Source organism: Carex rostrata, chromosome 2 (assembly GCF_964058835.1).
Source record: "Carex rostrata chromosome 2, lpCarRost1.2, whole genome shotgun sequence".
Lineage (NCBI taxonomy): Eukaryota > Viridiplantae > Streptophyta > Magnoliopsida > Poales > Cyperaceae > Carex > Carex rostrata.
In genome coordinates this window covers 16200776-16261723 of record NC_135919.1, presented here as the reverse complement: position 1 = coordinate 16261723, position 60948 = coordinate 16200776, and the positions used below count along the sequence as shown (strand labels likewise).

Sequence of the window (60948 nt, the reverse complement as noted above, 5' to 3'; positions counted from 1 at the left end):
CTTGAGCAACCTGATCTTGACTTCAATTCGCTTAGAACTATTGCTTACTCCAGCATGAGACTTCAACTCCTTTTTCAAGCTCAAAATCCTATTATCTATTGCTTTAATCTGCATGAATATGTTCAAACATTCAGACAATTTTTTTAAAATGTGCTGCTACAAGAGAAGTTTGGTTTTATTGAACTAGTCAAGTTGATAGTCTTTTGATCTTTTTCTAAAAGAAAATGAGGAAATAATAAAGAGAAAAAAACCTTTCTTTGAGGCCACCTAGCAATGCGGTACCTGCGACAGATAGCTTTGAGAGAGCTGGTACAAATTTGGAGTTCCTTAGCGGCTTCCGTCAGTGGAAGATGAAAGTATTTTGCTATCTCTTCCAACTGCATCTTTGCAGTTCTCTCCCTCTGATTTTCATTTGTTAAATCATTTAGGTTCCGTGCTCATTTAAAAAGGAGAATGAAAGGAAGTAAATTAAACTTAATAAGAACACACAATTGATTGGTCATACTGTTTAGATATTGAAACCATGGTCATTGGGAAGCGTATCCTCTGCGGAGCTGTGTGGAGCTTTTAATCTGGTCCGTTCGTTTTGAATCAAGCGGGCAAGGCAAATTTTGAGAATTTTTTCAATTCGGGCAAGGTCTGATCTGGTCTGCTCGATTCGAAACGAACGGACCAGATTAAAAGCTCAGCACAGCTCCGCAGAGGATACGATTCCTGGTCATTGAGCCTTTCAATTGGTCAATTTTAATGGATCTCAACCTCAATTAAAAAAAGAGAGCTGATATTGCTCAGTTCTGTCATAAACCAATGAGGAATTTTTTTCTACAAATTGAAAACCTGAGCTGAATCATACCTGTTTTGTGAGCTGTGTTTTGCACTGCTCTTCTTTTACTTCCCTTACAGGACATTCATAGTCAATACAATCTAACAAAAATGCCAAATCAACACAAAATATCAACTTTGGGGACACAAAATGAGGAAGGGTCCTCTATTGTGTCAGAAACCAAATTTCCTTTATATAAATACAAAATGACCTGAATTTGGTGTATTTGGACTGGTGCTTTCATATTTCACCTTGACATTGGAGGTTGATCCAGCAACCTCGCCAACCGGAAATAGAGAATTTTGACCTGGACTGTTGATCTCCTGGCAACCTAGAGGAATTTGCATGACTGTATGATAATTAAATATCTTGTCATCAAGAGATTGATATTGCACATTGCTCACTGGTATCATACTATATTCTCAGACTTTGATATAAAAATGTATAGAATTTTATTTGATGTGATCTATAACAAAATTTCTAGTTGTAAAACATCATATATGCCTCTGTATCAGGACGAAAAGTATGAAAAATGCAGACTTGGTACTGGGCCATTACAAGATGGCATATACAAGTAATACGTACAGGAGGGCATTAAATCAGTACAAAATTATATATTGGTCTAATATAGGTGTATAGTTGGTATTAACATAATAAACCTAAAATTGAAACCTGGAGTATATTTTGGCTCATCCTTTACATTCATGCTGGCAGAGACGACAACATAAAAGGGTGAAACCCAATCATTTATGATATTGAAATTCTCTCTTCTTCTGACAGCACCATATTCTAACAGGAACTGCTTTATCCAATCCAAATCCCTATTTTTGAGGCTAAAAATTGAACAAATACATGAATGAAATTATGAGGGAGCAGAATTGCAGTAATCTGTTTAAGAAAGTGAGGATTTTGTCTCTTCTACTGATGGATAAGGGAAGTACTTCTTTTCTACACACCTCTCTGTTTTTATTCCCATATTATATTTTGTCAAGTATTACGTGCTAGAGAGAGAAATTTTGGAGAAGGGTTGTTTTTGGGGCACATGTTTTAGAAAATGATTTATAATGTGCATATGAGATATTTTTCTTCTTCATAGTATATGAGATATCTTTATTAAAAAATATTATATGAGATATCTATTACTCTAACCAGAATACTGAAAATTGCAATTGTACTAAATAACCCTGATATTATCATAGAAAACGTTTTTTTCTTTTCTTTTTGATTAATAACATACTCAATATAGGATTTCTCAGCAGCATGTGGAAAGCCCTCCATATTATGATAAACATCCAATGTTGCATGATAGAAAGAACCAAGTTGCCCATGGATCGAAAATTCTGTGATAAATTTACCTAAATACAACAAAAATTATGTTCAGGCATTATAATCTTAATTATTTTGTGAACGAACTTTCAATATAAACAGTATACAATTTTAATAATCAGAACTTACTATTGATGTGCATGACCTCTCTCATAACATCACATCTTCCACAATCAAGGGGATTGGATGTATCTACAGCAGAAAGTTTCACATCTACCATTTATTTTTATTTTAGATAATAAGGGTAAGATTAAGAAGGTTATTTAGACTAGTCTACTTAAGAAGTCTTGAAGCTATTTAATTATGCATATCAATTATATATACGAGATGTATTCTATGGTTCAATTTTATTCTGCTAAGTTTTAGATGTTTGTTTCCTTAATAGAAATCGTAAATGAATAATAAAACTAGACATTACAATTAATTTTTGAAGGTAAAGAAGAAAGGAAAAGGTGATCAAGTAAAAGAATGCTTGAAAAGAATGGTAGAATTAATTGAGTTTCTAACGTACCATTGGTATGGAGAGTATTATTGCTGGTGTTGCATTGTTGCGGTTTGATCACCGGTTTGGCAACTTCATGGATGGAATTGGGAACTGGTGGAGGAGAGAGAGGTTGCAGTAAATCTGAGTCGGAATTGAAATTCTTCATCATATTTGAGTAGTCTTCATATGGAGAGGAAATGTCAAGTTCTTTTGATTCATCTTTTAATTGCTTATCTCTAATTCTCCCCGCCATCACAATTCTCAGAGTGGGTCTGTGTGCGTGTGCGTGTGCATGTGAGTGTGTGTGTGTGTGTGTGGGAGATAGAGAGATAGGGACGAGGAAAATTCTATGAAACGTGATATTGGTTATCATAACTGTCCGTTTTTGAATTTGAAGTTTGAAACAATTGCATCTTTTCTATTTTTCTTTTTTCTTTTTGTAATAATACCTAGTTTAAGTGTTCCGCTTTCATTTTAACGAAAGGACTGGCAAAACATATCCGAGGAACACCTCCAAACTTAATGGGATAATGTACTTCTAAATATAAATACACTGGATATTTTGTCGAATACACATAGAGTTATGTATGTGTGTTGTCTATAGAGAGAGAGAGTTGGACTACGGTGCTTCATGAAGTAAAGCGAGTGTTTTATTTTACACTCATATTTTGTACTTTTAAAGTTCAAAATATCGATCCGAATCGTTCAAGTTGATCTCCATATTAAATTGTACTTGGAGATCAAATTTTACATTTTTTTTTAAATTTATTACTATTTTCTTCAGACTTTTGAAAATTACTAATTTCTATGGTTCATTTTTTTTTTTGAAAAATAGTGATTTTTAGAAAAATCTAAAAAAATTGTAAAATTTGGTCTCCAGGCTTATTTTGTTGTTTTGTTAAGTCACCGTTGGATCAAAATTTTTCAAAGTTGCTTAATAAATAGTAAAAAAATTCAAAAAAAATGTAAAATTTGGTCTCCAAGCACATATTAATATGGAGAATAAGATGAACGGTTTGGATCGACATTTTGGATTTTGGAATTTCAAATTTGAACCGTATGCATATCGAACCATATGCATACGAATGCACATTAGTTATTCTCTCTCTCTCTCTCTCTCTATATATATAGAGAGAGAGATGAGCTATGGTGCATTGCAATGCATGGAGGGGTTTGTGCATTGGACCATAAATCTAAAATTCAAAATCCAAATGACCGATCCAAACCGTTCATCTTGTTCTCCATATTAATATGTGCTTGGAGACCAAATTTTACATTTTTCTGATTTTTTTACTATTTATTAAGTATTTTACAAAATTATTGATCCAACGGTGGCTTAACAAAACAGTAAAATCAGCAGCCACCATTGGATCAACAATTTTTTAAAATACTTAATAAATAGTAAAAAAATTCAGAAAAATGTAAAATTTGGTCTCCAAGCACATATTAATATGGAGAACAAGATGAATGGTTTGGATCGGTCATTTGGATTTTGAATTTTAGATTTATGGTCCAATGCACAAACCCCTCCATGCATTGCAATGCACAAACCCCTCCATGCATTGCAATGCACCATAGCCCATATATATATATATATATGAGAAGGGATCTACTTACAACATTTAAAATTTAAAATGTATTACAACAATTTGATTTTGCGATTTCAAAGTCTAAACAGTCAATCCAAACCATCCAACATGATATCTATAGTAAATGTGCTTGGAGATCAATTTTACATTTTTTTTGAATTTTTTTACGGTTGTTTTGAGACAATTTTGAGCCACTAAAAGATAGCAATTTTGTAAAATACTAAATAAATAGTAAAAAAATTCAAAAAAAAATTGAATTTGATCTTAAAACTCATTTTAATATAAAAATCATGTTTAACGGTTTGGATTGACTATTTGAACTTTGAAAATCACAAAACCAAATTTTATATATATATCGAGATTGGCTAATATACTAACATTGGTGCAAAGTAGTTCGTTATACCAAGTGGATTTTTGTGATTTCGAAGTTCAAATAATTGATTTGAAGTGCTAAATATATTCTACATATTAAAATGTGTTTGGAGATCAAATTTTATATTTTTATATATTTTTTTTGGTATGTACAAAATCACAATTTTTAAGAAGAAAAATATATTTGGTACATGAAAAATACACCTTATTTTCGTTTCTAAAGTCAATCACAGTTTTTCAGTTTATAAATAGTAACATTCTCCATTTGAGAAATCGTGAGTTTGAAATTCAAATGAGAAATCTATCATAGACATTTAATGAAAGTTGGAAAATTAAACTTCTATCTTCCTATCTTAAAAAAAAAAAATGAATTTGGAAGATGAAAATAGTTGTATGAGAAGTTCAAAAAAATGTATTTGACTTTGTTAAAATATGTTTTGATCCGATTAAAATCATGTGACGTTTTCATTAATTGTGTTTTAGTTAAAATAGACAAGTGCACATCAATATTTACTACACTAGATAGATATGTATAAGTATTAACACAATAATGGAGCAAAACTAGGGTGTGATGTGATCATCAAGAGGGGTTGGTAAGCACATATTCAAAAGATTATCGGATTGACTTTGAATTACATATCCAAACCGTTGAAATTCAAATACTTCGTGAGTGATGCATGTACATGCCAAGTTTTTAAAGTTTTAAATTTATTTAGCACATGATCAAGCAGTCACCAATCTCTCTTGATGAGTACATTACACTTTAGTTTTGCTTATAAATAAGTGTACATTTAAAAAATACGCAAAAATAAAATAAAATATAAAAAGTGTTCACAAGACGAGTTCAGGTGGATGGTCATCACGGTGGTAATTTGTGCGGCGATGGTTAAGAAAGGTCCATTAGCCAATTTGATTTTAGTGTTGAAATCGGCTGATGTCTGTGTTTTGTGAATGCGTAACCTGGTGAATTCGCATCTGCTGGGATATCTCAAACTTTGAAGTAATCTGTGGAGAATCCGGACCGTTTAAACCTTTTCTACAAGAATAATGGCCCATTAGATACCAAAAAAAAAAAAAGACCTGATTTTAAGTAAAAATTTAAATTTTGAGGTATCTCAGAGGATACGGACTCTAACCTGGTTGTATCAATGTATCTAATATTCTAATTGCATGTGGTTACCATATGCACTATGCGTCACATTTCACAGATCCACTTGGGGTCGGATACGGTTTTCGTAATTAGGACCGGTTCTTACAATTTGGGTCGAGGCCGCTTTTATTTTTAAAATATGGATTTTGTGTTTGTGCCGTTTTCTCACCAACCATGCAATATATTAAGAAAACATCTAATTGTCCACAGACTTTTTGTCCACAGTTTTAACTTACGCGAATATTGTAAAACTACTTCTACATGCTGTATAATAAATATAATATATCACATAAAAATATCAGTTAATCATAAAACATCCAGCAACTATTTGAAGTGATCTCATGATAGTTAAAAAAAGATTGCAACTTGCACAACAGGACAAAAAATTTGTACTTTCAAACTGTACTTTCGAAAATTATAGTTATAGGAAGATATTAGCAGTAACTGTTAGTTATTAGCAGTTATTTTGACAAAAAACGTGATAAAATGCAAAATTAAATTTTCCAATTAATTTTTTTCCTCGATTTAATGAACACACAAATAAATCATCAAATCAAAACATTGAATACTGTAAAATTATCCACTTGACCTATAAAAATAAATGTACAAACTATAAAATTACAGACATGCAAAATACACAGATGGAAACGATAAAATAAAATGTTAAAAAAATTAATTTTAAATACTGTAAAATTATCAAATTAAACTGTGAAATCAAAAGGTAAAAACAATAAAATTACCAAGTTGTAAAATTAACAGATTAAATAAAATTAAAAAAATGTCAATTTGCAATACTGTAAAATTGTAAACTTAAACTGTGAAAAAAAAAAGTAAAAACTATAAATTTAAAATAATGTAAAATTAGGACATGAAGACGATTAAAATATAAATTAAAAAATATAAATTGTCAATACTGTACAATTGTGAATTTAAACAGTGAAAATAAAGCGTAAAAACTATAAAATTTCAATAATATAAAATAAGCATATGAAAATGATCAAATAAAATGTAAAAAACACAAAAAATTTCAACTTAAACTACAAAAACAAAACATAAAACCTACAAACAATCAATACTGTAAAATTTCTGAATCTAAATTATAAATCCATTCCATGTATACTGTAAAATTTCTGAATCTAAACATACATACATCATCTGTTCAACAAAACAATAATATTCACTACACACAGCATTTGTTCAACACAAATCATAATATTCACCACAAAATAGCAAACCTAATTATATCATTCAACATCCAGAATATCATAAAAAAAAACTATGGAAAGATAAAACTTCTACATTAAAACCTCCTGTGATCATTGTTGGGATGAGTAAGAAGCCTCATCACAAGAACCAGACGTTCTTTTGAGATATCATCATGCATACAAATAAAATAAACAATGAAACAAATTGGATTTATTACAAATAAGAATTACAAAATAATCTTACAAGTTTTTTACCTGGGTGAAAATTATAGGACTGTTTGTGATTATATTGTACACATAACTCAAGAGGAAGATAGCATAGTCCTTCAAATTCTCTCCCTGTAAATCTGAAACTTAAAACACAATAAATCTGAGATAAACACACTGCAAACTTCAATACTATAAATTTAACAGATGAAACAGTAAAACTAACAGATGCGAACTATAAAAACATCAATACATCAACTATTCACAACTACATTGTTAAACATAAGTAACTATTCACAAGCATAAACTGTCACTATTGAAAACATCAATGTTCAACAGTAGCAAAAACAAACAATAACATTCTAAACACAAATTTATACATTCCACACAAGTATACTATTCAACATACAAAAACTTTTACTTTATAACCTTTTTTTTAGTATTATCTAGATTTAAGTCTCATCACTAGAACAATGCGTTATTTAGAAATATCATCATGCAAAAAAACAAAACAAATAAGGTTATAAATTGATATCAACAATTAGTAAAAACTTTAAGTCCTAATCCTGCAAATTATTGGCAAAATCCTAAAAACTAGTTGAATAATCATGTAAAAGGTTACATACATACTGTAAAATGTTGTATATATCATGTAAAATTGTGAACTATATCCTGTAAAATAGTCTATATAATATTAAACATGATTCATATATCCTGAAAAAATATTGTATAGATCATGTACATTTATTAGATAAATACTGAAAATTTAAATCAGTAAAACTGTTAAATAGATCCTGTAATATGAGGCAGTCTACGGTGAGTTGCGAAGTAAAACACGTTTCTACTTCACGCTGTATTTTTATTTTGAAAGTCCAAATTACCGATCCGAACCGTTAGATATTTAATCCATATTGAAATGTGCTTGGAGACCAAATTTTATATTTTTTGGAATTTTTTTGCTATTTATTAAGCATTTTTTAAAATTGCTGTTTTGCTGTGAACAGTAAAAACAGTAAAATTTTCTGGACTATCAGATCAGTGACTTTCAAAATTGCTTAATAAATAGTAAAAAAAAATCCAAAAAAATGTAAAATTTGGTCTCCAAGCATATTTCAATATGAAGAACAAGATGAACGGTTCGGATCGACGTTTTGAACTTTAAAATCGCAAAATATGAGCGTGAAGTAAAATAGTCGCTTTTACTTCGCAACTCACCGTAGCCTAGCTCCTGTAATATTACATATATGCTGTAAACATCAATAACCTGTAAAATATTGCATATCATGTAGGTACTGTAAAACTGTGAACTATATCCTATAAAACTGTAAACTATATACAGTAAAACTGTAAATATCAATAATAATAGATACCGTAAAATAGTACATATATCATGTAAAATTGTGAACTATATCATGTAAAATACTCTACATAACTTTTAAACCTGATTCATATATCATGTAAAATATTGTATATATCCTCTAAATCTATTAGATAAATATTGGAAATTTAAATCAGTAAAACTATTAGCTAGATCTTGTAAATATTGCATAAATATTGTAAAATATTGCATATATATCTTGTGAAACTGTTAAACATATCCAGTAAAAAAAAATACAATGCATATCTCATGTAAAATATATGATATATCTTGTAAAACTATGTAACGTATCCTAAAAAATATTATACATAAATTTAAAACCTAACTGACAAATCCTGTAAAATATTGTATAAGATCTATAAATCTATTACATGCATCAAGGAAATTTAAATCCGTAAATAACTCACTCAATTGAAATTTAAATCCAGACAAACCCGAAGGTTCAGATCCAGATCCAAACCCAAATTTTGGCTTACTTTAAGGGATCAGAATTCTGATTGAATAATGTCATTTGAATCGGGGGTGTTAGATCAGTGTGGTCAGATCCGTCTTAAGAATCGTGCAGATCAACTATCCACGACTGTTAATGCGGATTAGAGATGAGCGTCGGAACGAATTTGAACTGCCGATCAGACTGCCCATATTTTCACCCATGTATGGTTTGGTTTCTTCCTAACATTCGTCTCTCCAGTAGAACCTCCGAGAGAGAGATGAAGAAGAGAAAAAGAAGAGAACAATCATGATGTTTTGTGGCTCGTGGGGACTGGTATGACCTACCTTATTCTCATCTCAATTTATTTGCATCAAGGAAATTTAATATCTCATGTGAATCAAGTCATCTTTATCCCTATTCGTATGTATAGGTTGAAGTCAATCCTTGTCTGAAGCATCTGATCATCGTGGAGGAAAGGTTCAAACGAAATGATGAATTTTTGTTTGTTTTTGGATGAATGAATGAAATAAATCGTCAAATTGATTTGGAGAAGAACGAATTGAAGGAAAATTTTTGAAGAGAGAGAGATTCATTTTTTATCGGTAAAATTGATTTGGAGGAAAAACGGAGAAAAGAAAAATATTGGAAGAGATATGTCTTTTATGAGGGTGGAGACCGGAGTCCGTTAAAATAAGTTAAAAGGTACTGGATAAGACACTGTGGACAAATCGTGGACAAAAGTCAATGGATAAAAACGTTTTCTCTTTATATAAATTTATGCTAAATTCTAATTTGTATATATTTATTTCAGTTAGCGTAAAAAATAGTACTTTTGTGTATCTTTCAATTTTCAAATGAAATTCTTGATAACAATTATATTTGTTCCAGATTTTTTTTTTAAAGATACATAAGTATTAGCCATCCAAATATTCTACCGATGCATCCGCATATCAATTATGCGCTTATGCACTTACCAATTGCTTGCATATATTGCAAACTGCATTTTAAAGCATTTACTTAACATCAAACAAATAAAATCACAACTGACTTAAAAAAAACAAAAACTGAAACTTGAAGTTATCTCATTTGGAATGTTTGGTTAGATATAAATTGAACTAACAGTTGTTGTCACACTAAAATTTTATTTTATTTGCATAAATATAAATGCAATCAACCATATAAGCTGATCAACCAAATTAAAAACTAAACTTCAGTTCAATTAGTAAAAGAAAATTCAATTTATATTTTATAACTAATAATATCATGTAATAATTTGTGTTATACAATATTATAACATATTTATCAAAAACAATATTATAACATAAAGTAGTTCATTTTATTTAGTTCGTTTCATTTATTTAATTTTTAACAGTAATTGAAAATCCAACTACCATTAGTTTAAAATTGAAACTCGATCAAAACTATAAATAACTGAACTATTCTTCTCAACAGAGGTGGAGCCGTATGGATCAGGGATAAACAACCGTCTATTTCTGGATTTTGAAAATTACCTATAAATCTATATAAAATTAGGTCATTGTCTATCTCCATTTTTGTTCGTTGCCTACTCCTGCCGTGATTCTTTCTAGTTGTGGCTTAATTCGGTCTTTTTTGTGTTAATTTTGAATTTAACAAAAAAAAAAAGGTTTTGTTGATTTGCAAAGAAACAAGAAAAATAATTGAATATTTTTTTTCTAAATAGATTTGGTGTATTAGTTCATTAAGAAAAAAAAATAAAAATAATTATTAGTTCACAGAGATCCAGGAGCATCTAGAAATTATTTGAACCTTAACATTCAATCTAGACTGGATCACTGGAATAGAGATGTAAACGTTCGGATACAGATTAGATAGTGGTCAAATCGTATCCTTATCCGTTAAAATAATAACTGTTTATTAATAATTTAATTTTTACCTACTCTCAATAAAATTTTTGACTACGCCGTTGGTTTTTGAAAGAAATTATTTTAATTAAAACCAAATTAGCTGAATCATTTCAATCCTCCAAGCACAACTAGATAAACTCTGTTTCAGAACGGTTGTTTTGGAGATAACGGAAATCTCGAACAAATACGGGTACCGTCGTGCGTCGATCGGTTTCTTCAAAATTTTCTGAACAAGAATTTGACCAGTCGCTGGTTCGCAGTCATAGGGGTGCTCATTGGGTCCGGTTTATTCGGTTTTGAACCGAACCGAATTAGTTCGGTTCAAACAGTTCGGTTTGTTCGGTTTAATCGTTGTAATGCTAATTTGGTTCGGTTCGGTTTAATGGTTGCAATGCTAATTCGATTCGGTTCGGTTCTATTTTTAAAACCGAATTATAACTTTAGTTTGCCAAATTCGGTTGGATTTCAACCAAATCCAACCGAACCGATGAACACCCCTTAATCGCAGATAGCCAGATAGCGTGCCGTCGTGCTGATTCTCCGGTTTGGAACTTTGGATACTAGGAAAATTTGCTATTAATTGGATAGCTCATAGCTGGCATGTGGGGGTAAATAACTATTCAAAATGCTTTCCGACCCGCAGGTCAGACTGTCAGAGTCAGACAACAGAAATTTCTCTACCGAATCCGAATGAGAGGATCCGTTCTCACAGTGTCCGACTCCGATATCAATAATAAATGCCAAAGGAGTGTGAGAGGTACCAGGCTACCCAAATTACCTTCGGAGTTCGGAGGGAGGTGCTTTTGTTACCAGGTCCCCCATGAATTCCATATTTCAAATCTGGGCCCTCGTTGCTCTTTTCTTGGCTTTTGTTCTCGTCTTCTTAAACCTTGATTCAGTTTCCCTGTTTGGAAAATTAGCGGAGGAAGACTTGCCCAATTCTATTTACGAGATCAATGTCAAGGTAGATTCATCAAGCTGGAAGTTTCCAAATATTTCAATTTGTTTAAAGTTCATCTAACCCCACAAAAAGTTGCCATTTTTCTAATGTTGAGCTCCAAATTGAACTTATATGATGTCGTGGTCTGTGAAGGATATCAAGGGAAATGACGTGAGCCTGAGCGCTTATGAAGGAAAAGTTCTCCTAATTGTCAATGTTGCTTCGAAATGGTACATTCTCCTTATTTATTTGTTTTATTTTTGCTTGGCATTGATTTTTTAAAATAAAGGGGAACCAGATCTGTGTGGTACACTTTCTTACTTGCATATTGATATAGCATGTGATTGAGCCTGGAATGAAACTCAGGCCATACAAATGCATATTTATGTCATTAAAATACAGAGGGTCAATTTTGAAAACCACATCGTGTCCAGTGTACTGGCACTGTATTGGTACTGGACTGGAGAAATGGTATGGTACTGGTATTATTGAAATCATGGTTTTGGGGGAATGGAATTTACTGAAAATAGAAAATCTACAATGTAATTTCAACTTTTATTGAATTTGAATTAACATAAGTTCTTTCAGTCCTAGACTCCTAGTTTCTAGTAATAGCAAAATTTTATTGTATAATTCAAATAAAACGCTCGCTTTATTAATGCAGTGGATTGACTCACTCCAACTACAAGGAGATGAATGTTCTTTATGAAAAATACAGAGAAAAAGGTTTGAACTTGCTTTGATTGGGCTATTTTTGACAAAAACAGAAGTTTCTATTTTGCTGCTGACACATGAACATGCTAGCGGATGCAGGCTCGCAGTCATGCATCTAAACAAATAGACGTGACGTTGACACTTGTGCGGCGGGCGGGGCGGGGGGGGGGGGGGGGGTCGGGTTTTAATAATTTCATTCTGCTATTGTTTTAGTGTTTTTCCTTTAATTTTGCTTTAACAGTATCCTTTGTTTATGCCATCGTGAAGGATTTGAGATCCTTGCATTTCCTTGCAACCAATTTGCGGGTCAAGAGCCTGGGAGCAATGAGGAAATAAAAGAGACTGTCTGCTCAAGATTTAAAGCAGAGTTCCCCATTTTTGAAAAGGTAGATGAACTACCACCATTCAAGGAATAAGAAAAGTTCATATAAAATATTTTTCACAATTATGGTATACTAGGCCTAGAATATTTTCGGGCAGTTCTACTCATTTATCAAATGTTGAACATCATCCATATCTAACGTGAATGCAGTCAAAGCTGTTTATTTAGAAGTGTTATGTTTTTGCACCAGCTTGCACCTGTGTATTGTCAGAACAGTATGATTAACTGTTCCGACACTTTAATATTTTCTTAATGTCTTTTGACAGAACCAAGTTGTTTGCTTATTCATCGATCTGTCAAGTAAATTCACTCTAAGTATTAATTAGAAACAAGAAGAAGAACGATAAAAAAAGACGTATTGTACCAACACTAGGAGCCAAAGTCAGAGCAAGTTTTCTTAATATTATGATTAACAAAGTTCCTTTTTATGCTTTCTAATTTTGATCATTTCTCGATACACTGGTCTTTTTACTAGATTAATGTGAATGGAAAGAACACAACACCACTGTACAAGTACTTGAAATCACAAAAAGCTGGATTTCTGGGAAGTGGAATTAAATGGAATTTCACCAAATTTCTTGTGGGAAAAAATGGAGCTGTTGTAAGGAGATATTCACCTAACACGTTGCCTTCAAAAATCGAGGTAATAGTTATTATGAAGCATTGAAATTTTAGCTGGCATATAGCTGCCTCAGTTGTGGAATTGAGCCTGATCACTTAATTGTGCATTAAATAAATCCTAAATTTACTTCAATCCTGCCAAAGTCAAGCCATAATGATGCAATTTGGTTCACTTGACCTCATATTCAAAAAAGGAAGCAAAAAAAAAGTCAGCAAATGCAAAAAACAAATTAATTGAAAAAATAGTAGTTGAGTAGTACCATAACCATATTGGCTGGTACTGGTAGACACTAATTCATGGTCGTCGGGGCTTATCGAGATGGTAGTGAAATCCAGTCTACTATTTGTTTCGAGACTTTCAATATTGCTCTCATATTTTTTTTTGCCTTTCTGCTTACTCTCTCTTGGTATTTTGTTTTTAATTGCAGAGTGACATTCAGAAACAATTGAAGGCTTCATAGTAGATGATTGGTACTGAGCCTGGGTTTAGCAGTGTAAAAGCATATGTATCTATTTAACACCTATTCTTCTTTTGTTCTTGTTTATGCTCTTTGGCATCAAATATCAAATTCAATGATATTAATTTTGAATGAATAAAACTTAAATTTCTCGTGAAGCTGAACCTTTCCATTTTTTTTTCTTCACAAAACACGACTCTGGGGAATTTCAGATCTTCTAATACATACATTAATCAAGACGTCTCATATAGTACATAACAATCCATAAATCAAAGAACATTCATACAACTAAGTTTAGATGGTATCTGTCTCTCTCTTAGGAGATCTTTTCACATCTTCTGTCACAATTCCTGGATTGTACCTAGATACATATTTATTAGCCCAATAAGCATAGTTCAAAAACGAGAGCAATCCGATAACTGAAAGCAACCAATAGAACCTGTCAAGGTGGCTCCTATTCAAGTTCGCTCCATCTAACCAACCCTTTCCCTCTCCATTTCTTGTAACCTTATTCACCACATTAATGAGAAAGCTTGACAACCAAGCTGCCACACCAATTATGCAGAAGAAAATTGATGTGCCAATGGACTTCATCCCGGTTGATGCCTCACTATAGAAAAATTCTAACAATCCAACAAATGAGGTCACATCTATGATGCCTAGAAAAAAGAACTGTAACCCCAGCCAGAAGACAGACATAGGAATTCCTGTGCTTGAGTCGATTAAGCCATGTTCAATTGCAACTTTCTTTCTCTTTGTTTCTACCAGAGCTGCAACAGCTGTGGCAACAGCTGCAAAAAAAAACCCTATGCCGACTCGTTGCAAGTGAGTTATACCCCCTGGGTAGCCAGTTAATTTTCGTAAAAGTGGAACAATCACTCGGTCATAGATTACTAAAGTTACCATTTGAAATGTGATTGGTACGACAAAGAGGCTTGCAGGAGATATGTGGATTTTACCGAGCTGTGTGTTCATGGTGCCGCCCTGTTGAACTGTGAAGGTCATGAGTAGAGGAAAGGGCAAGTATCCTATTGTGGAGCTAATGAATAGTGGAAGCATACGAAGGATTATCTTGATTTCTTCTACTTGGGTCGTGCTGCAGAAGGACCAGCCTCCTTTGTCTCCATTATCTATTGTTGCCTTGTCCAGAAATCTACAAATCAAATAATTTACACATGGAAGTGAAATTGACGTGCCTGAATCTATAACAATTAATACATAAGGTAGGATTTTGTAAAAGAACTTTACTTGAATCCTGTGGTCCTGGCAAAGACTTCCATTCGCGGTGTATTTCTATTGGCAACTTCTTCTGATTCTTTGTAGTCTGTTAATGAAAGGTTTCTCTTTCTATATGCAGCTACAAACACCTATATATGATAGAAAGATTAGTGAAAGCCTATAAAGTAGATTCAACAAATGTAAGTTTATTTCTTAGGATAAGCAAGCCAGTACAACCAGACTATTATTATTAAATTAGACTATATGAATATACTAGTGTAGCAGAAAATTCCAGCAGCACACACCTGTAAAATTTGAGTAAGGGGACTTCCAGCTGGTATTTGGTTTCTGTAAAAGGGGAAACCGCAGGCTGTGACAATCAACCCAATGAAAACAAGGAGTGCGCAAAGTGCAAAACCTATGTCCCATCCCTTGTTATTCTCCACCCAGACCACGAAAATCAACCCCAAGAAGCCACCAATGGAGATCGCAAAAGTGAACCAATTGAAGAAGCTGATCTTTTGCCTTTGCTCGATTGTGTCATCATCGTCAAATTGGTCCCCTCCTAAGGAAGCAATGCAGGCACGCAAGCACCCTTCGCCAAAAGTGACTGTATAGAGGCCAATGTTTAGCAGTACAAAGTTGAAGCCGTGAACTTGGACACAGTTATTGTTTTCTTTGTTTATGTCGCATTGTGGCGGGTGTAGAGATCGGTAGTGGGCTTGGATGGCGAGGAGACCGTAGCCCTAGAGATTGAATTGTGAGAAAGTATGCTAATTATAGCAAAGGGGAATAACAAGGTGGTCTTGGTCAAAATTCACATGCTTGATATTCCTTTTTGTGTAATCAGGTATTCTTGTATTATAAAATATGATGCTTAGTCTCAAGGTATTGAATACTGCTATTATTGGTAGGACAAAGTAGGAATATGTTGAGGCCTTTAATTTAGACTTTTATCTGTAATAAAACAGCAATAGTAAAACTAAAAATATATACTCTCTTTTTTTTTTTTGAAGGAGAGAATTATTTATTATTTGCCAATAACAAAAATATAATGAGATAAAGCATGGGAATTAATTTTTTCTAAAGAGGGAGACCACAACTAGCCAACAGATACAAAAATCACTGTTATCATTACTATAAAGTATTCTACCTTCTTTCTTAAATCAAAATATAAGGAATAGAATCATTTATGTTGAACCGGGGACAGACACAGGGCAGTTAATTAATTACTTAGACAGATATCACTGATTAAGTGAACAAGAAAACAAACTGACAAGATTTGTGAGAAGCTCTAGTAATTATAGTCTGGACATGTAATTGTATGTTACGAACTCTTGAAACGGAGAGCAGGGGTTGAAAGCAGTATACTGGTTTAAGTTATTATATACCTAGATTTAGTACTAGGTTCAAGTACTACAATGATCTTGCTTTGTAGTTGGTCACAACTAACAGTGGTTAAAGCCTAATCAGTACTGTCTAAATAATATATTTAACATGAAGCACTGATAAATTAAGACTTGCCTTTGAAACCATTTGAGACTTTTCAGATGTGATATTACTTAATTTTGGAGCTAAAAAGGTGGTATAAATAATTATTGTTCAATATTCCTTGAGAATCTAAATTCTAAAGGTTTGTCGACTTTAATTTACGAATATTTAAGCTTCAAGTTATTACTGCTGAGTTCACAAGTTTGGTCTATCAATAATGCACCTGAGTTTGAAAATACAATAATTGCAGCTATAATAAATAGCCAACATGACCATGACATCTTAGCTACTTCGTTTAGTACCGCATAAATTAAATCTATGGTCTTAATCATCGAGAATACCAGCTGAGTTCACAAGTTTGGGCTACGGTGAGGTGAGTTGCGAAGTAAAACGTGTTTCTACTTCAAAATTGTATTTTTATTTTGAAAGTTCAAACGACTGATCTGAACCGTTAGATGTTTAATCCATATTGAAATGTGCTTGGAGACCAAATTTTATATTTTTTCGAATTTTTTTACTATTTATTAAGCATTTTTGAAAATTGCTGTTTTGCTGTAAACAGTAAAAAACAGTAAAATTTTGCTGGACCATCAGATCAGCGACTTTCAAAATTGCTTAATAAATAGTAAAAAAATTTCAAAAAATGTAAAATTTGGTCTCCAAGCACATTTCAATATGGAGAACAAGATGAATGGTTTGGATCGACGTTTTGAACTTAAAAATCACAAATATGAGCGTAAAGTAAAATAGTCGCTTTATTTCACAACTCATCGTAGCCCATCTCTCTCTCTCTATATATATAGGCTGTGGCTAATTTGCTGCCGGCAGCATTTCTGCCGGCAGTGCTGCCGCCCATTTTTCTTTTAATACTAATGTCATAAAAATCTCTCCTTAATGCTACCAATCTAGAAAATTCATATAATTCTCAAATCAACTTTTGCAATTTTTCTTCCCGAAAACCTTGGTCAGTGAGACAACATATATGTTTCCGTGTGCATGTTTCTAAACAACAACAACAACCAAATCTTTAGTTCCAAACAAATTGGGATCGGCTAGAAATAAAACCCATCCGGAGTCATATGTTTCCGTGTGCATGTTTCTCCAAACCAAAAAATTAATTGAATAAGCAAAGAACAAAGGAGAGAAGAAAGCGAGTAAATTAATTATACCAAGACCTCCAAGGGGCCAAATATGAGCATGGTATGGAAACGTTTGATATATGAGTCAGAGATGAAAGCCCCGACTAAAGAGAACATGCACATCGCACCGATAAAATTTGTGGCTGCGGTGGAAGAGCTAGCAACACCCATATGCATGGTTCCATGCAAATATGACACCAAATTCATCAAGTTTGCTATGTTCGCTGCATTCACCAGCACCACTAGCACTGCCAGAATTATTGAGAGAAAAGACAAGTCTGTTAAGTAAGCAATAATGGTCACGAGTTTAAATTTGCGATTCCGAGCTTAAGTTCACATTGACAAAATTAGAAAGTTTATGACTACAACAGAGAAAGAAAGAGCGACATAAAACCTGCCAATCAATAAAAACTAACCAGCTGAGCGCTCCTTTTCTGCCAATCAAGCAAATAGGAACTGATCTTTTGCTAGGATCGATATACTACATGTATGTGTATGTGTATGTGTATGTGCCTGCGCGTGCACACACACACACAGGTCTCACGCACATGTAAATGAGAGAGATAGATCGAGGTCCAGAATTGAGAGAGAGAAAAATCAATGTGTACCATGGAGAAAGAGTGCAGCTCTGACACCTCCATGCCATTTTGGGTTAACTGGCCTTCCTCTCCAGTCTACTAATCCTTGAACAGTCATTCTGCGACTTAATTAGTATGCTGGTAAGAAATCCTCAACTTTTCTCTGAAGAGTCTCCAATATTTCCTAGTATATGCAGTCATACATATCCGGAGTGTGATATATATAGTGATAGATTTATATATAGTTATCTACTATATAAATAAAGTATATACGTATACTAATACTAGCTCCGTAGAAAATGAGATGCCTAGCTAGCTACCTAAAGCCAACCAACGAGACAAATAGACAATCATTGCCATTCTCATTTTTATAGTGGTCGTTATTATATATAAAAAAAAAAAAAAACTACATTAATCAAATGCATATATGCATATGGTCTTTTTCTGTCATTATTCAAGCAATAGGTCCCTTTAAGAAGATATCTTCTGACATCAAGAGCGGTTGAACTTTGAAATTTGGGACGGACTTCCTATTTTAAAGGCACATAGTACACTATGTGCACCTCTGCAAGAAAACAACAACTGATTAAGATGAAATTTGTGACAGCTGCAACCAGGTAGAAATTAAGGTTTTAGTCTTATTTTGGTTAAACAAACATCACGGAAAAATATTTTTATCTCTGTCTCTGAACTATGATATATAGATCAGAAGATCACATGTAATATTAGGTCAAATTAATTTGTGGACGAAGTAATCTGGAACATTTAAATATATCGAGATTAGCTTACTGACAGCTATTGACCTCAAAACAGTACCATTAGGTCAAATTAACATATAAAAATCAACTATCATATTTGATTCTTCCTAACAAGCCGGGATAGCAGTTAACCAATTATCTTTAATATATCACAAGAGGACAAAGCACCTGTTCTGCCGGAAGCAATCAATTTTGTTGGCACATCACTATTCAATACTACTTCAGAGTTATGTCACACAATTTATAAAAGAACTTGATTTCCTGTAGCGCTCCAGGTGCAGTGAGTGTGCAGAAAAAGCTGAATCCTGGACCATGCCCTGTTTTGGAGAGGATGTCAATTCGTCAATGGCATTCTTTTACCTGTTTATCCGACTCGTATTATATCCGAAAATACGGATAAGGGTAAGATTTTTGTTTTCATTAGCTAATCGGGTACAATTATTGATTTTTTTTTTTTTCCGTTATACCTATTTTCGTATAAGATCATTTTTAAAAATAAAATTATCTCTATTCTATTATTAAGCACGTTGGATGTCCGATCCGCCAACGGCTACGATTGAGAGATGAAACTTCGGATTTGATCTCAGCTCTCCAATTACATATTTTGTCTTCTTTTGATTAAATGCATTTGTTTTATGTATAAAAATCTAAATTTAATTAAAAACATACCCACCACATATGCTGCCACACGATACGTTACAATTAAAATTGAATAAATTCTGAAATTTAGCGATATATTTATCCATTTCCTTATTTTTTTTTTGTTTCCATATTTCTCCTCTTCAATTGAGAGGACTCCACTTTCCATTTTTTTATTTATTGTTTCCTTCATTTTTTATACGGATCACAATGGAAATCATTTTTTTTATTTCCTTATTTCTCTTTCTTTGTTTCTATACATATTGGTGTGGACAATTTAGAATATATTTTCGATATAGAATATATCAATGTGTGTGTGCATGTGTGTTCTAAATTGAAAACAAAGAAGAATATAAATTGGAACATGTGTGTGAATATATATTTTTCTTATAATATGTGTGTGTGTGTGTGTGTGTATCATATACATACACATGATAACACTTTTTATTTATGTTTTTTGATATCATATTATATGTTGATATTGAATTGTTGTATGATATTTGATATTAGATTCGAATCGAGCTATTATTTGATATCATTGGTACTTAAAAATAAAAAATCATCACATCATCAAATTGTTATCAGAGATCACGATTAAAGTTAATTAAAAATACAGAATCATTTAAATTTTCTATTAACATGTGTTTTAATTTTTAGATAATTATTATTTTCATTGATATATTTGTTTTTTATAATATGTCCCCGTTGCAACGCACGGGTATGATACTAGTATATAGATATATATATTTGTATGAAGATGATACATGATATAATAAAGTTTTGTATTTTATTCAATTTTCATAGTATAAATTAGTTGTATTCATTATTTTATCATTTTTCTTATTTTGAAAAATATTTTATTGAAAGAACAAATTAAAATGTCAATGACACTTTTTTATCCGTTTATCCGACCCGTACCGTATTCAAAAAGACAGGTAAGGATAAAGATTTTTTTTTGTTATCATAGCGGGTACGGGTATAAAAATGTCTTCACCTGACCCGTATTGTACCCGTTGACACCCTTAATGTGAGGTTGAATTGTGTTATAATAAGAATTTGGTGTTCATTTGCTGTACTTAAAAAAAAAAAACAATCCTTAATGCTTAATCTACTATAGAAAGTCATTAATTGCCGAATAATATGAATTATTGAAATTGATATTTAGTTTGGAAGGGCCATAATTGAAATTGATAGTTAGAGAAACGAGATTTGTAGTGCCTAGGCAGGCTTACAAGTTGATTAGCATCTGGCCCATTTAAAAATCTTACAGCCTAATTCTCTCTGCTTGCATTTTAAATTTATGCCAAGAGCCGATTAAGCATTCAAGCTATCTGCAAAAAAAAAAAAAAAAAAAGAAGAAGTAATTTTGATAAAATTCTTTTTGGGGCTATTTGATTTTTCATTTATTCAGTACAATATATAGTTAGTCCATGGTTTCAGGAGCCCCCCACCATTAGCAGATCAACTGTATAAATCACAACCCTTTAGACCTCGATTGAAAACATCTCCTTCTCCTTTGGATTTTGGTTTTCTTATATATATATGAAACACGGTAAGTCATGGAAAATTATTATGCCTTATCCATTGATAATTACTGCATATTGCACTTATTTACTAATTATTAATATCTTTATCACACAACATCTTTGTAAATTCCACAAAATTTAAAAAATTAATGAAGCTAGTTAATAGATGATCGATCCAACCTTTTGTGTTGCCTTATTGGAGTTCAATACCATTAAGGCTTAAATGACAATAATAAGAAGGAATGTTATACTTATCCACAAGTTCAATCCTTAATTACTGTTCAATTATGGCAATTTTTGTTTTTCTCAAAAGTGTAAGAGTTCGTTATGCAATAATTAAATATGTATTATGCACTATTTAAGTGTGCATTTTAGTATTTTATAAAATGATATCTAAAATTAGCATAAACTTCAAAATAATAAGTACGCATCATGCAATAGCCAAGTACATATTTGGAGTATTAATTTGAATCATGAGTCTAGAATAGGAAGCGTCTAATTGTCCACAGCCTTTTGTCCACCATTTGTCCACAGCTTTGACTTGCGCGAATACTGTAAAATTACTTCTACATGCGGTATAATTATACAATATATCACATAAAATATATCAGTTAATCACAAAACATCCAGCAACTATTTTAAGTGGTCCCATGATAGTTAGAAAAAGATTGCAACTTGCACAACAGGACAAAATAAATGTACTTTCAAATTGTACTTTCGGAAATTGCATTTATAGGAAGTTATTGGCAGTTAGAGTTAGTTATTAGCGGTTATTGGCAGTTAGAGTTATTAGCGTCCGCACTGAGTTGAATCTTGTATACTGTAAATTTTTCAATTGAATCTTATATACTGTAAAATTGAATCTTATACATAGTAAAATTTACAATTGAATCTTGTATATTGTAAAATTGAATCTTGTATACTGTAAAATTGAATCTTGTATACAGTATAATTTTCAATTGAATCTTGTATACTGTAAAATATATATTGTAAAATTGAATCTTGTATACTGTAAAATTTTCAAATAATACTGTAAATTTTCAATTGAATCGTCTATATTGTAAAATTTTCACATAATATTGTAAATTTTCAATTGAATCTTGTATATTGTAAAATTTCTAAAACTAAACCATAAAATATTACCATCTATACTATAAGATAAAATGTAAAAAAATGCTACATTTCAGTTTAAACTACAACCTGCAAACAATCATGTATACTGTAAAATTGCAAAATATAAACCATAAAATAATACCATGTATACTATAAAATTGCTAAATCTATACATACATCCATCATCATACACAAAATCTGTTTACCACAAAACAACATATGTTACCACAAACAACATCTGTTCAACACAAGATAAAAATATTCACCGCAACATTCAGAATATCATAATAGCAACAAAAAAAACTATGGACAAATAACTTTTACATTAAAAACCTCCTGTGTTCATTATTCAGATTAATAAGAAGCCTCATCACAAGAACGACACATTCTTTTAAGATGCCATCTTGCATAATAATAAAATAAACAATGAAACAAATTCGATTTATAACAAATAAGAAATACAAAATAATCTTACAAGTTATTCACCTAACTGAAAAACATATGTAGTGTAATCATGCATACAAACCTGTATCATACAAAATAAAACACATTAAAGAGTACTCAAGTATTTCAACAGCAAAAATAAAAATATTAAATTAATAAAGAGATAATAAAATAAAAAAGCAAAAAAACAATACTTACAGACAAATAAGGATTAATGAAGAACCATTTATCCTTGACAGGCATCTCAAATTGCATGACACTCAGAACCATTTCAACCAACTACAAAACAAACGATCAAAAATATTTAAATCAAAATCAATGATGTATTTAGTAAAGTAAAATTACTTCATATATCCTGTAAAATTACTTATATATCCAGTAAAATTACTTGATACATCAAATTACTTCATGTATCCTGTAAGTAATTTTTGCTTACCTGAACTGTGTCACATCACATCGTTAGATCGACCATCGACCCTTGCCGTTAGCCTTTGCCTTTACCTGAAGTACCTTAACGACGAGAAGCACTGCCACGTGGCTACCGAGTTGGCTACTGATCATATAGAGCAGGACACGGCCGAGGGCCGATGCGGAGAGAGAAATGACGAAGCGAGGTGCAGAGAGAGAAACAGCAGAGCTCGTGTGTACGGCGGTCAGAGCGTGAGAGAGATGGAGGTGGCTATGATCTGGTCGCCTGGATCTCCTTTGCTATCTGCGATCTGGTCTCGATTTCAAAATGGAGAAAAGAAAGAGAGAAAAGAAATTTCTGTAGCGTAAGGAGAAAATAAATTTTTGTAGTGTAAGGAGAAAGGAGAAAAGAAAGAGAGAGAGGGAGAGAGGAGGAAACTATCGGTTTGATCGGAGTGTTACTGGAACGAGTTTGATCGGAGAGCGAAAAATAGAAGAAGAAGGCGGAAACTAATTTTGTCGAATTGAATAAGAGAAATGGATTTCCGTTAAAAACAGTTAGACATGAATGAATAAGGTTGTGGACAGATGGTGGACAAAACCCAGTGAACAGAAACCTTTTCTTATAATTGTTTTATATTAAAATAGGTATATTTGTTTATTGATAACATAGTGCGCATTACACAATATTCAAATATATATTAAGTAGAAGATGTAGAGTGTCACTAAATGACGATAGTAATTAAATACGTTAAAAAAAACAGAAAGAAAAAGGAAAGAACTCTGATCTGTGTAGATTGTAGAATATATCATGTCTTTGTTGCATAAATTATACTGGCATAATTGTACGGCTGCGGCCACTTTGTGCATAAAGGAGGCTTGCTTTTGTGTGCCTATCAATCGAGGCCTGAATCAGATTCATCAATATCATTCGCCTAATAATTTGGGCCAAGATTTCTTTATATACACCGATCCAATATATATATATATATATATATATATATATATATATATATATATAGAGTACGGCTAACGCGCTTCCTCTAGCATATGGGCCGAAATGCTTCTGGTGAAAAGTTGAAATTTCAAAATCCAAAAAGTCGATCTGAACCGTTCATCTTCTTCTCCATATTAATATCTGCTTGGAGACCAAATTTTACATTTTTCTGAAATTTTTTACTATTTATTAAGCCATTTTGAAAATCGCTGATCCAACGGTAGCTTCTGATTTTTACTGTTTGGTAAGCCACCGTTGGATCAGTGATTTTCAAAATGGCTTAATAAATAGTAAAAAATTTCAGAAAAATGTAAAATTTGGTCTCCAAGCAGATATTAATATGGAGAAGAAGATGAACGGTTCAGATCGACTTTTTGGATTTTGAAATTTCAACTTTTCACCAGAAGCATTTCGGCCCATATGCTAGAGGAAGCGCGTTAGCCGTACTATATATATATATATATATATATATATATATATATATATATATTTATATATATATATATGTTATATATTATTTGGAGCTCGATCACGATCAGGCATATCAGCGGTATCTTGTTCACTTTATAGGATATAATTTGAATTCTATGTCTTTCAAAGATTTCAACGATTCAATTTATAGCTAGGCACAATGATAAATTAGTAGAATATGATCCACTTTGCTCATGTTCTCGAACCTGCCAGAGCAAGTTTGTGGATCTGGTACAGAAAGACGCTCACAGGTCCGTCCTTGTTATACTTCTTTCTGATATGTTTTTGGGTCTTTTTTCTTTGTTTTGGATCCGTACCAATATCCATATCCATTTCCATTTCCATTTCCTTTTCCTTTATAGAAGATTAAAATACATTATATAACTCAAAATATATTATTTTAATCCAACAAAATGTATAGAAATTATGTCGTTTACATGAAATTTCAAAACAATCAAGAGTCCCGGTGCTCATGACACTAATGGTTACAGATTGTTGTTACATAATGTATCGAGTAAAACTAAGCTGTTTATATGTTCACTGAGCATTATATATTTAAGTCTCGAATTGTAAGACTTCAATAATAATATCCATCAAATCCGATCTAAACCGTACAAAATTTCTAAACTACTGAGGGCATTATAAGAAGATTTAATCTAGACTGTTCGTTATCTAATCTAGGAATGTTTTGAAACCGATCGGTCAATTTTTTTTCTTTTACTATGCCTAATATAATTAATGTTTTGGGGACGGTAACAAAGCGAAACAGATCCCCATGCACATGCAATAAGAAATATCTTCAAATTAGTTATTATTACAGCATCACCGTTACCTCTATAAGCGGTAAAATTTATACTCTGTTGTTGTTGTTGTTGTGTTGTTATAATTTTATCGTTATTATTTAATTATTATTATTATTATTAATTTGTTATCATCATCATCCTTATTGTTATTGTTGTTGTACAGTAATCATTATTATATTGTATATTTTTTTTTATAACAACACGTAAGCTATTAATTATCCTTTTCTTCCTTCAGTTAACCAAATAAAAATAATTTATGATGATATATGACTATACATTAAAGTTATACTTGCATTATATATATGTTCCAAGTTCCAACCAGTGTTTTATTTTTAAAGTAGTGGATATTTAATTCACCGATTCATATTAAAACCTATTAAGTATATGTAAAATTATCCAAAAGGGATATTTAAAACAAGACACAGTTTACACCTATTCATACATCAAAGAATATATCGGATTTAAACCCATTAACTAATTGGGTACTCGATAAAAAAATAATGCTTTGACTTATATTTTCCAATACCACAACTTATAATTTTTGATCTTATAACTTATAATTAATATTACCAATCATAATTCAAGAAATTTATTTTGATTTTAACACTAAATTTAACCTGAATTACAAATCAAACATCTAGAGGGGAGCAAAAAAAATTTCAGAAAGAAGCAAAATCGATCGGTACTAATAGATCACTACTAAAACTTGAAATTCAGGGGAGGTAGTTGTGCCCCCCTGTGCTACAGTAGATCCGCCCCTGAACGTACCTAAGTACCAAATCAAGTAAAACCTAACCAAAATACAACAGTAGTTAGCAACAACAAAACAAGCTAAGACATATAGCAACAACAAAACATTAGCTAATTCTTTTTCAGACATTTAATTTGAGGGGTTGTCAATCTCCCCAAAAAGCTGCTGAGTGGTCGATCACAAGAACATTTTCTTTGACATGGCTAGCAGCAGATCCACATCCACTGCCTGATGCAAGTCCTTAATTCTCTGTCAGAACCTAATCTGGTAGGTCCTCAATTAACATTAGAGGGTAATATGACTCAGCTTTAAAAATGAATTATCATTACGAAATTGACATCAAAACAAATATTAAAGATAAAATCCTAATTAGCTCAGGCAGGGTTGGTCCATTGAAACATATCTTATTTCTTTCTAACAAAATTACAAAATCGATCTCCTCTAATTAAATGTTCCAACCAGTGTTAATTAATAACCCGCGGTAGCAGTGACAACAAGTACACACACATCATCCGACCACGTAGGTACTTTAGAAACCGAATTGCATATCTAAGAATTTAACAATTAATTTCAGCACGCATATATATAGAAGCTAGACCTAAAACGAGGAAAATCTTTCATCTATCTTTCTCCAATATAGTTAGGAGGACTGATTCTTAATTAAATCTGTGCATATAATACGTCGAACCAGATCGATGTCGATCTCGATCTTTGGGGAGAGGCTTACAAATTTCCAAATCTCTTTTTTGACTTTCTCTGAATTAATATATATACAACGTTACTCCTTTTAGTCTCCATTAAAATTTTGGCTCACAGTAGGCCCGCATTAGCCGACCCCTAAATTATTCTTAACAACCTTCTTGATTAAGTCTAAAGCAGGATGAAAGTTGTTGATGATTCCATAGCTTTACTTGTGCCGACGTTATATATACCACACATGGTTCTGTAGCCGCAGTTTTTACTTAATACCACTATATGATTGGCTTTAATTTGTTAGTTGCATATTTATAATTAACGTTACATATGGGGCTAGCTACAAATTACTTACTACCACCATGACTAAAGCTCCTAATTAATTACAGAATCAAACTTGTATAACGTATCTTGCTATCAGTCATCTCAAGATTTTCGTATAGAACAACTGCTTTAAGATCGGATACAATGTAAAATCATTAAATGTAAAAAGAAGATCTTGTCATATTATCAATATATCTCCAAGTGGTTTCTTTCATTTTTTTTTTTCTTCCATTTGCTCCTATCCTATGTAGTACGATGAACAATAATTGACAAATATATAGCTACCTAACATTGACATTCTAGCTATAAAGTCGTTAGGCGTGCAAATTACGTAAGAAACATCATGTACAATTACTGTTCATAGTTTTTATGCTTAATTTCCAATTATGTTAATTAATTATGAGGTAAAGGTATATATTACTAATCGTTTTGATTAGCAAAAGCGATCCATTGATTAGTAAGAGAGCACCATTAGAGAACTCATGTGACACATATATATTCCGGCTAATGTCATAATGTTATAACTTCAAAGTAATAACGAGTCAGTTTTTACGATTTCAAAGTCTGAAAAGTCAATCTGAACCATTCAACATGCATGTTCTCCATATTAAAATGTGCTTGCAGATCAAATTTTATATCTTTTGAATTTTTTTACTATTTATTTAGATGGTAAAGAATCATTGTTTTCATATAAAAAACACATATTTTCAAAAATTCTAAAAAAAATAGCAAAAAGTTTTCAAAAAATGTAAAATTTGGTCTCCAAGCACATTTCAATATGAATAACATATTGAGAAGTTTGAATTGACTATTTAAATTTTGAAAATAAAGATATGAGCAGAAAGTAAAACACCATCTTTACTTTGTAAAGCATCATAGCATTACTCTATATATAAGAACGAAAAAAACTAGAGTTAGTCAATAAGCATAAATGGGAGATATTAGTACATCATGACAAGCCATATGTGCATTAACATTGACAAGATATATAAGATATGTGATAAAGAGGCTAATTAAGTGCAATTGGATCTAGCATGCTATTGACCACGAATTAATGCGGTTTGCTTTACAATCTAACATGGTTTAACTTATGGTTCATGGCGGTTAGATCACGGGTGGACCCACTATAGTTCGGGGGGCAGTCGCCCCTCTAGATTTTCGAAAATAGTGAAAAAATAGGTTGATTTCGGTTTTGTCCCCTCTGAAATTAGGTTAATTAATTGCCTCTCACTGGAGAAAAAACAGATCTGGTTCTTTCTTTCTTGATTGTTGATGGAAATAAGCCACAAGCTTTCCTCTTTTTCTTGATTTTTGTAGCTCTAAAAACCCTCTTCTTTAGACCAATTTTCATATAACAAAGGAGGGAGAAGACTCTTACAAAGGGGTCCCACATGTCATTGACCCAATAGAATACTCCTCGTTTAATTCTAATTTTATGGTAGGCTTGGTTTATGGTAAGCCAATGTCTTTTCATGTTTTGATTTATATGGTGTGGGTATACTTAAAATGAAGGGGTCACACTAAATGAGGACAAATTAATTCAAATAATGTCTCTATGACAGTGGACCCTACTGATTGGATTGTCATCAACCACACCCAAGTTACACCCAAATGTGCGCTGAATATTATAAAATTCATATAAAATTAACTATTTGGAGGTTTTTTGCGTTCTTCATATCGAAATTCTCGGTTATACACGTAGAATATTATTATGGATTTTATTTTCAATAAATTCAAATCTCATTTTTGTGAATTTCAAACAATTAGGTTTTAAGACATTGAATCGACCAATTTTCTAAGAAATTAATTGGATACAATTTCTTAAATGAATTCTCAAATTTGTAGGATTCAATAGATATTCTCCATCGAAACAAGTCATGAAGCTAATGTGTTTGTACCCAATAAGCTATTTGAATCCGATTCCTGCCCCTTCCTGGCAAAAATCTTGCGTCCGCCCCTGAGTTAGACCAATATACGATCCAACCAATATTTTTTATAATGCGCAGTCACATAGCACATGTGCCAAATTTTGCAAGAAAATTGACCAAAAATAGTAGTCCTTATATATGTTACGCATTCTCCCTCTTATCACCCTGTTTGGATGGATAGTAGAGAAAGAAAGGGGAAGTGAAGAATAAAAATTAATGAAATAGAATAGAAATGAAGATGAATGTATTCAACTTTTTTAGTGTTTGGATAATTAATAAGGAAAAATAAATTTAACTTTTATTTATGTTTTATTTCTTGTTTGGTTGATTAAAATTTAAAAGGTTAATGAGAAATTTGGTGACTGTTGTAAGATTATGACAAAAAATTTGTATAATAATTATATAGGTACATAAGATATATATGGTTGGGCATTTGTGTTAGTTATTCTAAAAATATTTACAATAAAATTTCTTTCCATTCGTTACACCTCAAATTGAGAGAAGAATTGATTTTATTAATTATAATGATACAAGGTTAAACCCTTCACCTCATGTACTCTCCTCCAATTATTTTTTGTCAACCAAACACGATTCGACAGAAAATTTGATTTTCTTTCCATTCCCTCCCTCTACTCTCCATCCAAACAAGGTGTAAATGAGAGTTACGTACAGTAATCATCCTCAATAAGCAAAGCACCATAACGCAAAAGAAAAGAAGTTGCCACTAATTACGTACACATTCTCATTTTGAGAACAGTACCCTTTTCCTCTAAATGAGAACAACCATTAATTAAGAAACTAATAGAATCATTATGTCTAGCTCCCTAAAGGCACAATCTAAATTTTTGAGATTTGGTGCTGTATAAATTACCTAATTAAGTATTCGATCGACTTGATAGTCGTCGTCGTTAATTTGCAATTCAGATCGACCCCCGTGATTTTTGTGAGTTACGTTAATTAGTTTTGTAGATGAAGATATGTTATGAAGGCAAATATATTATGGAAGAAAAATGTTTGTTATATATATATGTTATACGGTAATACGGTATATTATAGAGAGGACAACACTTGTAAAGCAAATTTGCACAAATTCTTTATTACTTTCACTTCTATGAAGATAACTCCTTTATAATTAAATTCTATAACTTAATATTAAGCATACATTCCGTGCAATTTTTTTAAAAAAAAAATTCCAATTAATGGGGGTATCAACTTTCATTCTTTGTGAAACCAGTTGAGGCAAAATTTCAAGTTATTTGGGGTCAAAAACAAACAAAGAAGGAAATAACTGAAGAGAGTAGATGAGTTGCTCATCAGTACCTTTTTGAAGAAAAAAAAATAAAAAAACGCTACAAGTTCATCAAGTTATACACATTGTATAATTGTTATTTTTTTCTTGATAAATAATGGAATCAATCATATAATTTTTCACAATAAGTATCTAAGTACGAAACTTTAAAAAATATATAAATGAGATCAATTTATCCTCATTTAGTGAATGTGTATACCCCTGCAACAAAAGTTAGTATATATAGCACAGCTATACTGAAACATTAACCAATCACACTGTATGACTCAGAAAAATCATGTTCATACTTAAAAAACAAAAAATAATAGACTTTATTAGGAGTTTTAATTGACCACCTTTTTCATCGATATATATGAATATATCTGATTTGGCAATAAGTGTATTCGAGCTGAAATCATAGGCTTAATTAACTATATCTTTCTCTTCTCTCGAGTAACTCAGGTACGTACCCCTGGCTAGCTGTTGTAAATACTTTTTTATTTATTAATTCAAATTTTTAGCAGGCCCTCGAGCTAACCTTTAATAAAAGAATAATTATATTTATTCTCACATTTCTTGTCCCTCTGTCTCCTCAGCTACAGTAAAGAAAGATTTTACTATGATCTCCACTAATTATATATGGTCCCTCTTTTTTAGTTCATGCACTTGTTGCCGCGTCAACTTTCATAGATATATAAATACTTGAAAAATAACATATTAATACTTGCATGCGTAACTTTGATATGATAATTCACCTTTTTCAGTATGCTAATGGTCCCCGCATCAACCTTCCTCTAATGAAGTAGTGAGGACCTTGTATCCTCGCATCAATCTTTTAATAACAAAATAATTGACCTCATAGATATAAATACTTCAGTGCATAGATATCAACACTTTAATTTTGATCAAGTAATGAAAAAACTAATTTATTTAAAAAAAATTCTTTAGTACAAGATTCACAAATAGTAATGTACTTCCAAACACTTTTGAGAATAGAGATACTTTTTTTAGAAGAATAAATAATGATACTTTAAATCAGTGTTGTAAAAAGCGACTGTTTAGACTAATTAACCGGCTGATAATTAGTCGTTGGCGGCAATCAAACTATCACGGATTTTCCCGACTAATCGGCCAATTATTTATGATTATGACCGATTATACCTGATTAATCGCTTGGCAGTACTAGTCCGTCCAACAAGCGCATACCATTATTACAACTTTAACTTCAAATAACAAAAATGAGTTTATAAAAAAAATGAGTTTATATATACATATATATATATATATACATGTATTATACATACCATTATTATAACTTAAACTTCATTATATATACATATATATACATGGAGAGTGACTAATGTGCATTCGAATGTATATGGGCTGAAATACATATGGTTCAAATTTGACTTTTCAAAATCCAAACAGTCGATACGAACTGTTCATCTTATTCTCCATATTAATATGTGCTTGGAGACCAAATTTTACATTTTTCTGATTTTTTTTACTATTTATTAAGTATTTTACAAAATTGTTGATCCAATGGTGGCTGCTGATTTTACTGTATTGTTAAGCCACCGTTGGATCAACAATTTTGTAAAATACTTAATAAATAGTAAAAAAATTCAGAAAAATGTAAAATTTGGTCTCCAAGCACATATTAATATGGAGAACAAGATGAACGGTTCGGATGGACTGTTTGGATTTTGAAAAGTTGAATTTGGACCGTATGTATTTCGACCCATATACATTCGAATGCACATTAGTCACTCTCTATATACATATATTATATTATATATACATATACAGAGATAGGCTAATATGCTTTCGGTAGCATATAGGCCGAAATACACACGGTCCAAATTTGAAATTTCAAAATCCAAACGGTAAATCCGAACCGTTCATCTTCTTCTCCATATTAATATCTGCTTGGAGACCAAATTTTACATTTTTCTGAATTTTTTTATTATTTATTAAGTATTTTACAAAATTGTTGATCCAACGGTGGCTGCACAAAACAGTAAAACCGTTGGATTAGCGATTTTCAAAGTGGCTTAATAAATAGTAAAAAAATTCAGAAAATTGTAAAATTTGGTCTCCAAGTAGATATTAATATGGAGAAGAAGATGAACGGTTCGGATCGACCGTTTAAATTTTGAAATTTCAAATTTGGACCGTGTTTATTTCGGCCCATATGCTACCGAAAGCACATTAGCCTATCTCTACATATACATATATTATAAAAAAAATGAGTTTATAAAAAAAAATCCAAATGACGTTTATAAACAAAATACCGATCGTTGTATACCTACCGAAAACTTAAACTGAATTTTTGAGGCACTAAACGACGTTTTTTTAAATTGTGATGCTTCTAATACCCGAAAATAATTCCCCGGGGTGATATTCAGATCCATCTCATCCCCCCTTTTCGAAAAGTGATAATACGTGCAAATCTGACTTTCCTAGCCAATGTTATGGCTGTTTAAAGTTTTTTCAAAAACCAAAATTTGGAAATTCATAACTAATTGTAGAAATATCCAAATAAATTGAAATTTGTATCAATTCTGTGTATTTTTGAATGCTCTACATGCTAGTATAATTACTTTTGTATTTTGGTTCTTGTATCAGTCCAGACTTTCTGATTTACCAGAAGAGGCCAAATTTGATGTTTTTAGTGCTTGACTGTTGAGTTTGGACTTGGTACCATACCAAATGTCAGTCTAGGGTGCATTGTGCACGGACAAAGATCTAATTTGAGATTTTAATATATTTTAGTAGTTCTAAACTACTGTTTTAGTACCAGAAATAAAGAGAAGAAGATCAGCAAGCTGTCAGAGGTTGAAAATTTTTGAATCAATGTCAAGTCCTTAATTAGTGTTATATTTAAACTTGTGATATCCAACTGACAAACCAAATCAAAGTTATAAAGAGTTACGACATCACTTCAAAATATTAAGATCTCTAAAAAAATAAAAAAAAAATAAAAAAGACCACCCGGACCATAGGCGGTTTGGTCCTTAGTGGACCGCCCCTGGCTCGGGCAGTCTGCTAGAGGTGTGGCCCGCCCCTGCAGGGGCGATCTAGTAGGGGTGTGGCCCGCCTCTGCAGGAGGCGGTCTGGTGGCTTTTTTGGGCCGCCTGTGGGCCCAACGGTCGAGACATTTATGAAAAGAAATCCAATGCGGGGTTATTTTTAAAATTAACTTTTTTGAGGTATTAATAAAAATGGCCGTCATTTGTCATTCCAACTAGTGTAGAGCTTAATTACATCTTTGATATGAAATTAATGCTTAGAAATATTTTAACTTTTGATAGTATAACTATATATAAACATTAATTTATGTATAGATGTGAGCGTTGGGCTTGAGCACGGAATATGCACGTGAGCAGGAATTTTGACACTTTTTTTTATCATTGTAAAATGGCAAGAAACCACTAATTATTGCAACAAGTAGAAAAACATTTCGAAAATAAAATTAATGATTTTGCTTGGGGTATTATTTGTTAGCGCTCCTGTTCATCTTATTAAAATTTTGATTAATTATTGTTTGCTCATAACAATTATTGATAAAAAAAATTTCCGAAATTTTTATAATACCCAAAACAAAAATGGAATTACGAAATCTACCCAGTTTATGAATGAATTTCGAAAAATACCCCTTCCGGTTACTAAACAACCGGATATTGATATTCTTTCCGGTCACTCAATTTCCGGAAATGAAAATAACGTTCGGTTACTTGGTAACCAGAAATATGACTTTTGTCCGTTAATTGAATAACCGGATCCATGAATGGCGTGGCCCAATGTTTGTTTCTTTATTTTTTACAAAACATAATTTTTTTAAATTATTTTATTTTTTGTATTGAAATATTAGAAATGTGGAATATACTTCTTTGGAAATAGATGAAATACAATATAATTTGATTTATCAGAAAGACTGCAGCAAATAATTCGGATTAATATTTTTTAGGCCAGATTTTTCGCAGCTGTAAGAAAAATTAATATATTTTTTTATGTGTTATTGGAAAAAAAAATGCTGGGTCTGAGTTATTAATCCCGGTTCAAAAGTCACTTCTAGGTAATATAGAAAATATTGTGATCCTTCCAGTACATTTAATTTATAAAAAGTTGTATTTATTTTGAGAATTCTTTTTGAATAACAATCATTAAATAACTTAAAGTTTTTGTCTTTTTTCAAAAATAGATACAACTTTTTAGAAATTAAATGTACTAGAAGGATCACAATATTTTCTGTATTACCTAGAAGTGGCTTTTGAACCGGGATCAATAACTCAGAATCGAAGCATTTTTATTTTTTTCCAATAACACATAAAGAAATATATTAATTTTTCTTACAGCTGTGAAAAATCTGGTATGAAAAATATTGATCGGGTTATTTGTTGCAGTGTTTCTAATAAATCAAATTATATTATATTTCATCTATTTTCAAAGAGATATATTCAAAATTTATAATATTTCAATACAAAAAATAAAAAATTTCTGTTTTGCAAAAAAAAAAAACAAAAAAAAACCAAATAAACAACGCTTTCTCTTTCTCCCTCTGCCTAAACTTTCCGGGAATTGAATAACCGGACCCAGAAATATATTCAACTTTCCGGTTACCAAGTAACCGGACATTTTTCCCATATCCGGAAATTAGGTAACCGGAAAGAAGATCAATATCCGGTTATTTGGTAACCGGAAGGAGTATTTTTTGAAATTCATTCAGAAGCTGGATATATTTCGTAATTTTGTATTTTTTTTGGGTATTTATAAAAATTTCGGTAGATACAAAATAGACTAAATAGTGTATAGCCAACAATACAATCAGTGTTATAAAATTCAGACTGGACCAGACAGTTGAATCGGCCCTGAATGTCTTTCTGGTTTGGTTAATTTAGAAGACTGTTCATGTCATTAAACTGATAAAATCCTGATGGACTGGTTTTCGATAAAAGTTTGACTCGCTCATACCAAAAGAAAGACCAATTTTTAAACGTAGTTTTTTATACTTTATTCCTGCATTAAATGAGAGAATATCGTAACAGAGGATGGTTGTTGGCAAGGGATTATCCCGTGATACTGAATGAGATAGGAATTAGATCTTCACCAGACCAAATTAAAACGTGCATCTTTTTTTTAGAGATTAGTGGCTTTAAATGTTTAATAACGATTTTATTGATAAAAAATAAACTTAGAACGAGTTAAATGATCTTCCTTCTTAGATCTAAACTCATTTATTCTTATAAAATATAATAAATTATTCTAATTAACTAATTATACATATCTACTCTTAAACACACTATTACCTCTTTCTCCATCTCTTTTCACGGCCAGATCCTCTTTCGTCCAATAGCCGTCGTGCTCCGATGGTCGGGTTTTCTCACCGCCGTGCTCCGATCGAGATGGAGGTAGTAAAGACTCTACGATTCGAGCTTCGACCAAGGTTCTAAATAGCGATTATAGCGGTATAGCGGGAAGACAAAAAAAAAAGCTATTGCGAATAGCGTAGCTATAGTGGAAGCTATCATAGATAACGTTTTTTTCCTTTTCAAATTTTATATTCTATATTTCTACTAATTATCAACATAATCAATATTGAAGAATTGAGATAACATCTAAATGACAACTAATTTAAGTCTATACTTTTTATCAATTATGCAAATAAAAAGGAAATTTTTTTTTATAGTATTACATATTATAATAGATGAACATCAATTAATTTTATAAGGTAAATGAAGTCAGTGTACATATTTAAACATTTTATACATTATAATAATAATCAAAATCAGCTTTCAATTGAAACCAGTGTTGTAAATAGCGCGTTATAGCATAGCGGCGCTATAGCGTTTTTGGACCCTAAACGCTACGCTATGGTATCAAAACGCGCTATTTGAGCTATGGGCACTATAGCGGTAATAGCGGTCCGCTATAGCACATAGCGTGTAGCGCAAATAGCGCGCGCTATGCAACATGAGCTTTTTTTTTTCTTTTCAATTTATATGGATTTTAAATAAAGGCTCAGATTGGATTTTAACTGTGATTTTTTTTTTTGCAATTGACGTACTAAGTTTTATAGTAAACTATTAATTATTAAATGAGAGATCCATCAAACGAAATCAAATAAGGAAGCTACAGCGCGTTATGCAACATGAGCTGTTTTTTTTTTTCTTTTCTTTTCAATTTATATGGGCTTTAAATAAAGGCTCAGATTGAATATATTAAGATATTTCTTGAAGTAACAAAATGATACTTACTATATGGTAGTTTGAATATTTTGAATAGATTAAGATAATTAATTATGCCATGATGTCTAGGTTATTTTGAAATTTAAATAGAAAAAAGATAGATTATGTCATAATGATGAATATTTTTTGAATAGGAAAAGATCGACGGTTTATGATATTAGTATTACTATGGATATTTTGAGTCGCAATTTGGACTTTGTATTGGTTCAATATGAATATTATAATTTTTTAATCAATTTGATGTTATTTATTGTTATATGAGACTTAGATAATGTTGATATTTAGTACAAATATATGATATAATTTTTATAAAAATAAAAAAACGCTATGTGGCATAGCTTTCACTATAGCGACGCTATTCGCTATAGCTTTTTTTTTCGGCTTCTCGCTATGATGCGATAAACGCTATTTAGAACCTTGATTGAAACAAACGATAATAATTTTACAAATAAATACTATACGAAGAGTAATCAAAAGGAAGAATTAATATTTGAATATTTCTTGATATAGAATGAGATAATAAATCACAAATAAAACAGAAGCATATAGTTTGGTTTAGCATTACGATATCGTAGAAGACCATGTAGCATTAGAAATAGAAATAGAAGTACAGAAGTCCATATAAATTGCAGAAAAAAGTCCTTGTAGAATAGCGGTAATAGCGGTCAGCTATTACAGTTATACCGCCCGTAGCTGAGTTAGCGCACTTTTATCTCATAGCTTAGCGTTTATGGTCCGAAAAAGCTATAGCGCCGCTATAGCTAGCTATTTAGAACACTGGCTCCGACAATACTGCACTCTCGGCTCCCTCCCCTCCCTCATTCTTCTCTCCGTTCAAGGAGATAGAGGCAAGAGAGAGGGGAATGTATCGCTATATCAGAGGTGAGAACTAGAAGATGTGCGAGAGATGAAATAGAGAAGTGTGAAAGAGTGAGCGGGAGCGGCGACTGCTAGTTTTTTCCTCCAAAACATTCAAGTCTTATATGAACAAGCCCCTTTAAGATTTGTACCGATTAAAATGAACAACTTGAATCTCACTCTATACTTTGGTATGGGGTTGTTCGGTAACAAAGAATTAAGAGTAAAAGATTATGAGTTTAAGGAGCACCAAGGAAATAATGTTCCGTTGTCTTAATTTGTAGGTGAAAACTAAGGAGCTAAATAAAGAGGTAGATGTGTCTTAATAAAGATCTGAACAATGAATTAAGATCCGGATAAAAAAAAACTAAAAAGAATAATCTTAATTCACACTAAAAACCAGTGTTCGATAGAATTAATTAAGAGTTCAAAAAACTAAAATAAAAACAGATTAAGCTTTAGCTAGGCTCTCAGATCAATAGGTGACCACACAAGTGAAGTCACAAAAGTGTATATATGTTAAGATAGGATTTATTTTATTTTATCTGATGAAATTTGCACGACACCTCAAGATATTAGATATTCTAAAAAAGTCAATTATGTTTAGAATAAAAAAAATGCATTTTTTTTAAATAACAAATGTTACTATTTTATTATTTATTCTAATTTTTGTTATTTAATTTTTGTTGAAGCGGACTATCTTTGAGATAATTTATTGTCATTAATTACAAAATAGAATAATCGCATCATAATTATCAAATAAAAATAAGTAATTTGTTATATTATTCCACATTAAAGAAAAATATTCTGTGCTTATTAATAAAATCAGTATTTTCATTTTATTTAAATGATATATTTATCTATAAATTCGGTTTTATATTATATTTTAAATATGAATGTGTGAACACGAATACTATATAAAAACATGTCTGGTTATTTTATGACAAATCCTTATATCTCTTATATATATATATATGTATTTAAATAAATTAACAATTGAACTTATTGACTTGTCGGTCTAACCTGTAAACTATTAATTTAAAACTTTACTGGATCGATGTGTCAATGTTCCATCTGATTGTGATAACATTAATTGAATACAATCATTGGGGCATATCAGTTACTCCCGCATCGCTTCATTTTAGGCTTTGAGGGTTCATAATTAATGGATATTTATTAGGCTAATCTAAGTATGATTGGAACAAATTTAATAGTAGATTACTTCTAATCCATTGGGAATATCATTAGTGGCCCTTGGACCAATAAGAACAATTTGCAAAAAAAAAAGCCTACGTAGCCTACTTTTTTTTTTTTTTTTTTTTTTGATTTTCGCCATGCAAAACATTCGCCTATGTCACTACTTAACCTCTTGAAATTTTATAAGAGATATAAGCAAGATCTATGCATATCTACTATTTTAAAATGATCTTTAATTCTTGTACCCTATAGCGTTGCAACGGAGGCGATTTAAGGGATTTCCTTAGAATTTTTTATAATTGAACCGGCGAATCGTTTTCTCACTAATTTGAGTTTTTACGAAGTGGGACAAATTGAAAGTATTTGGTTCCTTTTTAATGAACTTTTCTTCCTTTCAGTCCCCTTTTGATTTTCTATTTTACAAAGATTTTAAATTACATTAAATCAAAAATAGCTGGCAATATGGTATGTGATAGGTATTTCATGCAGGGATGGAATACTCAAAGTTGGTTGAGTAAACCTCAAGATTTTTATTTTTTTTAAAAGGTACCTAGAAAATTTACTAAAATATTTATTTTATGTCTTAGCCCCACTGTGATAATAAAAAAAAAATTAGAGGATATATATATAAGAGTAATGTCAACTTCACTTGCTTAATTGGTAGTTTGGTTCTCCAACTTACCAGATCACATAATAGAGTAAATTAAAATATTTCACTTGAAAACTTGAAAAGTTATTTAATACAATGTTGTAAAAAACGTTCGTTTAAACCGATTAATCGTTGGGGGTGATCAAACTGTCAAGGAATTTTCCGATTAATCGGCCGAATTTTTTTCTATTATGACCGATTATTTCCGATTACCGTTATTTACAACACTGGTTTAATATAGAGAGGTACAAACTAAAATAGGAAAAGGACAACGTGCACATCACGGTTACAGAAAAAAAAAGTTATTGTAATTTTAAAAGAACTAAAAAAGAAGTTATAAGAATAGAAAGCAAAGAAAAAGGCAATGACGGATTAAAAAGTAACAAATTAGTTTTTGAAGTAAAAAAAAAACAAAATAAAAAAGATAAAATTAACTGCTACTCTTCCCTTCTCAACTGCAACTACAGAACGAGCTTTTTTATACTAAGATTACATGCTTGTTTATATCGAGAATGAAATAAATAATAAGATTAGCTCAGATGAGATTATTGCAGAATTTGATCTTTTAAGAAAGCATCAGTCTAAATTTAAATAATATAAAAAAATATGATGTATGAATATGCTATATATGTTTTCTTTTTTATTTTGTTAAACATGTTATTTATTGGCATTAATTTGATAATTATTGTAACTTTTATAAAATCAAATATTGAAGAATCATATTATCTTGTATTTTATAGATTTTGGTTTTCATTTAAATATTTTTTAAGTATACGATGTTTAGTCAGTCAGCCCCCTTATACTCAAAGTTGAGTTCTGCCTTTGATTTTATGTTCAAAAATTAAATCTCCAAGAATATTTTTTTTTGTGGCTACCGAATATTTTCTATAAGCTTTCGAATCTGGCCCTTGGTTAGCAATTGCATGCCTATGTAGTTAGGATAAATAAGAAGTAATTTTGTAACGTTACATACACAAATACAATTTTTAAGAGGGCATAAAAAGCTACTTTATGCTGTGGTGCGAGTGGAGAATTGGAGAATAAGTTGGTCACCTTAGTTAATTAAAAAGTTAGAAAAAGAATGAAGAAAAAGTGAAGGAGTAGTGTTAGGGATGCGCATGCATTAAATTAACTTTTGTAAAACAAGGGAGGCTAGTTAATTAGTTTCAGTCCTTAAGATGTCTTAAAATCAGTATCTATTCCTCATAGGAATTACTGTTGGAATTTCTAAATTTGGTCCATTGCCCCTTCATTTCAAATATTGTGATCTTTCTAGGACATTTAATTTATGGAAAATTGTATCTATTTTTGAAAAAAAAATAAAAACTTGAAGTTATTTAATAATTATTATTCAAAAAGAATTCTCAAAATAGATACAACTTTTTATAAATTAAATGTCCTAGAAGGATCACAATAGTTTTTAGATTACATAGAAGTGACTTTTGAACCGGGATTAATAACTCAGAACCCAGCATTTTTTTTTCCAATAACACATAAAAAAATATATTAATTTTTCTTACAGCCGCGAAAAATCCGACCTGAAAAATATTGATCCGGGTTATTTGTTACAGTCTTTCTAATAAATCAAATTATATTGTATTCCATCTATTTTCAAAGAAATATATCCAACATTTCTAATATTTAAATACAAAAAATAAAAAATAAAAACAAATTTCTGTTTTATAAAAAAAAAAAATTGGAATTAAAATTCCAGCCCATGGAAAATTTCCACGGGTGGGGTATTTTTAAAATTGTTGCTAAACTTTGGTTATTATTATTAAAATAATTTTTTAATGGGGTAAAAATAAAAATGTCGGAATTTTACACCATCAATATCTTGGACAAATTAATTTATATTTTTCGTTGACAAAAAAAAATGATTGAATGCTGAGTCAATTTTCACTAACTATATAAATTGATGCGCATTTCTGAAGCCACCAAGTTAGGCAACGCAGATGACATGTCAAAAACCAATCGGTGTTAGTCCATGTCACTCTATATATGTCGATTCCTTGAGTAAGAAACTAAGGCGCACAGCTGTCTAAAAAAGATGAATATATAAGCACTGGATTTGGTAGTATATATAGTAAAGTAATAATGTAATATATACGATGGTGAGATTCATCCATGCCGTACATGCACGCTGTCAATTATCATTGTACTTGAGTAACTTCATTCAAAGGCAATTGCTTGCTTGACTGATAGGTATATATATATTATATATATATATGGCATGGGCTTCTAGAAGATCTAAAAGGTTAATTTAGTCCTCATCCAACTCACCAACGAATCTAGATCTTCTGATGTCAGTGATGGTATCGTATGTAACGATATATCTACAACAATATGTGAGACTGAGTATAAAAATAATAGAGTAGAACTAGGGTGTTCTTAAGTTCATCAAATCTCTCGGTGAATTTAAGTGAAAAATCCGTCAAATCGGTTTTAAATAACGAATTCAAATCGTTGAAATCCGCCTATGTTACGAGTGATGCATCTAGATATGAAAATTTTAATCATTCAAATTAATTTAGTATAAAGTCAAACGGTCAAAATTAGAAGGTTAATAAATTAATTTTAATGCAATCATTTTTGAACGTTTTTTAACTACTTGACTCTATGCAAAATTAATTTTTTTTTTCACTTTTAGACGCATCACTCGTAAGGTAGGCGAGTCTGAACGGTTCGAATTCATTATTTGAAGTCAATTTGACGAATTTTAGACTTGAGTTCACTAAGAAACTTGGTGAACTTAAGAACACCCTAGTTCTAATCAAAAGATTATTGCTGAAAATAATAGAAATTGATATTTTCAAAGATATTGTTATTACTAAAAAGGAGTATCGGCAAGGATACAACACTGTTAAATATTTTTATATTGACAAATTTTTGTACCGCGAGTAACAAGTAACCTTATAGTAGAGAGAAAATTATATGAAATCAAGTTATTACATAGTCAATTGTTTAGTACATAATTTATTGCTAATATATTACATCAACACGTGTTTAATTAATTCGTCGATTCATCTAAGAGGTGCTGAAATATATAATTAATATAAATATGAATAATGGCCGGGCCCTTAAGCCTCTGTCTCTGCTTTAGCTCTCCAATTAGTTCAACCGATATTTTTCTATGTTTGAATTGCGAATAACAGTGAGCTGCGCCGATACCTTTTCAATTTTAGATCACGAATAATGGTGAACTGGTGAACCATCCTTGCTACTCACATCCTCAAAGCACTAATTCTAGATCTCCTTAGCCGCCACGAATAATGGTGCGGTGATGCACTTACTGTTCAAATGCGTATAGTCATGTAACTCCAGTTCAATCAGAGAAAGACAAGGAGGAGAGTTGATGGAGCACTTGTTGATTTGACCGAGGCAGTCAAGCTCACTATATCTTGCAGCTTCATTTATCAATTTGATATGTTAGGTTTACATGATGATTGCAAATTATACTTTTTATAAGATTTAAATATTTGACACAAGTACTTTAAAGGATTTTACTGTAATTTTTATTTGATAATTTACATGTAAAGTTTAAAGGCTTGATATGAGTACTTTAAATAGTTGTAGTTAGAGGTTTAAAAACTTGACAAGCAAATTAAGAAAAATGATAAGTTAAGGGTTGTAGAGAGAGGTTTAAAGGCTTGATACGAGTATTTTAAAAGATTGTAGACAGAGGTTTAAAGACTTATAAAGTAAAATAATAAAAAAAATTTATAAGTTAAGGGTTATAGATCATAAAGGAGCAAATTAAAAAAAAAGCTAATAAGTTAGGCAAAGGTTTAAAAGCTTGACACGGGTACTTTAAAGAGTTTTAGATATAAATTTTAAAAGCTTGAGAATTAATATTGTAAAAAAAAAACATACAAATATAACTCAAAAGTATTTATTTTTGAATTTTATTTGAAAAAGAAAATCGAGTAGAAAATATTTGTATATTTAAATTTACAAAATTTATCACACATCATAAAAAAAAAAATAAACGAAAATTTTCAGAGAAAAAAAAATTGGTGAAAAGAGTTTTTTCTTATTTGACTTGGAGAAAAAAATTATTAAAATAGTGTTGTGAATATTATAACTATGCTTCACAATCAACAAATTTGGTTGAGTATCATAATTCATCTGATCAGTCCACATTTTGGCAGGTTGAAACTTTTTATTGACTGCTCAGTACTTTTGACTAGGGGTGGCAACAAATCAAATCGAATGGAACTAATTCTAGTTTGAGTTTGATTTGAATAAGATTCGAATCTAATTGGATTTGTTTTGTTTCAAATCGAACTAATTTTGAATCGAATTAATTGCGAACTACACATTTTTCAAATCAAAGTCGAATCGAATTACAAACTAAATTATTTTTTAGCAGCCCTAGTTATACCGGTAGTTTATATATTAATTTTCTTCTCGCGGGACAAAATTTACTCGGCTTCCTTTTACCGGTATGAAATGAGTATTTTTAAGTTGAAAAATTATTCATGAAAAAATACATCACAACAAATAATCATAAAAAGATGATTAAGTACAAGAACTGGAATATGCAATAAAACAAGTAATCGTACCTCGAGTGCTCACTCGATCAAACCCTCGATCGGACCATCTAATGAAGTGAGAATCCGAAAGGTAGAGAAGGCAAAGGAGAGACGGCTGAAGAGAGAGGAGAGACAGCCGTCTAGGCTGGAGAGAGAAGCAACGGTCAGAGAAACGACTAGTCGCCGAGAGCGTTAGCTAGGTTTTAGAGCGAGTCAGGGAGAGGCGGAGTGAGAACTAGGTTATATATTGAGATTTGAGAGCGAGGAAGCGTCAACTAAGTTAAATTATGACTCTCTATCTTGGATTTTAATTTCATCAGGTAAATGAACGGCCGATGTTATTATGAGATTCAAACCATAAAGTTCGTGAACCCATTTCGATCGAATCAAACCCAGTTGAATTTGGCTCGAATTAATTTCGAACCGAACCTAATTTGGTTCGTTTCAATTCAAACTAATTTAAAATCAAATTAAACTCAAATCAAATCCGAATCAAACTCGAATCGAAACACGAACTACGAATTTTTTTGTGGGCCCTACTTTTGACCAACGTCTTACGTCCGGTTAATCTTTTTTCGTTTCGCCTGTGAAACTCGGATGAACTTTTCCGTCCTGAAGACTGCAGGTTCGAATCCTGCCCCCGCCTCAAAACAAAAGTTGACAAAGGAATATATTTTTTTTTTTTGAAAAATAGTGGTATTTGCCACCGATTTCATTTGAAATCAAAAATCAGTGCATATCTGACCTAGTACCTAAAATTGGTATCAAAATCAAATACGGCGAGTCTGTACATAAACATAAACATAAACAATATAAAGTAAACATTAACTAAAGTACTCAACATGAATAATTAAAAGCATTAATGTGAATAATAATGCAGTTTTATAATTTGAGCTTTGTTGTTAACACACTATGCTTTATTGGTTAATTAATTTAATAGTATGTGTACTTAATTTTATATATTTGAATATTTAGTTTATTTGATTTATTTGATTTATTTATTATTCTATATAAACATCGATCTGTGCTTAGATTATTAATATTTATTTTATTAATTATTTTGTTATATTATTTTTAATTTGTTGAGTACTAAATTTATTATTTACATTAAATGTTTTTACTAGAAGTTTGTTGCAGCTCCAGCGGTTGTTGGTTATTAATTATAACAGTGTTACATGGTAAATAACTTTTTTTTAGATAAAGATGGAGGTCAAAGGCTTCTAACTTTAAATATTCACAAGTAATTTTTTAGTTGAGTTTTGTTACGACGTTCAAGAACATTATCTTAATTAATTACTTGATCAAATGTTAATCCTCTTATTGACCGGTTAAATTATTAACCGATCAAATTAATTATATGTTCACCATTCTAAAATTTCTTTCAAGAGTTATTTGCATATTATTAACAGAAAGCAGAAGTAGAAATTTGGAACTAGAAAATAGCTATCATTGGAACACTATAGTCCTTAATTTAGTAACAAATTAAATATCACGAGTTTTATGTGAAAAAATTATAGGTAGATCAAATTAACATCTTATTAAAAAAAAAAAAAATACCCAACGTTGGATGAGATTACGCATAATAAAGTTTCATTCCCGTTTGGTGTTTCGTCAACCGAAACTACATATGGACTTCGTCATGGCCATCTGTAGTCAATAAAAGTCAAGATGCGAACAAAATTTACATACCTTTAAATTATCTTATTCTTACCGACTAATCAGGGAAATAAAAAAGAATAATTATTTCAATCCCCACACTCCAGTACCCGCATTGTACCCCCATCTCTTAAACAAATTTTAACTTCCTATAAACTAACTTAACTAACTAGTTTAATTAAATTTATTCACAACACTGTGATCTTCCAAGTTTAATTAAATTCATGGGTATAAATACTTGGAAGATAATAAATTAATACTTGTATGTCTAACTTGATATAACTATATAGAGGGACCACTCAAACTATATGGGAGAAGAATCACACACGTTTTTAGAGGTGAGTTTTTTTTTTTCTTTTTTTCAATATCTTCCACATTTCTCATGTTCTATGAGGAATTTTGCAAATCTAAAATCACGAATGTATTCTACGCAATTTGATCTTTCAAATGAGATCCAAGATGACATACTTTCGGATTTATCGTTACACAAGTATTTATACCTCATTTTGCAAGTATTTATACCTCATCGTGCAAGTATTTACACCTATATTTGTAAGTATTTATCCCCAATCGTGGACCCCGCATCTCCGCATCACATTTCTTTAATCGTCCTTGCGTCAACTTTTCTCTAACAAAAATAGTTGACCACATAGGTATAAATACTTCCGTGCATAGGTATAAATACTTGTAATACTTGATATTAATACTTTTAAATGTCAGCAGTGTCATATGTGAAAAATACTAGGTATAAATACTTAAATGACGAGGTATAAATACTTGTGTGATGACGAGCTTGAAAGTATGTCATCATGGATCTCATTTGAAAGATAAAATTGCGTAGATGAAGTTCGTGGTTTTAGATTCGCAAAATTCCTTATATATCATGAGAAATATGGATGAGATTGAATAAATAAAATTGGGGGTATAATGGGGGTATGAGAGTGCGGGTACTCATATCATGTCCCAAAAAAAAATTGGATAACTTAATTTCGCCGACAAAGAGAAGCATCGATCCATGCATCCCCCACATATATACATATATAGAATCAATCATGTCTAGCAAAATGAAAGATCTGATCACCATGTGCTTGCATGCATCCTGATTGCAATTTCTAAACCATGCGCATGACACTAGCTAGTATCATATACCGCCGACCATTAGTTAAAGTAGATATAAATAACTTAAAAAGGAGTATCTTGACAAAAATTGTGGCACGCCTTGGCATTTCTTTTTTCTCATACATCAAATAACACAGAATTAATTTCCAGCACGCCGAAATTAAATATACGAAAGAAGACATGGAAATCTGAAGTCTAGCTACGAATTGCCGTGTAGGCATATCAGCAAATTTGCCAGATGGCCATTTGATGAGTTCCATAACTTTTTTTTCAGTACTATTGGTATTTTTGGTTGTTTTTAGCTTAGCGATCTGGTTTCCCTGTGACACACAAACAAACGAACAATTGCTGACTTTATTCAGTAACGATTTATTGAAACATGAAATATATATACTGTACGTGCTTGCAGTAATGTATTAACGGAAGAGTTGTATATATAGAGGGAGGGTAAGATTTCCTCACTGAGTACGACATTAGAAGTAAACTATATTAGACAGCTATATATAGCTAGAATGTTTCATTTTGTTGCGGCAATTAATTATCAGATTTAATTAGTTTCAACTACACTCTAATCTTATTAAACTCATAACTGTTTTAGCGGGGTCCTGCAGTCCTGCTATCCGTTCTAAATAATTTAATATTTATAGAAAAAAAAAAAAAAAACTTTCTAACAACAAAAAAGAGAATAAAACTCTTGGCTCCCAAAGAATGGAGAAAAACCGAACAAAGTACTTTTGTAGGTGCTTACTTGTCCCAGGAAATCACAACTGGCCACACAATAAGAGAGAGACAGACTGACAGAGAAAGAAAAAGTTATAGTACTAGAACCTCGTGCTAAATTAATGAGATAGGGGCAATAAGGCATATATCTCAGGTCAAAAAGGAGATCCACTTTTGGGCTCCTAGACGTATCATTCATTCTTTACGTTTAATTTCTTGATTTAGAGAATATGTGGCGTGTCAGCAACTTAGCATCAGATTTTATTCACCCTTCACCTTCACCTTCACCTTGCTAGAGAGAGAGCGAAGATGCATAGCATGCACATAGTTTTAGGTCGTGATGGCACCACTAATCATTCTTATGCAAAAAGAGGAGATTCCAAGAGGCGAGGAGAGGATGCCAATATGTCAATCATCAACCTCTTGCCTTAACAGTATATATACACCTGTCAGGGTTTCTCCTCTCCATATATCCATCAAACAACGTCTCTCTCATTACTTCTGTATCTTCTACCCAGTATCTCTTTCTAGCTGTCAAATCTATACGACTCCCTAAATAATGAGCATGTCAAGGATTGACCCGCTAGTATTAGGCAATGTTGTTGGTGACATTGTAGACCCATTTTATCCGTCAGCGTCATTTAAGGTGTTTTACAACAACAAGGAAATGACAAGTGGGTCCGAGCTGAAGCCGTCTCAGGTTGCCCTTGAGCCCAGAGTCCAAATTGGTGGCCGAGACATGAGAACTCTCTACACACTTGTATGCTTATACTCTCTCAAGATATATGCTTTTATCAAAAAGAAAAAGAAAAATTACAAGCAACATTCTTTCCTAAATTTTTTGATACAAAGTTATACCAAAGTTTTACTTCTTCTAACTGGGTTTTTGCTTTAAGATGATATTTTATGAACTTTCGAAAGAAAAAAAATGATAAGAGAATTATTCTTTTAGTTGCACTTTGGTTTCAATATGTTCATGTTTAGATTAAGTCAGTTCTTCTTTCAATTATAATTAATGTAACAAATGTTCTTGTTTTTCCCTATTAAGGTGTAAATGGTTGCGCAGAAAAATTAGATACACTTAAAGATTCCTCAGGTGTAAATGGTTTTGACAGGTTCAAATTTCAACGTACATAATATTTTAACCGTGAAAAAAAATAACAAATTAAGAGCGAACATGTCATTTGATTGAATAAATTTGCTTCTAACACGCTTTGTGTATGCAGCATTGTATCACTTCCTTAATTCCTTTATTAGATATATTCTCTGGGTAGCATGTGCACGGAATGAAAAATGACCTTATGTATTATATTTGAAAAGATTAAGCAAATTCATGCTACATGATCTTCTTATCAAGAAAGAAAAAGAAGAAAAAAAATAAAAATAAAAGAGAGATACTATTTAGTAATTTGCTGGCGTGATCACATGGACACAACCAAGCGCCAGAAAACATTCATATAATTGATCTTTCTTTACCTTTACATTTTTGTAATTAAATACTTGCCAATGCTTGAAAGGACAATGATAAGACTATCTTCTAACTAGGTAATGGTGGACCCAGATGCACCAAGCCCTAGCAACCCCACCAAAAGGGAATATCTTCACTGGTAAAACTCTATATATTTGTGAGCTCAAGTTGATGCTTTCTTTTGTAGCACTTTTTTCTTTTACATTGAAAATGTAATTGATTGTTCCCTAGCTATTAGTAGCAAGAACATAAAATAAGAAATGTCAAACAACAGTAACCGTTACTTCAAATATCATGTATGCAGGTTGGTGACAGACATTCCAGAAACAACTAATGCAAGCTTTGGTGAGTCACACTTCATCATAATTATAACCTTCTATTTTTGGATACCACTCAAATTTTCTTTTACCCCTAATTATTTGTTAACATACCATACACTTTATCTTACCACGGTAACACCACCACATAATTAAATATTAATCATTACAGCATCCGTATAAAGACCATGAACGGTACTATTATATCACACAATCACATCTAATTTGTATATTTTACTGCAAAGCTGAAAGTGAAAGGCATACACTCTTTAACCCTCCTTTTCGAAAGTACTTGTGCTATAAGTAGCTTTGCTATAGTAAATAGGTACCCTTAATAATTAGAAGTCATTATCTCTTTTATTTAATGATAAATCAAGCAGAAGTACTGCAAGTAATTTCTAATTAAACAGTTGCTTCAGAACAATTAATCTTCCTCAGATGCTATGTTCCATCAAATTTTATTTATCATTGCCCTGCAAGTAAAATTTTAGTGTGGCTTAATTTTGATGAGGTGCAAAATATAGGCAACGAGGTGGTCCCTTATGAATGTCCAAAGCCAATAGCAGGAATTCACCGCTTCGTGCTAGTGCTATTTCGCCAGACCGTTAGGCAAACCATTGATGCACCAGGATGGCGCTCGAATTTTAACACTAGGGATTTTGCACAGTACAACAACCTTGGGTCTCCAGTTGCTGCTGTGTTCTTCAACTGCCAAAGGGAGAATGGTTGTGGTGGTAGGAGGTACCGATGATATACCCAAGAGAATTTAAACAATTGTGACAACCTTTTTTCGATCTGCAATGAAAATGCATGAAGAGTAATATTGACATAAGGTGCCACGCGTGAACTAAGTTGTACGCTATATTGATAAAAAAATAAAGGCAACATGTTGCCTCGATATATGGGTTTTGCTTCTTTCTTTTTTGTTTTTCTAGCCATGTAAGTGTAACTAATGAAAAAGAATTCATCCTAGTTTGGCTACATGTTGATTAGTTGGCTACATCTGTGCGAGGTCATCTTAGTTGACTACATTGCGTTTGCGTGTACTAATTTACTATATATATTAATGATCAAGGGACAAACACAACAAAAGAAAAGAAAAGAAAAATATCTTTTTGATCGTTATACATAATTCAATGTATCCATCTGGGAGAACATAGCGGGCATGAGCGATGTTCCGACTCCAGAATCAGTCATTTGTTTTTTTATTTGTTACAAAATGGAGAAGCCTCAAAGTCTAACTTGGTGCGCAGGAAAAAAAAAGCTTTGGAGCCTACAGAAGTTGATTCCCCTATTTTTGGAGATGAATCTCCATGCTACGATCTGTAAGATTTTTTAGCTAATAATTTTAACCAAATGTAACTTTCAAAGGACATATATAATAATGAAGCTGACGGCCTAGCTCGTCCAGTGAACTTAGATGTCTATATATTCCGATAATGTATTTGCGTTCTGAAGCATAAAAACGTAAGAAACTCGAATTTTCTGGCAATTATATTCTTATAAAATAATACTTTAATTATCATCACAAGTTTCATATGGCATGAAAGAAAATGCTCCACCACTATTCTCATGTCTTTCTGCCGTAGCTCTTGGATAAAGATGATGTGATAAGCTTGTATACAGATGATGGATTAGAAACTTAGAGCACTCTGTAGTCTGTACTGGTAACGGCCAAGGGTATTTAGTACTGTGAGCCGAACAGTGATCATTACCTAGATGATTATGTCAGTGGTAGTGAGCTGAACAGGTTGAAGCTCCCCTTGAGCATTGGGCATTGTTGATTATTGGGCTTGCGTCTTCAGCCCCAACACTTCATTTTCACTAGCGGAACAATTTCCAGTTTTTTACCACTTCGTCTTTCGGACAATCCCTTACTTTTTAAATTTTTCCAAATGTGTTTCATGTAGCATGAAAAGAAAAAGGTCAATCACTGTTTCATTCAAGAAGCATTTACTTATTAGTTCATGGAAGCTCTTACAGTTCACAAAGGAAAACAGGATTCAAGCACTACAAAATAATATCTATAGTTATTACCAAGGCACCTCTTTTTTTGTCATTATAAAAACAAATCATAACAATACATACAATTTTCACACTATAAAATGAAACTATTGCTGATCGCTACTACCAAATTGAGTAGAATTACCATTCCAGAATGTATTCCTGTCACGAGGGGGGTCGGTGCCCTCATCGTGCCTGAGAGTGTGAATATTGCTTGCAAATGACCTAGATGTGATATGCTGTCTTGTATTGACTGAACTTTGACTAGCTTGAGATGCTCCCTCCCCAGTTAATGGGTTTTGGTCTGCACAGTTTAATTAATCTGTTAACATGCAGTAGAAGAAAAGATGCAGATCAACTGGAGACCACTTAAAAGTCCTGGATATGCAACAGTACCTTCCTCAAGTTTTTGCTACAAATTGCTCAAAAGCTCTACAAGTTCACAGGACATTCATTTTTCATTCTAATCCCTTATATTTTGACACATTCATTTTGGTTCAAAAGGTTCTAATTTGCATTTATGGGTCCCTGCTAATCTTTCTGATAAGCTGTTAGAAATTCTAGACTGTTAATGTGATCATTCTTTTAGTGGAAGATGTTTAAAAAATGAATCACTCCTGAGCCAACATCAGCATTTGACTATGAAGTAGGTAATTCTTTTTTTTATTGAGATGGAAGTTTAAACCAAAAATAAGAAAATTAAAACTTACTGTTTGTCGATGGATTGGAATTGGCTGAGATCATGTTTGCCCCCAAATAAGAAAAAGGGTTCACATAAGACAAAACTCGTCTCAAATAACCAAAATAACCACTGTCGTTTCCATTAGAAGTGTCCTGACTTGTGTTGATGTGATTGTTGGATGCAGGCTGAGGTCTCAAAGATCTAGTTGATTGGTGAGGAACCACAATTAGGGTCTCCCGGCTTGCAAATCCCAATTCTGACAATGTCCTAACCATATCTGCATATTTGATTTATGTTGTGTTGTAAAATATCAAACTTTTACTATATTTTGAATTTTAGCTACTTAGCAGATTTTTCAAAGACAACCCTTTGTGAGAGCAAACATTTATATCTGGTTTTTATCATTTTTTGGCCATCTTTCAAAAATCTGAAAAATTAGTAAAGATTCCAAAAATGTAAAACTAGGTTTCCTACAAGATTTCGACAAGTAGATTAATTTGAACGACTTGGATTGACCCCATTTGGGCATTCAAAGACATGATTTCAACTGTCAGTTTATACATTAGCAAAACTCATTTACCGTTAGCTGTCTCAGTCTAAACAGTAAACACAAACTTGAGAATAGAAAAGGCAAGAATTTTGTGTTTGCATTTATATAAATTTAGGATAAGGGAGAAAAATTTGATGAAAGATAGCACACACCTTCCTCACTGAACAACTTGCGAGGATAGGGAACTGCCAGATTGTATGAATTAGCCTGAATATCTTGTTGCTCATCTACAAATTTTTTGACAGATCTCAAAGCATCTGACTTGACCAGTTTAATCTGTAAACTTGTTCCATTAGGCATGCGTATGTTAAGATGAACCTCATCCAACTTCACTGCATCCTTTTTGGTAATCTCAGCCGATTTTGTCTTCACCTCTGAGCTGGTAGTTGCTGAGCTCTCAACTTTTTCCTTCATCGCTCCATGCTTCAGAGCTTCTGAAGGTGCCTCCTTACTTATTGATACAACTTTGACTTCATCCCTCTTCTGGCATTCTTCCTCTGAGGGAACTGCTGCTTTCTGCTACATTTTTTGCATGTCATTACAACCAAAAGAAAAATGATTGAATACATAATTTACAAGATAATTAGGCCAAAATTTCAGTTATTTTTCAGTTTCTTTTTGCTCATTTTTTTTGTTTGAGACTACAGTTTTATTACTTCAGTTTTGAACTGAACTGATTAGAACATAGTTTACCAGTTAATTCAGTTTCATTTGGTTCGAATATAGTTAGGGTTTTGGTTTGGTCTTGAATAAACCAAACTGACTTGAGCAGATTAGTGCAACCAAATTTGTGCTCAATCAAGCAATGAAATAGAGCAATCTTCATACCTGTTGAACCCATTCACAATGGCAAAAGGTCCAGAGAATTCAAGTTGCTTCTATGAAACGTTGACTGTGGAGAGCAATTCTCATTTTTTTAATTGGTTTATCTGATTCTGTTTACAGTTTAATTCTCCGGACCTTTGGTTTGGTTAGTTTTGGTCAAATCTGTGCAAACTCTTTAGTCGCCTAATTTCAATTCATTTTGAACCAAACAGATCAAATGTGCACCCCTCCGGCTGAAAGCTGCTCATAGGTTGAATTCACAAGTAGGCATCGCCACATTATAGGAACAAACTATACATACTACTTAAGAGTTATGCATAATTAAAAAGATGGATAAGGCTTACATCTCGACTCAGTTCACTATTACTCCCATCAACCATCTTATCTGAACTGGTTGTTGGGATCAAATCAGAGTTTTTTGCCTCAGTGCTTGAAGATGGTGATGGTGTGTCTGACATTGTGGAGCCACCTTCAGTAGATAAATTGGCAGCAGATGCGACACTCACAGCGGTAGGGTTCTGTGTGGCTAGTGCAGCTGTTAACAGTGCGGCTGCCGTCTCCTGTTAGTTGTTTGAGGAAACTGGAAACTATTAGATTTCCAAGTCAGAATCGTTCCCAATAAAACCCAAAGCACGGTGCAAAGTATTAAAAAAATGGAGATTTTAAGCTTATAACAATAATACTAAACCTGAAGATGGAGGGTAGTGATAGATTTCTCAATATTTTCCCTAAGATTCTCTGCACTGATGTACCCCTCTAAAATAAGAACAAAAATTAGGAAAATGGTAAATATTTTTTGTTTGGAACATGGTTCACAGGACAATTTATATATTAGTTTCTAATATTTACAATGCCACAATAGGAAGAAATCCTAATCATCAAATAGGGCAGTACAACTAAGATAATTTGTTAGAAGAAAAATAACACACATTTTAATTGCTTTTTGACCACTATACTATAAAACATGAATATAATTGTTACAGGGGTCTTCATCCAACATACAAAAGTGAAAGCAGTCAAGTTTTCACATACCATGATACCACATCAAAACACCATTATGTCCAATGGCAGATATGCTTGGAACCGAATTCTGTGGATCTGACCAATGTTGTTAAGATCAAACTAATTTAGACCAACTAATCCCAGCTAACCATCAATATTAGAAATTATGCCTGAAAAAAAATAAACTTAATTGTACCAAGTTCAGCCTTGATTGACCTACAATTGGTCAATAAAAATTTGAAAAACGAAAAAAGTGATGGGCAAAAGGATACAAATAGCTGAAAATTGTGAAGCATCAATACTGCCTTGAATCAGATGCAAGAAAATGCAACACCTTTTTATCATTTCGTGTACCTACAAGCAGGGGCAGATCTAAAGGTCAGCCAGGGGGGCTCAGCCACCCCTACAATTTCAAAATTTTAAATTATGTATATTGAAATTTAATTGAATTTTACTTTCCAGAACTTTTTATATAGTCAAGGCCCCCTCGTAAAATATCAAATTTTTACTTGTAGTCTAGTGAAGAGTTCTATTTTGTGGGTGTGGAGACTTGGGTTCAAATCCGACCTACCACATATTGTGCATTTTATATTTCAGCATTCCCCCCCATCCCCCCAATCAAGATTTTCTAGTTCCACCCCTGCCTACAAGAGAGACAAGAGGTTGGTTGATCGGACCAGGATTGTATCAGTATGTATAAAGGATTTCAACACTGTACAAGAACTTTCCAATTAATGTACTAAAAGGGAACCATGAACTAGTCAGTTTAATGTATCTTCTGCCAAGTAAGAAGACAAACTGGTTAATCAAGTATTTGCTGGTCTAATTTTTACTACAAATAATTGGTTGCACTCACATTCTGATCTACCCATGTTGACTGCCCTAAAAGGATCGAGTTCTCATCTTCACCTAAAAGTGGAGAAATTATTGCACGTATTAAATGACAGAAAAATCAAATCAAATTTAGAGGAGTGAGTAGCTAATTTTAGTTTAGTAAGGTAGTGCAAAATCTAAGTAAAATGAAAAATAACAGGTCACAAGCTTTAGCTGTATTGTAAAAAGTTGGACATTCAGAGAACAAATAAGTACTCGCATAACTACATAAGAAATAACACAAGGACGCAAAACAGTTCTTCCAAAAAAAAATAATTCCCAAATATAATCAAGCATATCCTAATTGAGGAAGTATCCACTTACAACATTCTATAGTTACAACATCTTACAACATGATTTTCAAAGTCCAAACAGTCGATCCAAACCGTTCAACATGATCTCTACATTTAAAATGTGCTTGGAGATCAAATTTTACATTTTTTTTCAATTTTTTACTATTTATTGAGTATTTTACAAAATTCTTGTTTTCAGACCATTGAATTTTGTACCCATCTTAATAAATAGTAAAAAAAATTCAAAAAATGATAAAATTTGATCTCCAAGCACATTTTAATATAGAGATCTTGTTGAACAGTTTGGATCGACTGTTTGGACTTTGAAAAATCATGTTGTAAGATGTTGTAACTATAGAATGTTGTCAGTGGATCCCTCCTCATCCTAATTAACCAATATCTTGCAGCTAAGCACAACTTTAACTCTTCAAGTGGCTTTCACACACATGATTGACCATATGATTTAATAAAAAAAACTAGTGCTGGGAGATTTTCAAAAGTAAAAAAAAAAAAACACTAGTTTGCATTAACGAGTACAAAACTACAAGTTGCCAGTTATGAGGTACAAGTCTTGCAGATTGCAATCTGTTCAGGCACTATCTAAACACACAAATTATACTTAACAGATAAAAATTGACAAACCAAACAGAAGTTACAATACCATGGCTATAAAATCACGATAATACCAAATAACCTATCAAGTTCACTATAATTTTGGACATAAAGTACTCAATTTCAAATCAATATATAGTTTGGCTTGGACAATCAGAATTCAGAAGACCATCTGCTCTGAGTCGATCCTGCCAGTTCCAAATTGTGAATAACCCATCATCCTGCGTATGGCAGGATACCAATTCTAAACCTAAAAGCAGCATAAGCTTTATTCAGAGTCCGAGGTTTTGAGTCGGTCAATTTTTTTGCTCAACCCTATCAATTGTTCCCAGATTGTACAAATACAAACAATTTAGCTAAATGCAGTTGGACAAGTACCAGAAATGTAGACTACAAAGAGTTTCTTCTGACTCCTTGCTTCATTAATTGCTTCTATAATTGAGCCTTTATACACCAATGCTTCTGTTGGTTTTTCCATATGTATTCTACAAAAGCAAGAAATCAGGCTTCACTACATAAGTCAACATAAAAATACCATATTGTGATAAGAAATCAAGCTTTGCATAAGTCAACATAAAAAGTTGTTCACTAGTCATTGGTATAGCATCAAGAACTGTAATTGAAACATTCCGGTGTACCAAATAATGTGGTAAAATGAAAAAATACCATACGGTAATAAGATTAAAAAGTTGTTAACATATTGAATTTAAACAAGGCCTATACACTAAGATAGAACTACAAATATTGAATGGATAACATCTATCCTGACTAGCATTAGTGCAACATCAATTCAGACTGTCCTGAATCCAATGAGCACACAAAACTGTTGCTTTCTCTTTTGCAGAATAAACCCCAAATTTTATTAAGAAGCCATGCTTCTTCTTAATGTCTGCTTAGCAAAGAGATTTGACAAGGCGCCCAAGGGGATTATACATCCAAGAGCAGTTGTATATTTTTGAGAGAACTTAATCCAAGAAAAGTTGATTAGCGATCTGACTGTGAGTTCAATTGGACGTGTTATCAATATCATACAAGTCTCGATTAGGCACTAGCGGGGACAACTGACCCAACAGGCAAACCTAATTTGACTTTTTCACTCTACTTTCTTGAACTCTCAGTTACCCTCCACTCACCAGCAAACCCTAAACCTCGCAATAAATCACAATATGGTGAGCACAAGAGCAGAAATTCCGCGCAGAAATAGAAATCCTTCACGTACAACAAAATATAAACGATGGAACGGAGCAAAATAGTAAAGGTTACCTGTGATGAGACTCGATTTGTACCTCCGAAATGACCGGGCGCGGGCTGTCGTTGTCCCCTAGTAAAAATCGAAAGACGAGAGATATGCAGCGACTTCCGCAAAGTGCTCTCCTTACCTTCTCACGTGCTATGCAGGTGATCTTGGAGACGAAGCCGACGGAAACGAATTCGTATCCTCTGAGATAACTTAAACTTTGCGTGACTTTATAATAAATCCCAACCGTTTAAATACGTTTTGCACGAATCTCAAAGCACACATAATTCTGACCCCCTCCATCACCCCGAATAGACACCGGACACGTCGGTCACGCAAAAGTTGAGATATCTCAGAGGATACGCACCCGACAGAAACTCGGTTAGGAACTTAGGACTGGGTCCAGTCCCTAAAGTAACTCAAAACTTGAGTTTACCTCAAGACCGTGCGATTAGAATCCGGGCTAATCCGGCGAGATATAATTCATCTGAGCTCTTTAATATTCGTGCAAATTTTTATCAGACTATCCAAATCCAGACTCGAATTTTGAGTTGCTTTAGGGGGTCTGTATTCGGTTGTGGCTTGTGATTAGGCCCATTTGGGTCAAGCGGTCATGGTAGAAAAGGTAAACGTGGGCCGAAAGGTGGAATTATAAAGTTTATCCCACAATTGTTTTCACGTTAGATTTCTAGCACACTTAGATTAAGGTTAAGTGGGCCATTAATGGGACTTGCCATTTCTTATTATAATTTATAGAGAACGAATATATTATTCATGACAAATTATAATGTCAGAATTAGGGCTGCAAACAAATCTAAATAGTTCACGAACCAATTTCGAACAAATTATACTCAGTTTGAGTTTGAATAAGATTTGAACCAAACTGGTTTGATTTGTTTCAAAACTAATTAATTCGAACGAATTTTTTCCAAATCAAACTCAAATTGAATCACAGACTATAAATTTTTTACCACAACTTTAAACAAATGGTTGTTTAATTTACTGCATAATACCGGTTGTATATATGCGTGTTATTATCTTCCGGATATTTAGAATTTTACAATAAAAGTACTGTCCCCGTAATTTACGGGGCTGACATCATAATCTAGTTTAATTAAAGAAAAATGGAAATTATATATGACTATAGTTGATATTAGTGTTGTGCAATTCTCTTTTAAATGCCTATTTGTCTCAACTCTCAACCCAAACACGATCTACGGTTGTACCATTTGTAAAAATCTTTGTGATATATGATTTTCTTTTTTTACATTTTTTTTCTATAATTAATATGGTGCTTAATCTTTTAATTTATAAATGATTGACATCTAATGAAGGAAATTTCTACAATATTTTACATAAAATCAGTATGAATCATATATGTCGTACTATCCAAGTACAAATCATGCACGCACCTGGCATCCTTTACCATTCATAAGAATTTTGATAGGAATATATTGCATTCTTGACATTTAGTCATTAATTTTAAGTTAATATTTCAATAACTGCCATTTTAAAACTAAAGTTCATTACATTAATTGTTATATGTTTCCCATCAAAATAAAATGAGGATCAATATATCAAAAATAAGAACCAGCATTTGATCTAGTGACAAAAGCACATGGTTTGTATGTAAGAGGTCATGAGTTTGAAACACGGATGGGAGAAATCATTTATTGTAATAACAAGGGTATTAAATAGTTGGATGGTTTGACCTCCAACTCTTACTTAAAAAAATTATGGAATTAATCATAATTTAACTCTATATTTAACCCAAATTACAAATCAGAATTCCAAAGAAGCAAATAACATTCTGGGAGAGAGAGGGGACAAAGTTGGTTCATACTATAGATCTTTATAAAAATTGAAAATTCAAGAGGACACTTGCTCCCCATTACTTTTATTGGGTCTGCCCTGAGTGTGAAGATTAGAATTGAGACTAATTTGAGCTACATTTGTATTGCATGGAATTCTTTTAAGTACTAATATGTAATGATTAAAAATAGAATCTAAACTCAAAATAAAACATAATTAATGAATAGTGTATAAATTCATCGACTTTTCCTTTCTGATTGATGTACCAAAACTGCTTAACTAATTTTTGCCTTCTAATATATTTCATCAAAACCAGACTGGAGGCGAAAATTAACGATAGGAAAAATAAAATGCATGTTATTAGAATTCATAACACTAGTTGTGGGGAGCAAAGATTTCCTACGTATGTCCCACTCATTTGATTCTCGAATTGAATTCAAATTAAGTATAATTTGAAATAAATCTGATAATTAGAAGACTAGAATCTGTTGACTAAACTAAAATCAGCGGAATCTGAGCTTCTGATGAGAAAAATTGTCAATGCATTAGAGTCTTGTATGATATATTAAAATAAATAAGCGATGCACATACTGTTTCTTTGTTTATGGACAATGGATCTAGAGGGTGGAGTTCACTTGACAAATTGGAGCGAGTGGAGTTATTTTGAAATTTGATTAAACTAGCTAGGTAGATATTCTTTTTGAGATCCAGTTTATTTCGTGTTGGGTATATTTTTCGATGTTTAATGATTATATAACTCGAATTAATTACGTGATCATGAGTTTGACTTTTTCTGAGTTTCTGACCGATCTAAAGACATGTTAAATCGGGTGTTGAATTGTTATGGCCTGAAGTATAGTTTCTGACCGATCTAAATACACTTGATAGGGTTAATGATAACTACTGTTGCGTAGCGCAATCGGTAAAGTGTGTGTTGTAGAAAGCGTGATAAACTTCTTTTACTTGAATTGGGACAATTTTAGTTCAAATTATCTAAATTTTTAATTTTTAATAGGATCTTGTTAGATCCAAAGGTCGGATTGATTAAACAGACTAATGCGATCGGATAGAAGTTTAACCGGTGTAAACTGGAGATAATGAATCTGGTTCGGCATTGCAAATTTGCAACATAATATATTACAACCTAGCACCTTGACCTTTGAACAAGGGACGGATTGAACCATATACCCTTTTCTTAAAAAAAATAAAAATAAATAACTATATCATTTCCCTCACCCTCCATCCCCCTTTGAACAAGGGACGGATTGATTTATTCTTTCATAAATAGAGATCATTGCATAGTGATTAATACTTTATTGAATTCAACATAAATACTTTGATACTTCAAATTAAACACTAGCAGTTTTTTTATGATTGAGAGGTCCCCCATGATTATTTTGGAAGTTTCTGCGGAGATAAATGGAGGGGTAGGAGGTGCGGGGTTAACTTCCAATATGTATATATATATATATATATATATATATATATATATATATATAGGGTCTGTCTAAATTGCTGCTGGCAGCATTTCGGCAGAGGTGCTGCCGGGGCTATATTTAGCCGTGTGATGTCCAAACAATAAATCCAAACCGTTAGATGTTTAATCTATATTATAATCTACTTGGAGACCAAATTTTACATTTTTTGGAATTTTTTTACTATATATTAAGCTGGTTTGAAAACCGCTGATTTCAGTAAATTTCTGCAGCATTGAAATCAGCGGTTTTCAAACCAGCTTAATATATAGTAAAAAA

At 32.1% G+C, this 60948-nt stretch overlaps 4 protein-coding genes across 5 annotated transcripts; 2 read left to right on the top strand and 2 right to left on the bottom strand.

Annotated features, from left to right (window-relative positions):
- Positions 1-11621: 11621 nt before the first annotated feature.
- LOC144545688 (putative glutathione peroxidase 2) lies at positions 11622-14126 on the top strand. The gene is made up of 6 exons (XM_078294240.1): positions 11622-11817; positions 11947-12023; positions 12458-12519; positions 12775-12893; positions 13365-13532; positions 13939-14126. The coding sequence occupies exons 1-6, from the start codon at positions 11674-11676 to the stop codon at positions 13969-13971; spliced, it is 603 nt and encodes a 200-aa protein (XP_078150366.1). The 5' UTR covers positions 11622-11673; the 3' UTR covers positions 13972-14126.
- A 54-nt stretch (positions 14127-14180) lies between these two features.
- LOC144545654 (protein NRT1/ PTR FAMILY 4.6-like) lies at positions 14181-18742 on the bottom strand. The gene is made up of 5 exons (XM_078294214.1): positions 18425-18742; positions 17847-18064; positions 15492-15932; positions 15217-15335; positions 14181-15121 (listed from the first exon to the last, which is right to left on the bottom strand). Exons 1-5 carry the CDS (start codon positions 18510-18512, stop codon positions 14263-14265), a joined length of 1725 nt encoding a protein of 574 aa, XP_078150340.1. The 5' UTR covers positions 18513-18742; the 3' UTR covers positions 14181-14262.
- A 29130-nt stretch (positions 18743-47872) lies between these two features.
- LOC144550584 (protein TWIN SISTER of FT-like) lies at positions 47873-50143 on the top strand. The gene is made up of 4 exons (XM_078298586.1): positions 47873-48279; positions 49065-49126; positions 49292-49332; positions 49829-50143. Exons 1-4 carry the CDS (start codon positions 48079-48081, stop codon positions 50053-50055), a joined length of 531 nt encoding a protein of 176 aa, XP_078154712.1. The 5' UTR covers positions 47873-48078; the 3' UTR covers positions 50056-50143.
- A 1097-nt stretch (positions 50144-51240) lies between these two features.
- On the bottom strand, positions 51241-57559 carry LOC144545664 (Ubiquitin-like superfamily protein). 2 transcript variants are annotated; one of them, XM_078294222.1, is made up of 10 exons: positions 57409-57559; positions 56524-56630; positions 55224-55276; positions 54640-54721; positions 54398-54463; positions 54054-54121; positions 53710-53925; positions 52693-53059; positions 52019-52267; positions 51241-51612 (listed from the first exon to the last, which is right to left on the bottom strand). In XM_078294222.1, exons 2-10 carry the CDS (start codon positions 56621-56623, stop codon positions 51416-51418), a joined length of 1398 nt encoding a protein of 465 aa, XP_078150348.1. In that variant the 5' UTR covers positions 56624-56630; positions 57409-57559; the 3' UTR covers positions 51241-51415. The 2 variants fall into 2 exon arrangements, with proteins under 2 accessions (XP_078150348.1, XP_078150352.1); XM_078294226.1 differs by having other exon boundaries at positions 52693-53056.
- Between the last annotated feature and the right edge of the window lie 3389 nt (positions 57560-60948).

Coding starts and splice junctions, on each gene's coding strand:
- LOC144545664 (XM_078294222.1), bottom strand. CDS start 56,623: ATGGAAAAACCAACAGAAGCATTGGTGTATAAAGGCTCAATTATAGAA. Junction 54,122..54,397: donor TGTTTTGATGTGGTATCATG/GTATGTGAAAAC, acceptor TTCTTATTTTAG/AGGGGTACATCAGTGCAGAG. Junction 53,926..54,053: donor TCACTACCCTCCATCTTCAG/GTTTAGTATTAT, acceptor AACAACTAACAG/GAGACGGCAGCCGCACTGTT.
- LOC144545688 (XM_078294240.1), top strand. CDS start 11,674: ATGAATTCCATATTTCAAATCTGGGCCCTCGTTGCTCTTTTCTTGGCT. Junction 12,024..12,457: donor GTCAATGTTGCTTCGAAATG/GTACATTCTCCT, acceptor TTATTAATGCAG/TGGATTGACTCACTCCAACT. Junction 12,520..12,774: donor TGAAAAATACAGAGAAAAAG/GTTTGAACTTGC, acceptor GCCATCGTGAAG/GATTTGAGATCCTTGCATTT.
- LOC144545654 (XM_078294214.1), bottom strand. CDS start 18,512: ATGACTGTTCAAGGATTAGTAGACTGGAGAGGAAGGCCAGTTAACCCA. Junction 18,065..18,424: donor AGCTGCACTCTTTCTCCATG/GTACACATTGAT, acceptor TAATTCTGGCAG/TGCTAGTGGTGCTGGTGAAT. Junction 15,122..15,216: donor GCCAGGACCACAGGATTCAA/GTAAAGTTCTTT, acceptor TTTGATTTGTAG/ATTTCTGGACAAGGCAACAA.
- LOC144550584 (XM_078298586.1), top strand. CDS start 48,079: ATGAGCATGTCAAGGATTGACCCGCTAGTATTAGGCAATGTTGTTGGT. Junction 48,280..49,064: donor TGAGAACTCTCTACACACTT/GTATGCTTATAC, acceptor TCTTCTAACTAG/GTAATGGTGGACCCAGATGC. Junction 49,127..49,291: donor AAAAGGGAATATCTTCACTG/GTAAAACTCTAT, acceptor TCATGTATGCAG/GTTGGTGACAGACATTCCAG.